Below are 69,463 nucleotides of genomic sequence, written 5' to 3' on the forward strand. Positions count from 1 at the left end.
AGCGAATATATTAATGTACATAGGGCTGATTTGGCAAAGAGGTGTATAGCACCGCATTGTCAAATCATGGATTAATTAGGTTTAATAAATTCGTCTCGCGAATTAGACTCCATCTATGCAATTAGTTTTGTAATTAGCTCATGTTTAATCCTCCTAATTAGCATCCGGACATTTGATGTGACACTGCTAAAATTTAACACATGGTATCCAAACACCCACTTTCTTTTTTTTTCCCACTTTGGAAGGAGTATAGTCAACGTTGCAGATGAGAGCACCCCTTTTTTTTTTTTGTTGGAAAAGCTTCATCCTCGACAACGCAATCGCGAGAAAGGAAAAGAAAAACACCGACAGCACTGCCTCGTCAGAAAGACAATGAACTGCAAAAGGCACTGGTTTCACCACAAAACTGAACCTCATTCAGAGAGCACCATTATTTTTGATCCGTCATGGGGATCACGCAGCCAACGGCTTGCAACTGCAATGGCGAGGGTGAAGAACAGGCATGCCTACCTCACCTGCCCGGCTGAATCAACAGCACGTCAGGCAGTTGGCGGCTCAACCGCTGGAGCTGCAACCTCCAACCTTGCCAGTGCAAATTGCACAGGTGAGCTGACATTTTATGATGCAACTTGAGCAGCCAGCCATTGAACCTTAGGGGGTGTTTAGGAACACCCGCTAAACTTTAGCATCTGTTACATTGAATGTTTGATACTAATTAGGAGTATTAAACATAGTCTAATTACAAAACTAATTGCACAGATGGAGTCTAATTCGCGAGACGAATCTATTAAGCCTAATTGTCCATGATTTGACAATGCGGTGCTACAGTAACCATTTGCTAATGATGGATTAATTAGTCTTAATAGATTCGTCTCGCGAATTAGACTCATCTATGCAATTAATTTTGTAACTAGCTCATGTTTAGTCCTTCTAATTAGCATCTGAACATCCGATAGGACCTTAGCATCTCGTGTCCAAACAGCCTAGTCAGTAGAAGTTTCAGCGTGCAAATGCAGACCAGTTCTAGAAAAATGCAGTTGACAAACGCAGACACAGCTGCAGAGTGGCTTCTCAGTTTTGACCAAATAATGTGTGGATCTGCAGCAGATATCGTGGCATGGGGCTTCCTCTCTCTGCATGTGTTGGTGATAAGTGACAGTTCCAGAAGTTTGACTTATTCGGAAGAGGACTAGAGTGGATAACTAAAATAAAAAAATAGCATAAGACTTCTTTAACAACAGAATAATAGTAAATTCAACCGCGTGAAATTTTGGTTAGGTTCTTGTTCTTCAGACTTGCCAGAAGGGAAATGGAGGGCAGAGCACACCGTGCACAGTTGAAGACTTAAAATACGACGGCTGTATTTTTCCATAGCTGTGGGGTGTGGACTAACCATAATCTTTTTGCAGATCATGGACTGGACCAATAATATCCTTGCAACGCAGCATTGCACATTCAGCCAAACGTCATACTATGATGACAGTTAATGTCACTGTCAAATTAAGATGATAATTTTTACTGAGTAGTGAGTACGCACGCTTGCCTTGACTTCTGATTGTTCCTGAACTGAAGGTGCTTACCAAAGAACAGATCGAGAAAACATGCCTCCTAATTTCCATTAGCATAACACTGCGAATCATGAAAAATATACAATTAATAAAATAGGCACCTGTCTGAACATTTGCATGATGAATAAGCAACCAGTTAGCTGTAGAAAAGGAAAAAGAAATTGGAAGGAACGGTTAAATAAAAGTTAAAGCCACTGAATTGCAAAGCATCGACAAAGGAAATACGAAAACCCTAGTAACCAAATCTCGCATCATCGGAAGGATTTTGATCCGTGAATCTGTGATGTGCTTATAGTTCAAGAGGACACTGAAAAATTGGGGAAAAGAAAAAACCTAGTCAAATGAAGGAGCCTTGTTCAAATTGGCTACGTGCAACAGCCGGGTAGTCAACGAAAACAATGCATTCCGCACGGTCGGTATGAACATGATCGCGAGTATAATTGTCCGTCGTGGCCACATGATTACATGTTTACAATAAGATAATTCAAAAGACAGGGCGAGTGGACAGGCTTTCAGCTGAAAGTATGAAACATCTTCGCAAATCCTAGGGGCGAAATAAGATGAGATAGTGCCACATAACATCCTGCTCGATGGTTGAGCAACCAGATTACCCTGGTGTGCGGATGGTTTGACTTAGATCACTAACTTGTAATTTCACCATTTGACTTTTGATACTAATTTCAGCACTTGACTTAGATCACTAATTTCACCAGGGTCATTTTCCGATTTTATCCTATTGGAAATGTAGATTGTTTTAGCCTTCTCAACTACTCTCTCCAAAGTCCAAATGTAATACTTCTATGCACTTTTTCCTTCCTCCTTTTTCTTCTTTGTCTTTGCTTGACAAATCATATAACTAGCATAAATAAATGATACTCACTCCGTTCCAATTATAGGTCGTTTTGACTTTTTTTAGGTGTATAGATGTATATATGTATCTAAATGTAATGTATGTTTAGATGCATACAAACATCTATGAATCTAGAAAATTCAAAACAACTTATAATTTGCAATGAAGGGAATACACCTTACCCGATTTAGTATAAACAATAATCAACAAGCTTATCTGATGTTCTTGTGTATGCAAGTCTAAGGGCGCGTTTGGTAGGGATCAAGATTCTTGTAGAAACGTTTCGGATCCAGATTCTTTTTGAAAACGTTTCTCGTATGAATCAGAATCACTTTCGTAGAATCGTTTGGCTAACTGGCTAGATTCGGATTCTTGAAAGGCACTTAAAAACAATATATTTACACAAAAAATTATAGAAATTGATATATTTAACAAAATATTGATTTTTTTTAGTGACGAACGTTTAAAATGTGACCCATTTTAACTTGTTACGCTTAAAAAGGACCAATAGAAATGTTTATAGATTAGATGGGAGGTAGGACAACAAGAATTGGAATCATGAGAAACTAACTGGGTGGTGATTCTGATCTATAGTAGAAAAAAGTAGAAACACTAGAAACATTTCTAGCTGGAACCGATCCCTTCTGTGACCGTTTGGCAGCGTTTTTAGTTATTCAAACAAGAATCGAACTGATTCAGCCAGCCAAACGGTCACGAAACTAAAATGAGCCATATTTAGGTCAGGGGTGTACAGGAAGAGGACTGGAGTGGAAAAGGGGTGACTTCACCAAATATAGTAGGCGAGCCACTGCCCAGGTGGGCAAGTCCATCCCACATGGATTGGACTCTTGATCACTCCTTGAGCGCCTTATTTATCTTGTAATCGGTGGAAGAGTTCCGCTTTCCAACTGCAAGTAGGCAACCGGAATATACAATTCAGAGTTGCCGATCGTAATCTCATGGAGAGGAAGAGTCCAGCAGTAATCTATTCGGTGTGCTCGGTGCTCAATGCGCATTGACCAAACTCCCCATCCGCACACACGGCCATGCTGATGATGCTGCGCATCACTCTCACTCCCTGGTGTAGCTCGCAGCGGGCACCCCCACCATCGCCACGGACGAATCATAAATATTCCGGGCTCTTTGTCTGCTCCTGCTCGTCCGTCACTGATGACTGATGATCTTTGTCCACCACCAGCCACCGCCTTATGCTGTCAGCTCTTCTCTTAAATTCATCAACTTTTCAAGAATCCAAGCTTGTGATTACAGATCAACAAGGTCAACATGGAAGCAGTGATGGCAAGGATTAATCTTGTACTGGTGCTGTGCGTGGCAGCGGCAGCGCTGATGGCTTCTTTTGTCGCCGCCGCCGGCGAGGGTGCGGCGGCAACAGCGAAGGAGCTGCGGCGAGGCTTCTCGGTAACCCACGACCAGTCCTACTCGCAGTTCCAGCCGGTACTCAGCGACCCCACCGGCGCCTTCGCGCTCGGCTTCCTCCGCGTCGACACCACCATGCTGGACCTCGCCGTCCTCCACCTCCCGTCGGCGTTCCCGCTCTGGCGCGCCATTCCCGACCGCCCCGCGCCCTGGTCCGCGGCCGCCTCCCTCTCCTTCGATGGCGGCCTCGTCCTCACCGACCACGCGGTCAACAAGGTGCTCTGGTCCACCGCCGCCGCCTCTGCCTCGGCCGGCGACCGCGTCCTCCTCCTCAACACGTCCAACCTCCAAATCCAAAGCGCTAGCGGCAGCTCAGCGGATGTGGTGTGGCAGAGCTTCGACTACCCGTCGGAGACCATCGTCCAGGGCCAGAACTTCACCTCCGCGGCGGCGCTCTACACCTTCGACCGGCGCTTCGCCATGCGGCTGGGGAGCAACTACTTCGGTCTGTACATCGAGCCGCCGCCGCCGTCGTCGAGCGGCGTCGCCGCCGCCATGTACTTCAAGCACACGGCGCTGGAGGCCAAGGCCCAGATCGTGGCCGGCGGCGGGCCGACGTACGCGCGCGTGGAGCCCGACGGCTTCCTCGCCATGTACCAGAAGGAGGGCCCGCCCGCCGACGTGCTCTCATTCGACACCTTCAACCGCGGCGTCCGCGCGTTCCGCCGCATGACCCTGGAGCCCGACGGCAACCTCCGCGCCTACTACTGGGACGGCACCCGGTGGGCCCTCGACTACACCGCCATCACCGAGCCGTGCGAGCTGCCCACCACCTGCGGCGCCTACAGCGTCTGTAGGGCGCAGCCAAGCGGCCGGTGCGAGTGCCTGGCCAACGCGACCGACGGTTCGGGATGCGCCACGGCCGCCGCCCCGGCGGCCTCCGTCGGGGGCAGCCTGTGCGGCACCACGGGTGGGGAGGTCGGCGGGCTGTACCGGGCGGTGCGGCGGCAGGGCGTGGAGCCGGTGAACAAGGAGCTGCTGGGGTTCGAGCGCGCGGCGTCGGCGGCGGACTGCGAGGCGCGGTGCGAGCGCAACTGCAGCTGCTGGGGCGCGGTGTACAGCAACGGGACAGGGTACTGCTACCTCATGGACTACCCGGCGCAGCTGCTGGTGGAGGGCGACGAGAGGAAGGTGGGTTACTTCAAGGTCAGGAGCCTGGAGGACGAGGCAGCCGCGCGCGGGCGGAGCGGCGCGAGCAGGGTCAAGGCGGTGCTGCTCGCCGTCGGCGTCGCCGCGGTGGTTGGCGCGGCTGCGTTCGGGGCGTACAAGGTGTGGGACAGCAGGCGGCGGACCGCCGTGGATGCGAGGCGGCAGATGGGCGACGTCGACGACGGTCTCTCGCCGGGGCCATACAAGAACCTGGGGTCCTTCAGCTCCGTCGAGCTCACCAACTCCTTCCGGAGGTAGCGAGCCAGGTCTGAGAGATTCGATTCGATAACTAAGATGTGAAGTTGTCCAAATAGATCGTGCGGCCGCCGGGATCTCTCCACCGTGAAGGGAGAAGGCGCAGCCGGCCAGATGTGCGGGACGGCGAGAATGGCCACGGCGGCTATCAGAGAACGGAGAAGGCAAGCAAAGACCCAACGTGAATCGATTTCTATATTTTTTAGCCACGGTCTCATTTAGAGCGTGTTTGATCCGAGCCAAAGTTTAGCGAAAGCTCTAGTTTAATTGGCACATGATCTATTAAGCTTAATTAATTCATCATTAGTAAATAGTTACTGGAGCATCATATTGTCAAATCATGGACTAATTAGGCTTAATAGATTCGTCTCGCGAATTAGCCTCCATCTGTGCAATTAGTTTTATAATTAGCTTATATTTAATAATCTTAATTAGTATCTAAACATCCGATGTGAGAGGGGCTAAAGTTTAACCCCTAGTGTCCAAATAGGGGCTTAGTAGGGTTGGGCCAAATTCCATTTACAGGTGTCCATGTAAGCCAATTATTTTTGTTACGGACTTGCTAGCGCCTGGACGTCCGACATCTGAGCGTAGCATCGGACAGTGGCCTCACCCAAAAAACTCCCACCGCAACATGTATACGATGTTGCATGTAACATTCAATCTCTTTTCAATTGAACACGAAGTCTGTTGTAACATTCCAAAATACCGAATGCAACGTCAGAAATTTCCTTCAATAACATGCTAAAATGTAGCTTGCAACAACTAAAATCAACTTTGGCAAACAGATATGCTGCAGCATCAGAAAGCGCAATAGTGCAAACGTCAAAAGATACGAACAACATCTATGACACTTAGAAAATAATACTGCAACAACCAAGATGCATCCACAACATGAAAATTGCAACATTAAGAATCTGCGACATCTATAATCATCTATTGCAACATTCAGAATAATCAATCGCAACATGAGTATCTATTAGAGCTTAGCAAATGGGAAACTTCAACATTCCTCTGACGAGGAGTACCTGGATTGTCTCGGTGGGGGAACATCTCAAGCAACATCAAGAAAAAGCTAATGCAACAAGGAAAATCACTTATTGCAACATAAAAAAAATCATGACGCGACATCGAGAGAAAAAAATCTATTGAAACATCTACAACGTGACACTTCAACATTTTTAAATCTCTTTTGCAACATCTTCAAATCTTTACTGCAACATGGATCCACACCTCATTCTGCTCCCATGGCACGACACATCCTCCTCATCTTGCAGCTTAGGGGAGCAATGGAGAGCTTGGGGTGCGGGAACATCGGCGCGCCTAGCGACGCCGTGGGCTAGCAGTGGCTTGCCGTCTTCACCTTCCGGGCTGTCCTCTTGGATGCCGCCTCGGCGCTCCACCTCGCAGCGTCCCCGCGCGGCCGCCACTACCCACTCCTCGGCATCCCCGCCGGCCTCCTCCTCAAGTCACCCGCTCCTGACCTGCGCAGCCGCGGGTCTCCACGCGCTAGACCTCCTCCTCACCGCGCAAGGGAGCGGTAGCCCTGCGCACGCACCCCTAGCCACAGGAAGCGGCAGCCCTCGTGCGACTCGCCCCTTGGCTGCGGGGGAGCGACGGGCTCCAGGAGAGGCGCAGCCCAGAGAGGAGAGAGATGAACGAGTGGTAGAGGAGAGGAGACAGCGTGAAAGAGGATAAGGCTTACCTGCCACGTGATCGTCCGGAAGGGGGACACGCGTCCGGACGCCTGCGTCCTAGCATTGTCGTTTTTGTTATTCGGCCTTATGGCTGACCCTGAATATTCGGCCTTATGGCTGACCCTGAATATGAATACAGTAACATACTATGCAAACATTTTTAATTTAAAAGTTGCAAAAATATGTTTTACATCTACCTAACAGGAACCATTATTCTTCTTTGACTTAAACGCAAGACTAGGGACCAAACTTAGGATGTGTTTGGTTGCATACACCACATGATGCATGAATGGATGATTCTGGATGGGGTGGTTCAACCAATTTGCTTGTACCATATGGTTCACTCTAATTAGTAAAATAATGTATTAAGTGGGATGGCCTCGTTCTGGATGAGTTGGTACAATTCACCTAACCAAACAAAAGGATCATTATTATTTTGAATTTCATACATAAATAAAATGATACAACCAGCCAAACACACCCTTAGCATGTGTTTGGATAGGGGGTTGAAGTGGGTTGGGACGGGTTCGACCTAGTTGGCCCCTTATTTGGTTGGAAATACATGTGGGTTGGAGTGGCTCCAGTATGGAATATTCCACGTAGATGCAGGTTGGATGGATTTCTCCAAAATGAGCGGACCGTCCCAAGCCAGATGGACGCGTCGCTTCTCCATCTTAGTGCGTGCAATGAGCGAGCCTGCAGACTCGAGCGGGAGCAGATTAGGGTGAGGTTTGGCCATCGGCTCAAAGAGCAACAGCTACGCTGGCCAGCTGGGGTAGAGCCTGGGCGAGGCGGTGCTGTGATGGCCAGCGAGGAGCAGAGGCCGTGGTGGCGCTGGGGCAGCCGGAGTTGGATAGCTTGCGGCGGTGAGGAGCAGAGGCCGTGGTTGGGGGAGAGCCAAGGCAAGTAGCGTTCGACGCCAGGGAGCTCCACCGCCGGGGATAGGGAGCCGGCATCGGGGAGCTTGAAAGTGCATCTAGACCCTTAAGTGGGTTTTGGTTAGATGAATGACAAAACGATTAAAGGACTAACTTGTTTGCCTAATATTGTGAGCAGGGTTCTATTCTTATACTAATATTGTGATAGACTCATGTGGTGAATGAGTATCATATGGCTCACAATGAAGATAGCAAACAAGTGTGTGATCCCATGATACAAATAAAAGATCAATGACAAGTAAGAGTAAAGTGAAACTTGGGGATATGTTCTATGATGGTTGATCTATAAATCTCCAAATCATATGATAGCTTGTTCGACAAAGTAAAGGGATCATCAAGAAAAGAATAGTAATATTCACAAATGGATAGTTGCAAGACTTCATGTGCATATAATAAAAATGACATGAGCCTTTGGATTACTTATTGGTCTTGTTGTTGGAAGATTGCAGCTCATAAGAGATTCTTTATCAATGAAGAACAAGCATTTGAAGCGGAATCCAAATAGGATCTCATTATTGATGTCAAAAGCAAAGCTAAACTCAAAATGATATGAATGGATGAAGAAATCAAGCAAGGGATTTGCAACGAGTTACTAAGCAAGGTTTGGTCAAGTGGTGACTTGAGCCATGAACTTTGCTAAGGTGAAGTGGCCATCTCTTGAGGATTTCGAGGTATCAAGTCAAGCCTTACCGAGAGAAGCAATGCAATGCATATAATCTATTGTGATTGGTAAAATGGAGTGGCTTAAGGATTAAAGTACATCTTATCATAAATAAGGAAAAATCCTAAGTCACTAGCTCAAGATGGATGTGATCAAGAGGATAGCTATATTGAAAGCCCTCAAGTGACTATTGATTAAAGTACATTGTGAATGAAGATTTACAAGCTCAAGTGGATGATATAGTGTTTATATTTATTCTTAAGTATAGGTATGTCGTACTATTAAGAGGGATGCAACATTAGCTAATTGACAACACCCAAAAATGCTCTTAGTTGACCTATGTGAGTTTAACCTTGAGAAAAGTCCTTGAGTATGCTAAATGTTCCACATCAGCTAACAACAGTTGGTTCAACCTATGGGTGGATCAATAGTGAGTTTTGAGAGATTTGGGACTGAGTCAGCCAGACCGATTCTGACCAGTCTGGCAGACCAGTCTGACCGGTCAGGGTGTTCTAGGTAGTGCTAACTTAAGGGCTCTGGATTATTTCGGAAGATTTTTTGGAATATTTTGGAAGTTGCGGAGTTTTTTGAAGAAACTTGCGGAAAATTCCGGAACCTTGACCTAACGCCTAGTTTTTCAAACTAGACCGGTCTGACCTGTCTGAGCAACCTGTCTGACCGGTCTAGCTAGTGTTCCTAACGGCTAGTTTTTTGGGCAGTGGGGTGTTTATACCCCACGACCTTCTCAGTTGGAGGTTATTGTTCTTGGAGTTCCTGAAGTATTTCTTACCTATTCTAAGCCAATCCAAACCCAAGAAAAGCTCTCCCCAACCCCTCTTTATGAGGTTGTGTGATCCTTGATAGATCTTGTGAGTTGGGTGGTAGAGAGAAGCCAATTGAGAGTAATTGTGAGATAAGAAGAGCAATCCATAACCTGAGCACTTGTGGTTGATGTCAAGAAAGCATTGAAGCATTTGTTACTCTTGGAGGTATACCTCCTAGACGGCTAGGCGTCGTCGGTTAGCTCCCAAGGTGTGGTGAGCAGTGGCAAGTTTGTGAGGGCGGTGATCTTGCCTCCGCAAGGAAAAAGATCAACTAGTGGAAACGAGGAAAGTGGTCGAAAGACACCCAGCTTGTTGGAAGGGAGTTGAAATAGACTCGTATTCATATTCCAATAAGGTCCTCAACAGAGACATAGGATTCATAAGGGTGAATCTGAACTTCGGAGAAACAAAGACACCCAGCTTGTTGGAAGGGAGTTGAAATAGACTCGTATTCATATTCCAATAAGGTCCTCAACAGAGACATAGGATTCATAAGGGTGAATCTGAACTTCGGAGAAACAAATCCTCGTGTCTCCCTTTGATTTGCCTCATTCGTTAATTTCTTGCATAATATGTGGTTCCGCTTCGATCTACTTGGGTGTGCCTTTCTTGTGTGTAGGGACTGCTTTGTCCTGCCGGAAATTATCTACAGAAGCTACTCTCCAAGTTTGGTTGGTGCTAGAAGTTGAAGAGGGACTCTCACAGTACTTGGTGTGCCACACAGCACTTGACCGGTCTGGTAGACTGGTCTTACTAGTCAGCCCTTGCAGTACGTTTTGAGTGGGTTGAAATTAAAAGAAGTTGTGATCTCACCTATTCACCCCCCTCCAGGCGACATCAAGATCCTTTTAGAGCTCCACCACCAAGGAGAGGAAGGGGCGTGTGGCAGCCGACGTCGGGGAGCTTCGCCGCCGGGGCGTGGGAGGGGCGAGCGGTGGCCGGCGCCGGAGAGCTCCGCCGCCAGGGTGCTCGGGGTGGTGGAGGCTGTGCGTTGCGAGAAGGTAAGGCAAAGCAAAATAAAAAAGGTAAGAAGAAGAGAATGACACATGGGACCCAATGGATAACGGTGTTAAAATAGCATCCATCTAACCAAACAAAAAACTAGGTCCAACCCATCCGTGCAATCCAGAAAAGTGGGTCAGCTTCGACCCAACCCACATCGTTCCAAAACCAAACACATGCTTAAATGAAGGATACGTCCTGGTCCATGCGAACGCGTACCCCTTCTACCACAAATTATGACATCCACTCTCCCACTAGGGAAGATGGTAGGCAACGCACCCACTGTCAGTGTTTAGACCCGGCAACCTACCGAGAGGGGTGCCCGAGGTAGTGTTTTGGTTAGTAGGGATCGTTGAGATTAGGAACTCGAAGGTAAACGCAGACACACGATTTAGATAGGTTTGGGCCACGTAATAGCGTAATACCCAATGTCCTATGTGTTGGTTAGATTGAATTGCTTTGGAGGGGGTCCCTGCCTCGCCTTATATTGCTAGGTACAGAGTTATAGGTCGGTTGGTTATAAGAGTACTAGTCGGATTCGACTCGACAATTCTACTCTTATTACTACGAGTACTTTTCTAATCCTAGACTAGCTTCTGTCTCTCCATGTAGACTACGCCGTCCTACGTTATAGTCTCCATGTCAGATGTGTCTCGGTGTCCAGCCCTATATTTAGAACTGTCCAAATCTTCTGGTGGGCCCATAGATGTATGTACGATAAACCCCCAAGTACTTTTTAGTCAAATGCAGCAGTTTCGAGCACTTTTGCAGACTTCACCGACTAGTTTTGATGCTCTTCGAGTACTTCATCTGGTTGAATCTTCAAAGGTACCCAAAGACTGCTATACGGCTAGAATGTACTCAAACATCATTTAACTTTAGTCTAGTATCTTTCAACCTTGAATTTTATATGAAAGTGCCGCGAAAGTCGCACTCCATATGGGGTAGCCCCTGAGCCTTAGGTTGAATCAAAGAATAAGGCTGAGGATCAATCTGAAATTTGCATCACATTTCCCTTAAAAACCTAGAGAAAAAACTTTTGTGTCAATGGACATGTGGCACCCAGCCCCCGAGCCTTTTATCGACTAGTTTGGTGGGTATAAGGGTCAACCTCTGGTCAACGTGACCATCTCTGAAATCAAATCTTATCTCTTCCGAAAATAAAGGTAACTGCCAATTCAGATGCTCAAAATCCGTGGATCCGTTAAACCTAAAATCCCTTTATTTGCGCCGTTGTTATTGTGCACAGTGATAAATAACGGAGGAAGTTATCGCTTTCGTTTCACCTTTGCCAGTTGCCTTTCCAATCTCCACATTGTAGCCCTAGCGCCGCTGCTGCCCAATCTCCGAGCACTAGCGCCGCCACCCCCCACCACCCAGCCCCCGAGCGTATGCGACAAAAGAAGCTCGTGACATCAAGGATGTGGAGGAAGGCTGCTGCTATCAAGCCTGCCGAGGCGAAAAAAGAGAAAAAAAGGATCTGGCAAGGGAAAAGATCTTCAGTTGCCGGCGCCCAAGTACGGGAAAACCAATCAGACCGCGCCGCCAACTCCCGCTTGCGCTTGGAAGTGCTCATCCTTGAAAGAGGAGGAGATTAATGTGGTGGAACCGCCCAACTTAAACTGGTTTAAATGCGCCTAATTGCTGTTGGAACAGCAATTATCCGAAACGCACTTAAAACAGTATAAGTCCGGTAGTCTGTTGAGTGTCCCTAGGACTCCTCGAAAGATCCACGTCACGTCTCATAGCCATACACCAGGATCGCTTCAACGATGGGAAAGCATCAACAAATATTACATTTTTACATACATACAAAGGGTGCGAATTATTACAGAACATAGTTTGAAATAAACTTAACAGTGCAGGTTAGAGGGATTCTAGGAGTTTAAAACATAAACTGGTCCAGGTGAGAGATGAACATTTAAGTTTTTCTTCTTAGGGTATTGCGAGACTCGTAACAATACCCTAGTTTTTTGGGGCTTCCTCCTCTGCGGACTCCTGCTGTGCTTCTAAAACAGCCACAAGGGATAACCCTGAGTACGGGGTACTCAGCAAGGCTTACCCGACTAACCAATATAATAGTTTTTCTGGAACTACATGATAGCTGTTTAGTGTACTGGCTGACTCACCTTTTGCCAAAATAGCTTAGTAAAAGTGAGGCCTTAACTTAATCTTTTAACTCAATTAAGTTATTACCTAACCAATCTAAATGATGACAAAGAGATACCTTTGCAAGCAGTAGGGAATTAAGTCATACAACAAATTATTATTGGAAAGATATTGCATTTATGAGGTTATACTACGATGCTCAACAATGTCAAGTGCATTCATAACCGAGAATTGCGGCGATCCGAATCAATTTACATCCTGCAGGAGAGCACCCTGATCTTCAGCTATGTACGACTGTCCGGGCCGTACGTAACGACCTTTCGATTAGCAAACTCAAGGATTGGGAATAAGACTACCCGAACCCAGGGACGCACCCCCACATGGGACCCCACGTCTGGCCCGATCTCCATGTGAGTTTCAGGCTACGCCCCTGCCAATCTCCAGCACGTCAAGTACGGGTACGAAATATTCCCGATCAGAGAGTTTACTAAACTACCGGGCTTTACTGGTCCCATATCTAGTAAGCAACCAGGTGACATCACTTGATCAAAGGTTAAGACAATGATCGGGCCTTAACCAAATTAATCTAGTAGGCAGAACTAACATCTCTAGCTTCTGTCTGCCTTTCAAACTTCCAAGCTACCTTTCCATAATTAGCATGTATGACTCAACATTTCACCTTAAGGTTTGGTAACCAAGCTACTTTAAGCATCTAAGAATTTCTAAACTTGGGTTACTTACTAATTGTTTGAACAAGTGGCAAAGATGTCCTTAAAACAAGGTAAGATCATGCACAAGAATGGGTTTCAATCAACTCCTAGACTTAATGCATTCATATAAGGGACCGAGTTGTACTTCGACGCCGGAGAAGCAAGAGTACTGGATGATGTACTTCGACGGATCGTTGATGAAGGCTCGCGTCGGAGCGGGTCTCATCTTTGTCTCTCCTCTCGGTGTGTGCATGAGGTACATGATCCGCCTCCACTTTCCTGCATCTAATAATGTCGCCGAGTACGAGGCCCTCCTCAACGGGCTTCGCATCGCCATCGAGCTGGGTATCCGGCGGGTGGACATCCGAGGTGACTCTCAGCTAGTCGTCGAACAAGTCATGAAGGAGTGGAGCTGCCACGACCCCAAGATGGCAGCCTACTGCAATGAAGTTCGCAAGCTCGAAGACAAGTTCGACGGACTAGAGCTCAACCAAGTCGCAAGGCATTTCAACGAGGCAGCCGACGAGCTGGCAAAGGCAGCGTCCGACCGAAAGCCCGTACCCGACGGTGTCTTCGTCAGTGACTAGTTCAAGCTCTCAATCCGTTACCAGGAGCCGAGGAGGGTCGGCGACGCGCCACCTGCCCCGGACTCGGGCCCCGACCCAGGAGAGGTCGGCAACGCGCCACCTGTCCCGGGCTCGGGCGCCGACCCAGACAAGGTCGGCGACGCTTCGCCTGCCCTGGACTTGGAGGCCGACCCCTCCGACCCCGAGGTCATGGAGATCGATGCAGACCCAGCAGCGGGGCCCGACCCCCCGCCTGACTGGAGAGCCCCGTACCTCGACTACCTCGTCCGCGACACGCTCCCGGCGAACAAGACGGAGGCACATAGGATTGCGCGCCGTGCCAAATCCTTCATCATCATCGACCAGGAGCTCTACAAGCGGAGTCACACCAGCATCCTCCAGCGTTGCATCCTGATCGAGCAGGGAAAGGCGCTGATTCAGGACATCCACGCCGGAGCCTGCGGGCACCACGCCGCGCTAAGAACCCTCGTTGGAAACGCCTTCCGGCAGGGCTTCTACTAGCCGACGGCGGTCGCCGACGCCACCCACGTGGTCCGCACCTGCGAAGGGTGCCAATTCTTCGCATGCCAAACTCATCTGCCCGCACAGGCGCTCCAGACCATCCCCATCACGTGGCCCTTCAAGAAAGCGCCCGGGGGCTTCACCCACCTGCTTGTCGCCGTCAACAAGTTCTCTAAGTGGATCAAGGCACGACCGGTCGCGCAAATCAAGTCCGAACAGGCGGTGCAGTTCTTCACTGACATCATCCATTGCTTCAGAATCCCTAACTCCATCATCACGGACAACGGCACGCAGCTCACCGGGAAGAAATTCCTCCAGTTCTGCGACGACCACCACATCCGAGTGGACTGGTCGGCCGTGGCGCATCCTCGCACGAACGGGCAGGTTGAACGAGCCAACGGCATGATACTCCAGGATCTCAAGCCGCGGATCTTCGATCGCCTCAAAAAGTTCGGCGGCCAATGGGTCGCGGAGCTCCCCACAGTCCTGTGGAGTTTGAGGACGACCCCCAGTCGGGCGACTGGCTTCACCCCATTCTTCATGGTCTACGGATCCGAGGCAATCCTCCCCACCGACCTGGAGTACGGATCGCCGAGGGTCAAGGCATATGACGAACAAGGGAACCAAGCATCATTCAAAGACGCATAAGATCAGCTCGATGAAGCACGCGATGTGGCCCTGCTGCACTCGGCCAAGTACTAGCATGCCTTACGACGCTACAACTGCCGCAAGGTGCAAGGCCGAGCCTTCAACGTCGGCGACCTGGTGCTCCGCCTCGTCCAGGACAGCAGGGGTCGGCACAAGCTGACCCCTTCGTGGGAAGGTCCCTTCATCGTCGCGCAAGTACTGCGGCCAGGCACGTACAAGCTGGCGACCGCTGATGGACAGATCTTCAGCAACGCTTGGAACATAGAACAGCTAAGACGCTTCCACCCTTAGTTTTTTGTTTCCAAGTTCTGTACATAAACACCTCTGTAAATTGTCAATTTAACGGAAAAGGAATTTTGAGTCGATTTCGTTCAAGTTTCATATCGAACTCAGGGATATCCGACCCTGGCTCTGCCTCAGGGCCGCATATCCCTCAGGGGCTACCAGGGGCTCTGGCCCAAGTCACTTGACATCTTCTCAAAACACTTCCTCTTTCCGAGCTGACCCTCTCCCTAAACTTTTGGGCATGAAAAGGAGAGAGTGCACGAACGGCGTTCAGGCAAGACTAATCGGACTACGAAAGAGCCTACGCCCCAGCGGCTACAGTACCTTCGCCCATCAATACATACTGACATGCCCAACCCGCGCTCTAAACTTTCCAAATCCAAAAAACAAGGAAGAGGATCGAAACTTCTTTCGACAATTTATAGAAAAGGCCTTTGTGGCCATCCCAAAGACAAGTTCAAAATCAAACTAACGTATTTACATCTGGGGCGCCTAAGCCCGATACAGCTAACTTGTCCTGGGGTCTTCGGGCGGGACGGCTTCATCCTCTAGAAGCTTCGCCAAGGCCTCCGCTGGGTTGAGCACCGACACGTCGATCTCGTCCAGCTCGGCCTCGGAGTAGCCAGCGGCGTACCCCCTGCTCATCCTGGCGAAGTTGATGCCGGAGTAGTGGGAACCGAAGACACCGAAGGCCAGCCTCAAGCCGACGCGGAGCGCCTCCAGGGCGATCTCGCGGATCCACCGGTACGTCCCGAGGGCACGAGTCGCCAGCGAGCTCGTCCCCTCCCCCTGGACCATGCCGAGGCCATCGCAGATGACGCAGACCGTGTCCCGCAGGCTGCCGTGCTCAGTGCGCTCAGTGTCGAGGGCCTTCCTGAGCCAGGCGATTTTGTCTGTAAGGACCGTCCGCAAAAGTCCAAGTCAGAAACCATCACAAAGCAACAAAAAAAGAAAGGAACGAAAAAAGCCTTACCCTTGGACCGGGCCTTCAGCTGGTGCTCCCGGTCAAGCCCCTGGGCCATGGAGGTCTGAAGCTCCTGCACTTGCACTTGGAGCTGACTGACCTCCACCCCAAGCTCGGCCACCACCTTCTCGAACTCGTTCTTCTGGGCCACCTTGAAGTCCCGGTCTTGCCAGGCCTTCTGCCGCTCGCGCCGGATGTGCTCAACGGTTTTCTGAAGGGCTTCATGCTCCCCCTTCAGACGTGCGAGCTCCTCGGCATCAAGGCGGGCCTTGTCAGCAGCGGCCTGGAACTCCTCGCGGTCGAGGTGAGCCTTCTCGACGATGACCTGGAACTTGTCCTCCGCCCGCCGCGCGTCCTCCCGCGCCGCCTGCTTGCGCCTTCGCAGGTCGTTGATGACTTGCTGGGCGGCGGCAACCTGCGCGGTCAGCTCCCCGGTCCGCTGCTTCTCCATAGAGAAGCGGTCCCAGAGCTCCCGCTCATTCCGGAGGAAGTTGGACTTCCACCGACTGCACTCCTGGAGGGCCTACAGGACGATATATACTCAGCGACAAAGCGACGGGAGAAAAATAACCGCCAGGAAGAACATCATACCTGGCCACCGGGAACGACGACGCCGTCCAGCTCCCCCATCACCGAGGACAGGGCAGCGCGGACGTTTGCAAGTCCACCCTGCACCGCCCGCCACTTGCCCCACTCCTCGGCGTCATCCAGTGTGAAGAGGGGCCTATGCGGATCGTCGTAGGACATCCAGCGTAGGGTAGCCCCACTCCACGCCTTGGGAATGGGACTGACCAAAGCAAGGGTAGAGGCCGCTCCGGCCGCCCCAGGCGCCGCCATCCCCGACGCCGCCGCCGGGGCAGGCGCCGTCGCCCCGGATGCCGCCGGCCTCACCGACGGTCCCGGCACGCGCGCCACCGTCCTTGTTGAGGTCGCCGCGGACGTCGTCGATGCCAACGCGCGTCCCGATCCGTCCGCCGCCGCTACTGTCTCCGTCGCAGCTGCTGGAGCGGGCGTGCCCGTCGCCGCCGCGTCCTTCGTTGCGGCCACCAAGGCAGGCGTTCCCGCCCCCGTCGTGGCCTCCGGAGCAGGCACCTCCGCCACTGCCTTCGCCGCGGCTCCCCGGGCGGATGTCCCCGCATCTGCCGCCGCCGCTGACTTTGTCGCAGCCGCCGGGGCGGACGTCCTCGCCTCCCCCGCCGCCGCTGTCCCCGTCGTGGCCGCGGGGGCAGACTCTCTCTCATCCGTCGCCATCGTCGTCCCCGTCACAGTCGCTGGGACAACCGCCCCCGTCTCCGCCACCACCGTCGGAGCCGCACACTCCTCCTCCGCCTCGTCATCGAGGTCTATCACCACCCCGGTCGGAGGGCCCCCAGGGGCAATACCCTGTCCCGTGGGGTTGGTTGAGGAAGCAGAGGGCAGAGCAAAGGTCAGACCCTGCCTCGTGCCCGGTGGCGGCGCCACTCCACCAGTTGCCGCCGCAGGAGCCACCTCCGCGGTAGGGTTCGCAGTCTCCCCGGCGACACCACCGCTCGCTGCCGGCGGGGTCGGGGTCCGCTCTATGGAGGTGGACAACACCCATAGCGCCTTCTTCGGCGCTAGCGGTGGGACGAGGCCTTGAGGGGTGGCACTGCGAAACAACAATCAACATCAGCAAAAACCACTCGATGCCTGGAAAGGAACGAGACTCGCGAGGAATTTCCACTCACACTCCCCCAGCACAAGGACGGCGCGTGCGTTTCACCTCCGAGCTTGACGCCGACCCCGGGGCATCTGGCAACAGCCGCTTGCCACTGCTCCTCTGCTCCTGGGCCGCAGGTAGAGGGACGGGGGTCGACTCCGTCGACTCCCAAGGCGCGCTCCGCGCCGACCCCTGGGGCGCGGCCCCAGAGCTTTGCGGGGTTGAGTCCCGGGTGGACGGCCCGCTCGTTTTGTCCCCCGCGGCCATTTGGGAGCGCCGCTCCCGGATAACGAGCGCGCCCGACCGAGGGGTCAGAACTCCTCCTCCTCCTCTTCCTCCTTCTCGTCGTTGTCGTCGTCGTCGTCGTCCGACACGACCTGGCCCCGCCGCCACCGTTGGAACACCCTGGCGGCCTTCCTTTTCTTCTTCACCGTCTCCTTGTCCTTGCGCTGCTTCTGCTTCTTAGCAAGGAGACGGTTCTGCTGCCGCCGCTCGGCGTCCTCTGGCACCGGCGGACGCGAGTCGATGACGCTAGTCATGTTGCCCTGCCAGAAAACTCTGCGTCAGAACAACAAACCAAGAAACACAGGAAAAATAAACAGGCGCGCAGAGTCCTCACCAGGTCGATGAAATTCTCGTCCGGGCGCATCGGAGGGTGGCCGGGCATCGGGTAATTGGCGTCCTTGTCGTCCAGCGCCTCCCGGACTCGCTGCCGGATCTCGGAGGTGGCGAGCGCACCCGTCGCGAGGACGGTGCCCTCGGTCGGCACGCCGGGGGTCATCTCGACGAGCGAGCGGACCCAGAGCATCAGCGGCGCCACCCTCCGAGCATGGTACGCCCCAATAACTCCAACCCCGGTCAGCCCCTTTCCCTTCAGGTACTCGATGGCCTGGAGCAAGCCAGCGATCCGCTTCTTCTCCTTCTCCACCAGGTCGTACGACCACAGCTCCGGTGCTGCCTCAATGATGCGGCCGGTGAACTCCGGCAGAGGGGAGTTAGAGTGGTTCTTCATGTAGAACCACTGCTGATGCCACCCCTTGTGGGATGCCGTGGTCTTCATTGCCATGTATTCCTTGGCACGAGTATGGCGGAGGTGGATTCTGGCGCACCCTATCATCACCGGGGTTGCCCGCTGCTGGCTTCCTCTCTTCTCGGCCTTCTAGTACAGGCTGACCGCGAAGAAATACTTCCACAGCGAGAAGTTGGGCTCGATGCCCAGGAACCACTTGCACAGCGCAACGAACGCCGCGATGTGCTGGATCCCGTTGGGATTGATGTGCTGCAGCTCGAGCCCGTAGCAGTGCAGGAGCCCGCGAAAGAAAAGGCTCGGCGGGGTCGCGAACCCCCTCTCGTGGAAGTGGGCGAACGACAGGACGTAGCTGGCGGGCGGATTCGGCACCTCCTCCATCTCGGGGAACCACCATTCACCCCTCTCGGTCCTCCCACAGAGGAGGCGCTTCCTTGTGAGGCCGTCGGCGTGCAAGGTGCCAAAGCTTGTGCGCGCCTAGGATCCCATCGCCAAGGGGAGAAGAGCTCGACGGCGGAAGGAGAGGAAGGTTGCGGCGCTGGACGGAGGAAGACGAACGGCGTGCAAGAAAGCTAAGGGCGCGTGAAGAGGCGAAAAGACTTGGGGCAGATAGCGGGTGGAACCGGCAAGGCAGACTCCCCCGTCGCAATAAATGCGGCGCCAGGTACGCCCCGTCACGCCCGCCCCTTTTTCGGAAATCGTGCGCACGACATGCTGCAGGAAACATCCCCTCCTCCCTCGATTCGTGGGTCAACGTCTTCCGCCATTTCATCTCCTGGGGAGTGCGTGCCCAACATCCTCCATGTCCGGCCCAAGGCACAACCTCCTTCACGTCCGGCCCGAGGCCCACCAAAAGGTAAAAAAGGGATACGGGGCTGAAAACGCCCCTACGACCCATTACGGTCCACGGGTTCGAAGGCTGGCCCACTACGGGTTCGACAGCCGCCCCAGGACACCCCCGAGGGAGGGGTGAGAGGAGATGGGTCCGCTAGCAGCCATCACCCAGGCGCGCGACAGCCTAGGGCATCCTATTCTCACATTCGGGTCCGGTCCGGCATCAAAGTTCATGGTTTTTCCCCGAGGAAAGGCAACAAGCCTCCGGATCCAACCAAACGGATTTGGGAACTATATGAACTGGCCGATCGGAACTTGGGGTACGCCACCAGTTTGGCCCGAGCCGGACCCTCCCAAACGGGGACCGGGACCCCACTCGAACCAACCCGTCAGTAGCTCAATGAGCACCATGGTTTATCAAGCGAGGATAGCGTGGCACGGCTCACCCCCTCCATCTCAGCGAAGGGACACTTGAGGGGTAACATACAAAAGTCGACCTAGCCTCCCGACCGGTCCCCTGCAACGCGCGGGGGCTCAGGGGCTAGCCTCGCAACCAATGGCCACGCGAATGGTCACGACTTGAGGTTTTAAGACGGAAGGTGCCCTAAGGAACAACAAGAAATCCTCCCGCACCGAGCCGCCCACAGGACGCTTCACCTGATCAACCTCCTCGGACAGGCCGAACAAACAACACTTCCCGTCCCTGATTAACTGCAGCGTGCACGATGAATAGGGATCTCCTACGAACGACGATAGTACCCTCTGGAGGAGCGTCCCCGCTCCACGACAGGCTCGGGGGCTACTGTTTGGGGGAAATATTAATGACCTCCTAATGCCCATTAAAACATCAATCGTGAAGGTCCAGGCCCACCTGAGGTAATGAAGATTGCCGTCAGCCCAACATGGGAGGGGAGAGCCCCGCTCCGCCTCGCCCGACCCAGTGCCCCGGGGTAGGATGAGCCCGACCCCTTGATGGCCAGACTCCGCCTCGCCCGACCCCTTGACAGACAGGCTCTGCCTCGCCTGACCCACGGACCCAGGGTCGGGAGCGCCTGACCCCTTGCCACAAGATTCCGTCTCGCCCGACCCAAGGCACGGGGGGTCGGACTCACCCGGGGCCACAAGACAAGAATCCACCTCGGGCGCAGATTGGAGGATAAGAGCGCGGATCTCGTGGGCCCCCCTGTCGATCTCGCCATAAATGCGCCGCGGCTCTGGCGCGCAGAAAGGCACCCGCGCCCCCGACGCGACCCGTCACAAGTACCCATGCACGACCACACAGCACGGGCTACAGTGGTTGCGGGTCTCCCCAATTTGCCGCAGGGCGCTCATGGCCTGCGCCGCCCGGCACATGAGGAAGCCCCGCCCGTTCTCGTGCCCCGCGCATCCAGTGACAGGGATGCAACATCCACGTCCCACGGGCCATCAACAAGATAACAGGACCACCCGCCTTCCCCGACGGGCACAGATGCCACGATCAAACATCATCATCATGCATGGCGGCCACGGCCACCAGGGAGATCGTCGACAGGATCCGAAGGTAGCCGCCCTCTTTCGACGGACGCGCTGACAGGAGCCGAAGGCCAGAGCGGGGGGCGGCGGCCCTGGAACTTGGTTCCTCTCCTTATGTTGTATTTTACTTAACTTATTTTATCTCTTTTACTTCTCCTTACACCCGGTCTCACCTGTAACCCCGGTGTCCTCCTTGCGCTATAAAAGGAGAACCGGGGGCCCTGAGACGGGGGACTCTCTCAAGCCAACAGAACACACTCACACTCTCCTTTAGAGCATCAGTGCACACCCAAGAGACATGGGACCAGCTCCGTCTCTCGCCCTCCTGTAACCCCTACTACAGACCCCGCGTGGGCAACACGAGCAGCTCCCGATACTGGACGTAGGGCTCTTCCTTTCCCGAACCAGTCTAAACCCCGTGTCTCCCACACCACCATCCGAAGCCTTACGTGCATAAAAGAAATTTACTAGTCTTAGTCTTGATCCGCTAATCTCGACAACGACAATGTCGCTTAGGGTAATCCTTAGGTGATGAACCCCACTGTCGCAGATACAATTCAAGTAGCAGAGGCGGAGCTCAAAGCTGGCCAAGATCCTATTGTGGATGTGCAAGCCATGCCGAAAGCATCGTCTCCAGCTGTCAAGCCGCTACGGTTGTCTGGCGAACCCATGCTGAAGCTGAGGAGATTGTCAAGGTAATCTTTTATGCTCTGTCTAAGTACTAATTGTAACTCAAAATCGACTTGTTGTGTCACTAAAGCTTTGTTTTATGTAGGAAATGCTTTGATATGTACCTTGGAGGGCCTAGCCTCAGACCCGTGACCGATGGTGGTAGCCTCTCAGTCCAGGACGTTGCCCCGGGCCAAGCAAGTATGCAGCCAGAGGAACACCCCGCTACAATAAGTAGTCCAGGTGCTATATCATTTGTAGCAGCATTGATGCGAGATGTCATTTCATCTTTGAATGACGTTGTAGTGCCAGCCTCCGAGCTACAAGTACCCGAAGAGGTGATGGTTGCTTCTGGTGCGCTAACCAATGTTGATATCTCGACCTCTAAGCATCAAGTACCCGAGGAGGCGCCAGCTGCTGTGGACGTAGCGACTACTTCTGTAGCCCTGGAGCAACGGATTGCTGGTGAAACGACGATTACCTCTGGCACCATGGCTGCAGATGCAGCCCCCCGAGCCAGAGACATTGGTCGAGATAGCGACAGCTCTTGATGCCATGGTCGTCAATGCATCTTCCTAGGTAGGGACGTCGACAAGTCTTGAGATGGTCCCTCATGTGAGCGCGGAAGCTGGGACTGGCACTGATAGGAAGATGACTCTGGAGGACATCCAGTTGATCAATGATCCACTACTGAACCCAAAGATGATAGCTACTATCATGGAGATGCACCGTCGTCTCAGTACTTATGCGGAGGTGAGTTGAATTTGCCTTGCTTTGCTGCCGCAATATTTGCTAGCTTGTACTTATTTGATGGTTCGAGTACTAATTTTTGAGTTTCCAGGACTTGATCAATCGCTCCCGTCGCAAGTCAAAGATGCTCGAAGGGTATGGTGATGCCGTACTTCGTGCTGAAGCATTGGAGAAAGAGCTTGCTAAGGAAAAATTGTATACCTCTCACTTGATGATGAAGCATGACAGCATGACGGCGACCTTCCAGAACAGAATCCAGGATCTGGAAGATGTAAAGGAGCATCTTGTTGCTCGTAATAAGTCTCTCAATCAGAAAATTGAAGGTAGTCACCTCTCCTTTGATGTCTTTCGACTACTGATTGCTTGATGATCTTACTGACCCCATGCTAATGTTGCACAGAATGTAAGAAATTGGAACCACAGCTTCAAGAATCGATCACCGATTGGAAGAATGCTTTCTACTGAATGATAGATCAACATGACAAGCTGGTGCATCATGTTGAGAAGTTGGAGGATGATCTAGAAAAGGAGACGTGGATGCGTGAGGATGGTGAGGTTGATCTGCTCAATGCCATGAAGACCATTCGAGAGCGTGAAGCTGAGCTGGTAACTTCCAAACTCGCTCTGAAGGAGATATCTGAAGCGGCTCAACCAATAGCAGATATGGTGGAGCCTCCAGTTGAGGGTGTAGAGCCCCGTCCACTATCTGAAGTACTCAAGGACGTGCTAGGGAAATTCGCTAGTTATATTCAGACTGTTGAGCTTTGTCAAGTCTTTCTACCCTCAAGATGATCTGGCTCCTGTTGTGGAGGGCATAGCAGAGGACTGCTCTAACAAACTCTTGCAGGAGTACTTGTAGGAGATGGACCCTATTGCAGAAAAAGTAGCCAATCATCTGGTCATTGAGTAGCTCTGTATTAAAGCAAACATTAGTTATGTATTAAAAACATGATATAAATGCAATCTCTGCTGCTTTCGACTTGTTATTTTTTTGTGCATCTTACAATCTTCCCTGATATTTGCTTGTACGGTAGATGTAAGTGTCTGCGCACAAGGCTTCTTTGATGAACCTCATCGGATACACGATGTAGAGTACTTAGGACGTGCCTCCTTTTGTGGAGCATGAGTACTCAAGGTATCTGGATAGCAGACCACTGGGCTAGTAATCTCCTTAGGGTTTCAATGATTAGATCCTATCTTTTACAACTTCTCTGAGTTGTATCAATGTTACGCTCTAGAAAGCCTGGAACTGCAGTCTTCTTTATACAAGCCACGATCTAGGCTAAATAGCCTAATCAGTAGTTTGTCAGGTGATTAGGTAACCCCTGACGAAGTGCTGACTCGTCTTTGCAAGCCGCATTAGATAGAGTTGTCCAATAGGTTGTCGTCAAGCGTTAAACAACTCCTTCACTAGCTGCAAACTTGCTTTTGCAAGGCACGATTGTACAGATTTATCCCAGTAAGGTTAATAACCTTTTTTGTGGACTGCAAACTTGCTTCTACAAGCCGCGATTGGATGAGTCTGTCAAATGAGTTGAATAACTTGTTGGAATTTTGCAGACTTGTTAATACAAGACGTATTTGGGCAATTTTTGCCTAGGGAGCTGAACAACTCATTCGGGTTTTGCAGACTTCTTATTACAAATCGCAATTGGGCGATTTTGCCCAGGGAGTTGAATAGCTCTGCGAACTTGCTTTTGCAAGTCGCAATAAGGCAGAAATAAGTAGCTGAATTATGACAAAAAAATATGACTGCTTTATTGAATTGTAAATCTATGACTAGGGCCGATGGCCGATTTGCATGAATATGCGGATCTAAATTAGGGATAAAATCGACAAAGTTGTCTGATTTTCCATGAGTTGTCGACATCTACACCAGAGGGATGTTGGAGCCTATACGACCCAGGTCTGGTGACCTTGGAGACGATGAACGGTCCCTCCCATGGTGAGTTTAGCTTGTGCAGCCCCTTGGTATCTTGGTTACGCTTGAGGACTATATCGCCTATATTGAACGAACGTTCTTTGATGTTGCGATCATGTAGCAGTGGATTCCTTCAAGGTACCTTGCAGACTAGACGAGTGCTGCACAATGAGCTTCTTCGAGGCTGTCTAAGTCTAGACGCCTTGTTTCTTCTGCTGCACCCTCCTCGTACTGCTCGACTATTGGAGATGTCCATATGACATCGGCATGTAGGATAGCTTCGAATTCGTAGATCAGGAAGTAGGGCAATTGCCTTGTAGGATTGCATGGCTATGTACGGAACCCTCAGAGGACATTGGGTAGTTCTTTGAGCCACTTGCGTCCTTTCGTGTTTCTGATGTCATGAAACCTTTTCTTAAGAGCTTCGAGTACCATCTCATTAGCGCGCTCAACCTGGCCATTGGCCCGCGGATGAGTAACAGAGACGTACCAGACGTTGATCCCGCTAATCTTGAGGTATTCCTAGAACTCGTTATTATAGAAGTTGGAGCCCAGGTCTGTGATAATACGATTGGGGAAGCCGTAGCGGTGGACAATTTTGTCAAGGAAGTCGAGTACTTTGTCTGCTTTGGGGCAGAATACTGGCTTTACCTCGATCCACTTGGTAAACTTGTCAATTGCCACCAGTACTCGATTAAATCCTCCAAGCGCCGTGGGCAGTGGGCTAATCATGTTGAGCCCTCAGCATGCAAAGGGCCAAGAGGATGGTATGGTGATCAGCCTGTAGGTAGGGATGTGTTGTTGCTTGGCGAAGAATTGGCATCCTTAGCATCAGCGGACTAGTTCCTCGATGTCAGCAAGAGCTGTCGGCCAATAGAATCCTGCTCTGAAAGCTTTGCCCACGATCGTGCATGAAGACGCATGATTGCTGCAAACACATTTATGAATCTCCTCCAGTATGTCCTTGCCATCTTGCTGTATGACGCACTTCATGAGTACTCATGATGTTGCACCTCTTCTGTAAAGCTTGTCTCCGACTAGAACATAGTTCTTGTTGTGTCATAAGACTTGCTCGGTATCTATTTTGTCTGAGGGTAACTTGTGCTCCTGGATGTAGTCGATGAAGGGAGCTTTTCAGTCTGCATCGATCATCATAAGCTCCCGATTTGGTGCGGTAGGACCTCGATCAGTGGTTGTTGATGGTGCTGACTCCAATATGGATGGCTTGTGTAGCTCATGGACGAAAACCCCTACTGAAACTTGAGCACGAGTAGATCCAAGCTTGGATACGACGTTCGTGGCAACATTGTTGGCACGAACTACATGGTGGAATCTTCAGACCAGAGAATTTGTTCTCTAGCTTGCGTACTTTTAGGCAATATGCATCCATGTTCTCATTACGGCGATCCTACTCATCGTTGACTTGATTGATCACCACTAGTGAGTCCCCGTAGACAAACAATCGCTTGATTCCTAGTAAGACTACCAAGCGGAGCCCATGCAGAAGTCCTTCATATTCAGCTTCGTTGTTAGATACTTCCCAGAAGATTTGTAGGACGTATTTGAGTTGTTCACCTTTGGGAGATATCAAGAGTACTCCTGTACCGGCACCCTTAAGCTTGAGTGATCCGTCGAAATACATGACCTAATGCTCTGGATACTTTGCTGGTGTTGGTAGTTGATTCTCCACCATTCTGCCATGAAATCGACTAGGGTCGGGGACTTGATTGCAGTCCTCGACTTGAATTCCAGGGACAATGCTCCGAGTTCCACCGCACACTTAGATATTCTTCTTGTTGCGTCCAGATTGTGGAGAATTTCTCCGAGAGGGAAATCTGTGATGACGGAGATGTTGTGCTCCTGAAAGTAGTGTTGTAGTTTTTGTGAGGTGAGCAATATTGCATATAGCAATTTCTGGACTGGCGGGTATCTGGCCTTCGAATAGGACAACACTTTGCTGACAAACTAAACAGGCCTCTGTACTTTGTATACATGGCCTGGTTCAGATCTTTCGACCACAATCACCGTGCTGATGATGTTGGTAGTCACGATGATGTACAGCAGCAAGTCTTCGTTGAGGTTTGGAGCTGTGAGGACCAGTGGCTTTGATAGGAAGACCTTCAACTGTTGTAGGACTTTATCTGCCTCTTCGGTCCACTGAAACTTGTCTTGCCACTTGAATAGTCTGAAGAAGGGTAATCCCCATTCCCCAAGTCTTGAGATGAATCTGTAGAGAGCCACCATGCATCCAATCATCTTCTGGATGTCCTTGATGCCTGATGGGGCATGCATATCGGTGATGGCAGAAATCTTATCAGGGTTAGCCTCAATACCTCAGTGACTAATGATGAACCTGAGTAGTTTCCCGGAAGGCACGCCGACGACGCACTTTGTCGGGTTGAGCTTCCACCAGAATTCTCGCAGACTTGCGAAGGTTTCTTCTAGATTCGCAATCAAGTCGTCGGTCTAGTCTTTACAACCACGTCATCCACGTACGCCTTCACGTTGCAGTGCAGCTGCTTCTTGAATAACTCTTGGATTGCCTGTTGATAAGTGGTGCCTGCGTTCTTCAATCCGGAAGATATTATTGTGTAGCAAAAAGTTCCGTATGAGGTGATGAACACGGTCTTGATCTGGTCTTATTCCTTGAGAGCTATCTGGTGATACTCCAAGTAGCAATCGAGGAAACAAAGGAGGGCACATCTAGCTATGGAGTCGATGACTTAATTGATCCTAGGAAGTTCGAAGGGATCCGTTGGACAGTGCATGTTGAGGTTCATGTAGCCAACACACATCCTCCACTCATTGTTGTTTCTTTCGCATCAGGACGGGATTGGCAAGCCACTCTGGATGATAGACTTCTTTTATGAAGGCTGTCGTGAGTAGTTTGGCCAGCTCTTTCCTGATCGCTTCCCTTCTATCTTGGGATAATCATTGTAGGCGTTGCCTTTTCCGTGTAGCTCTCGGATTCATATTGAGTGAGTGCTTGATCAACTCCCTGGACACCCTCGACATGTTCGCTAGTTTCCACACGAAGTTGTCTCGGTTGGCTTGGAGAAAGTTAACGAATACACTTTCCTATTTAGGATCCAGCCCTGTGCCAATCAGGGCTGTCTTGGAGCTATCACCAGTCTCAAGGTTAATGGCTTTGATGTCTATTTCACTTGCTGGCTTAACCTTGGTTGCCCCCGACTTCTTTTTTGGGATTTTGAGTTCTGACAGGGATAGCTTCTTGGATGCGATGAAAACTTGCATCATAGAGTTTGGTACTTGGATAGTTGCTGCTAGCTCCACGGCTTCTATGTCTGAGTCATACGATCTCTTCAAGTCTCTGCGTAGGGATAGTATTCCCTTGGATCCTGGCATCTTGAGTACTAAGTACACGTAGTGCGGGATAGCTATGAATTTGGCCAATGCAGGTCTTCCGAGGATGGCGTGGTACGATATTTCGAAATCCACTACCTTAAACCGGATGTATTATGTCCGGTAGTGTTCTTTGGTTCCAAAGGTAGCTGGCAAAACCACCTGTTCGAGGGGTACAGCCGCATTGCCCGGGTTGATCCCAACGAATGGGGAGTCCGTTGGGGTGAGCATATCGGTGATGTCGAGGCCCATCTTCTTCAGTGTTTGAGAACTTTCCTAAGTCTGGAGAACGGGACCGCCATCAATGAGTACTTTAGTAAGTCTGGAGCCAGCGACAACTAGGTCCAGGATCAGAGGATACCATCCTGGGTTTGAGAAACTACTCCATTGGTCCTTCCTGGAGAAGGTAATTGGCACCTCGGACCATTTGAGGAACGTTGGTGTCGCAGGTTCAATGGACATTATCTCTCGAATAGTGAGCTTCTGGGACCTCTTAGTAGCAGTACAAGAGGTTTCGATGACGTTGATGGTGTTGGATGGGTTCTAAAACTTGCCATTGTCGCCATCAACTTCGTCGTCCTTGGCTTTGCCCTTGACCCTAGTGCCAGATGACTCTAGCAGGTCTTTCATGACTATGCGTAGGCTAAAACAATCTATCACATAATGCTTGTGGTATGGATGCCATGGGCACTATTTCTTCAGGAGCTCGTTGAACGAGGGTCTATCTTGATTCTTTCTGCCTTCTTTCTTGGACGACTGCGAAATTGCCGCAACAGTATTGTCTGGCTTGCGCTTGCGGTTGTGACCTCCCGAGTAGTTATTTTGGTTGTCATTGTTGGAGCGATCATTATAGTTCTTGTCATTGCATTGGCCATTGTTATATTTGTTGTTGTGCTGACCCTTGTTACGATTGGACTTGAACCTTTCGATCTCCCTGTCTTCTTCATCTACTCACGTCTGTACCATGATCTTGAGGGATTTGACATCAGCGGGGCATCTTCTGCCGAAGTCCTGGAACATCCGGCGGTCGTGGAGGCCATTTTGGAAGTAGTCAATGATGTCACGCTCCGTGATATCCACGATTATGGCCTTCTTGTTGAAAAAGCGATGTAAGTAGCTCCGCAGGGTCTCACCTTCTTATTGCTTGACCTGGAACAAGTCAATCATGTTGCCAGGACGATACCTTGCCCCTGCGTAGTTGTTGGTGAACGCTATCTTGAGGTCTTTCCATGAGTCGATGGAGTTCTTGTTCAATGATTCGAGCCACGTGAGTGGCGCCGCCTCCATGCAGATGGGAAAGTAGATGACTTTGGTGTCGTCGTTTCCCCCGACTGCTTGTAGTGACAGCAAGTAGCACCGGAGCCATTGGACTGGGTCCTACTTGCCATCGTACTTGGTGATACCCAGAGGTTTGAACTTTTCGGGTAGAGTTGTCTTCCTCACACGTCTTGAGAAGATAGGGAATAAGTCAATATCATCTCTTGGATGTTCGACTTCTTACTCGTGCTCGCGGCGCCATCCGTTGATGATTTACAGGCATCGCGACTAGCGTTGATCTTGTTGCGGAGGTCTTCTACTGGGCGTTCAGGTTCTGGGTTAGCCCCACGGTGGCCACGGCCTCCCGAGGGTCCTGCTTGACTACCTTCAGCTCCAGCTTAGCTTGGTCTGACGCCTCCGAGTTGACTTGGTCTGGACGGAGGGCCTCTATGGCTGCTGCCATGTTGACTTCGTTGGGATGCGGTGCGTTGGACTGACTATTGGATTTTGCTGATCGAGTTGTTCGTATGCACGTTCTGCTAGTTCAGCCAACTGTCTAGTGTACTTGTTCTGCGGCATCGTGCAGGTGATGAGATCAATAGACGTGATGGTGGCGAGGGGAGTACGATGGTGAAGCGTTTGAATTGCTTTAAAAGCATTATCCAGGTTCATGATTGGTAGGTCCGCTGCAAGGCAGCGATGGCGGCGCTCTGCTCTTGCGGTGTTCCTTGCTTGTCATCGAGTTCTTTGAGCTTCAGTCTCTTCTCCGACAACGTTGGCGGTGAGCTCATCCTGAGAGGCGTCATCTCGGTGACGCTCATGTCGCAGATTTCTATCCCATTGCTTTTCTTCTTCGTCCTCTTGTTCAGTAATAAGAGCGAAGAGTTCTCGTTCTGAGGAATAGCTTCCCGAGCTTGAAGTGACAACCTACATGGTGTCGCCTTCCTCGTAGATGAGTGATAGAGGAGTCCCCTCTTGGTACGGGAGAGTGTCAAAGTAGGCGATGAATCGCGAATCGTCTTTTTTGGCGAGAGCGGGTGGCTTCATGTTGGGCCAGTAGGTGAATCTGCCTTGGGGTGTTGATGTGATTACCAGGTCCTGCTGTGGATCTGACAAAGGAGTCTCCTCATCCGGATCCAAATAGTAGTCAAGGTCCTTGATCGTATCCGTATCGGATTGTGATCTGAACAGGACAGCGTGATAACTAGTGGTCATGTTGCGGAGTACAAACGGGAATCGTGATAACTCGGACGATGGCTTATGCGTCGGCTCGTGCAGGTCAATCCGGCCGGTGGAAGAAGTTGAGTTGTACTCAGACTCGTCCGCCAGCCTCTGACTAGGTTAGAAATTGAAAATTCACTAAAATTCTTGACGAGATCCTCCAGAGCTTGGCGCTGGAGCTTAATAGTTTGCTGCTTCTTCTCTAGGGTTGGCGCAATGTGGCGGTGGAATTAACTAGCACCATCTGTGATGCAAGCCCAGGAGCCAAAGATGAACGTCGTGCCCGCTCCAAACACAACGATTGGCTTCATGATGACTTGTGCCATCGAGTTTGCCAGTGGATTCTCGACGAGACCCCCTACCTGGCGCACCAGCTGTCGGTGTTTAGACCCGGCAACCTACCGAGGGGGGTGCCCGAGGTAGTGTTTTGGTTAGTGGGGCTCGTCGAGATTAGGAACTCGAAGGTAAACGCAGACACATGATTTAGACAGGTTCGGGCCGTTGAATAGCGTAATACCCTACATCCTGTGTGTTGGTTGGATTGAGTTGCTTTGGCGGGGGTCCTTGCCTCGCCTTATATTGCCGAGGGCAGGGTTACAGGTCGGTTGGTTAAAAAATACTAATCGGATTCGACTAGACGAGTTCTACTCTTATTACTACGAGTACTTTTCTAATCCTCAACTAGTTTTTGTCTCTTCATGTAGACTACGCCGTTCTGCACCATAGTCTCCATGTCAGATGTGTCTCGGTGTCCAGCCCTATATTTAGGATTGTCCAAACCTTCTGCGTCTCGGTGTGCAGCCCTATATTTAGGATTGTCCAAACCTTCTGCGTCTCGGTGTCCAATCCTATATTTAGAATTGTCCAAACCTTCTGGTGGACTCATAGATGTATGTACGACACTCACGAAGTACAATGTGGGCTCTCACCCTCACCTAGGCCATGCCCCTTCATGATCGGGCATTTTACTGCAAAGAGGATGCATCTCAACTAAATACATGCCATTTTAAATGTTCTAGTTAAACATGTAAAATGTAATTAATAATCATATGTTAGTTGTATAACTTCTCACTTTTTTATGGCTAATGGGGTTAAAGGTTGCATGACTGTCAAAACGTGCTATGTTCTGAGTGCTCACGGAATCGGAATCCTCACTCAAACTCAAGCCCCGAGTTTGGACTCGTGTAGATTCTCAAAGTCCAGAAACTAAAATCTACCCAATGCAAGATCGAAGGGGGGAAGTTAGATTTTTACAAGTGGCAGGAACAGCTTGAACGCACCCACTCTCCCGCTGGGGAGATGGTAGGCCAGCGCACCCTCCAAGTTTATGTTTCATGTGGGCCCCTGACCTAGGCCATGCCCCTTCATGATCGGGCATGGAGCCCGTCCAGGTAAACATGGAACGACGTTGCCTCTGGCCTTTCTTTTAGAGTTAGCGCTACCGTCCTACCCTCCTCGAACTGCCGAGGTGGGACTAAATGCTCGCACCGAGCGCGCTGCCTTGCCTTGCCTCTCTGCGAGTCCGCGCGCTTTGCTTTTCCGTGGGCTGATTTGTTAGTGGGCCTCCGTGTTCGGGCCGAATTTAGAGTTGTCCGTTCTCGCCCGTTCTGAACCGATTTTCTTTGCGGAAAGCTGCAGCCTGCAGGAGTGAAAAAGGCATAGCGCGAGCATGGTGGCTTTCAGGCTATTTATTGATCACGTAAGAACAAGTGCATCGATCAATTCAACTATGACTGTACAAGCAAGCTCTATGGACAATGAGCTTCAGGAAATCAGAAATGAAGCCTGTGTAAAACCAGATTGAATTCCCAAGACTATCCCCTAAACACGTCGCGATCTCATTTCTCACGCTGTTCCGTTCCATTCCATGTAAACAAAACGTGTGCCAGCGTGCAATACTACCTAGCAATGCTCCGACGCTCCGGCGCCGCTCCCGCTCTGCCTCGCCGCCTCGCCACAAGGAGAATGGCTACCGCCGCCGCCAGTAACAGCAGCAGCAGGGCTCTGGTCGCCGGGGGAGGCGGGCTCTTCAATGACAATCTCCAGCCGGCCATCCGTCCCCGTGTCCGTCCGGTGCCTGCCGTCCGCTTGCGGGGACGCGGCTGTGATGTCGGACGACGACGCGGGGACCTGGGTGGTGGAGGCCGCCGGTGCCGCCCTCGTGGCGGCGGCGCTGGCGACGAGGACGCTGTAGTCGAGCGGCGTGGCGCGGTTGCCGCTGCTCTGCTTGGCGCGCAGGGAGGCGCGGCAGACGGGGCAGGTGGGGTGCTGCCGGAGCCAGGCGTCGATGCAGGGCGCGTGGAAGGCGTGGCCGCAGGTCGGCAGCACGCGCACCACGTCCTTGGCCTCGTACTCCTCCAGGCACACCGTGCACCTGCACAGCACGACGCTGAGTGAGTCCACGAAAATCCTCTGCATTAGACTTCTTCTTTTGCTGATTCGTCAGACTAGTCTCAATGGAAATGTTACGGAAGTTTCGTGAACATTTAATTTTATGTCATTGACAAGCTATTTATGAGGAGAGAGGAGATGGAAGTTTTATCCCTATGAAATTCACTTGGCACAGGTACCAAGTTCAATAGAATCCAATAAAACTTGCACTGAACATGCTATGGTTTCATGGCATGACATATTTGGTCATAGGACAACGCGGAAATTAATGATTTAGACTACCTATAAAACTGTGTAATTAAACTATGCACTGAGAGTGACAGTTTCATTTCGTTTCAACTGACTTGACATTCTTAATAATAGTGTAATGAAATCATACACTGCATGAGATTAAGCTTACGTACGCATGTTGATTGTTAAGACAGCCGGTCGACAGAAATGGCAGCACTGTTGCAGGGTTGCTTTCACTGCCTCTCTGTGCACACGTCAAACCTCAATTTTACAAGCCCGAAATTGGCAACCAAAATGGCCTTTCAAATGGTGTGATAATCCAGTTTCAGAACGGCGAATGCACTGAAGCTAGATTGCTATTTTTTTCAACAATTTAAAACCTCTTCTTTTAGATCCTGTTTGCCCAGCTAAATTTTAACTAGCTAAAGATTCCTTTAGCTAGTTGAACCCAGCTAAACTCAGCTAAAGTGATAAAAGACTAAACTCCCCTTTTATCTTTCTCGGGAAAAAGTATTTAAAGTGGGAGTGAGGGGTATGATAGGCAGATACCTTTTCAACATTTAGCTAGAGAATCCAAAAATCCTTAGGCTGCCACGTTGGTTCTACTTCTGTCTGTCAGTCTATGGGCTGCAAAAGGGGTTTATGAATTCTCTCTATCCATGCCCTACAAATGGTAATAGGTTTACACAACGAGGCTGCCAAATTGTGGCGAAATGCAACTTTACTTGGTGACTTGGTCCGTGGTCCATCTCGTGATGATCAATTGGTCATCGCAAGTTGCAAAATGCAGCGAGCATGCATGTGTAGTTGAGAACGATGTACTGATCAGAACTAAGCGGATTTGCTGCAAACAGAGAAGAGGAGGATGAGGAGGAAGCTGGTATCTTAACTGCGACTCCTCCGGCACCGGCGGTCGCTGCGGGCCGCCGTCGCTGAGCTTGACGGTCGGGAAGGTCGTCACCACGGAGGGCTGCAGCCCGTGGATCCCGCGCTCGACCTGCACGGCCGCACGCAAAGTTGATTCCCGGCAAGAGTCACTGCCATCAAAGAGCAGGGGAGGATAACATAACACGGCGGATAGGGGAAGGGGGAAAGCACGGCGCCTCACGTTGACGACGAAGGCGTCTCCGGCGGCGCGGTCGGCGGCGGCGGCCCTGGATAGGTGGAGGCGCGCGCAGAGCAGCCTGGTGAAGACGAAGAGCACGAAGAAGGCGCTGACCGAGAAGGCCATCACCGTGGTCACCATGTTCATGCCGCCCATGCCGCCCTTGGAATCCGCCGCCGATGACATTGCTCCAGCATCTCACTCCAGCGCGCCCCTCTTCTGCGCTGCGCAGCAGCCAAACCACTCAAGCTCTGCTGCTTCTTCATCCCATATTCCCATCAGAGAAATCAACTCGCCTCTGTGAGCAGAACATGCATACCTGGAGCTAGGTCGAATTCCTCGGCCTGGCCGCTTCGCCTCCTCGACTGTCTGGAACCAAATTTGTTGTGTTATCCACTAACCATCCATCCTGCTCTGCTCTCCTCGGATAATTAAAGAGGAGGACGACGAGGAGGAGGAGGAAGAAGAAAAGGAATAGCGGATAGAGGCAGGCATGGCGATGGCGACGGCGAGTGTGCCCTGCGCCGGCCGCGCCTATGGGAAATTGTTTAATTTCTTTAGCTTCCTCCTAATGGCGATAAATAATCCGTGCTCACTTGTCGACCGCGGAGGGCACGGTGATCAAATCATATCCCCGCGGGGGGGAATCTAATGCGATTGTTAATGCGCGCAGTCGTTAGATTAGGGGCCGCGATTAGCAAGTCAATCATGGAGGGGCCCCGGCTGCCCGCCGAGCAAAGCGAAAGCCTCTCGCTTTCACCCCGGAAGCCGCGGTGGTGCCCCCTGCCTGCCCCGCCCGCCGCGTTGTTAATTCTTCTCTCTGGTGAGACGCCGTGACCGGCCTGATGGAGCCTGGAGGAGTGATGCGCTGGAGGAGTGATGCGCTGGTGGATGCGCGGTGGGGGTGCCCGCCGTGCCGTGTCGATTTTTTTCGCCGCGGCAGCTTGTGACCGACCGTCCTCACCTTTTTGTTTATTTTTGGAGACCAGGCCGTGGCCGACCTGCCCCGGCAAACCATGTGCTTATAAACTTGTTACACGCCATCGGAGGAGCAGATGGCACGGCATGGCAAGTGAAATGCACGAGTTTGTAACGGGCCTAACGGGAACCATTTTTCTACGGAATAGCTAGTGAGAAGATGGCGAGTGTATTTGCCCGCCAACCTCCATTGCCCTCTATTTTAACGCAGTACAGACGCGATGCTCAAATTAACGCACGCAAATTCAACCCTATAAATATACGCACGCAATCCTACCCCTATTACTTCCTCCGTCCCAAAATAAACGCACATCTCGCTTCTCGATGAGTCAAATATTTTTAAATTTGACTAAAAATATAGAAAATAGTATCAACATTTGTATCTCCAAATAAATTTATTATGCTCAATCTAATAATACTTATTATACATCATAAATAGTAGTACATTTTTGTATAAATTTTGGTCAAACTTAAAAAGTTTGACTTCTCAAGAAGTGAGATGTACGTTTATTTTAGGACGGAGGAAGTAGCACATTCGAGAGACTAACTCGCACTTTCGGTTGCAGAATAACATTTGCAAGTTCAATTGATGAAATTTATTGTTCAATCTCCAAGGTTTTACTATCACCTGTGATGTTTCAAACAGCGACATCATCAAGGCACTACTTTGACAATAAATTAATTGTATTAAAAGCATTTAAAATAGCAAATGTGTAAATACTTAAAAAAAACAAATCTAGCCATGTCATTTTTCAAAAGTTGATTTGAAATATTAAAAGAGATATTGATGATCAAAACTAAAAGTGTTGAGACTGCACGCATCGTGAGAGAGTAAAGCTGTAGTCAAACATGGTCGTACTTTCTCCATTTCTTTTTTAAAAGCATGCACATACTTTAAGATTTAGACCTAATCAACAATTAGCCTTACAAGATGCAGAATTTGTTATACAAAAGTGGTATAATCAGTTTTGTATTGAAAGTGCTATCTTATGTTTGTGATTTTATATTATTGGTACGAGTTCTAAAAAAGGATTTTTATTGTTACAAAAAAATATAGCTTAAGAGAAATTGTAGGTCAAAATATAATTTTAAAGACCTTGGAAAATCAAACCACGTCTGATATTTTAAATAGAGGCCGCAGGCATTGACGAAGCACAATGCCAGAACTCGTCCATTAAATGCCTGTAAATGCCTGTTTGGAACAAAGGATTGCAAAACATAGGAATAGGGAAAAAATGTAGGGATCAGGAAGAGTGGAAACTGAAAAACTAGGGATTGCAAAACGCAGGAATAACTGAGCTATTTGGATCGCAGGAAATAAATTGGCCATCACACGTCTCCTGAGCAACAAAAAACCTTTTCATTAATATTTTTTCAATTTTTTTTATTAATTCTAGGAGTGATTCATAAGATTATTATTTATGATATTATTAAACCAGCAATATATGTCACGGGACCCACATTGTAATTAGCTTCCACCCATCCACCCAACGAATTAACCCTTTCTTCTGCCTCCGTCTCACTCTCACTGTTCCTCCATCCTCCCCCTCCTCTCTCCTGTACAGAAATAATCCGAACAAATCTGCCGCTTCTGACCACATTCTCCATAGCTGGTGGCTAAAATTGGCTGCCCTCTACTCTCTCTATCGTATCCATCCACTTGGTAGCGGTATAGCTGCCCAAATCGAGAGATACATGATGGGGTAGATCTACAGGCCGGCTACAGCAAAGGTGAGTCCTCAACTCATTCTTCTGCGGGGAGCCATGGTGCGAGTGAGGAGACAGAACGGAAGTGAGCAACGACGGGAAGGAGAGATAGATAGCCAGAGCGACGACGATTTCCCTTGGGTCACAGTGGATGTTTTATTTCCTGCGTTTTGCACGTCGAGCGATTCCTTTCCTCCGGAACGGTACTTTGCATTCCTTCGTTCCAAACGCAACTATGCGATTCCTTTCCTCTGGAACGTACCAAAATTCCTATGAAAATCCTTTGTTCCAAACAAGCCCTAAAAACCAAAATGGCAGAGTCATTTGCAATGGGAAGTTCTTGTATATATATACCTACATAAAAAACTATACATAGAAGATGTTGTCGGTTTGCATAGTTTCTGCTGGGAGACTTATTTTGCTCTATCCAGCCCCTGCATTCTTTGACTGCAACTTAAAAGCCAAATGCAATAGCCATGCCAAACAATAACCGATAATCTTGAGTTCATGGGGTGACGTGGAATTATAGGGGAATTTGTATAAAAGGGAAAAAAGTTGCATGCCTTCTCTTGGGCTTTTGTCTTGATGGATGGGTTTGGGTATGATTACAAATAACATTCTTAAGTACCCCCTTTATTTCAAAATATAAAACATGGTGTAACTTGACACGGACTCAAGCTAGAAGATAGTTTTTTCAATACAAATCTAATGATGCCACTTTTGTATAACAAAATTTATCTGTTGTAAAGGTATTTTGTTATTGAAATTTATGAGATTTGAATCTTAAAATGTCATAAGCTTATAGAAGGAAATGGAAGAGTAATATTTAAATCCATACTTACGTTCAAATCGTGTTCCAAAAGGCTTGTGTTGGAAATGCTCGATGCTCGAAAAAAATTCCAACCCATCCAAAAGAACGGGCTGGGGATTGGTCCTTACAAAAAACAAGGCAAAGGAGCTCGAACTAGAAGCGTTAAAATGTTGAAGTTCTGATCTTGTTTTAGTGTTCGAGTCCCCCCTCATAGAACATCTTGTTTAAGAATGTTCGTTTGCACACAACTGCGACGCCGCGACAGCGCCATACATTACATGCCGAGAGAGTGCAACGGTACCTCGTCGATTACAAAGCACAAATGTAAAACAACACAAATTCCATCAATCACCATGCATGCACGTTGCAAGAAAAAATTGCACGTGTAGCAACTAGCAATGCATGCTCCTCCATCCCCTGGTGCCAGTGCCACCAGACTACCTGATCGTCGTCAGCTTACGAGACGTGCAGAGCAGATCTAGTAAAGGGACTCTATCGTCTTGTTTAGCTCTTCAAGCTTCTTCATCCGCAGCCTCTCGCTCTCGCTTACGAGCTGCGAAACCAAAAAAAAGAAAAAAGTATGCAACGTCAGTTTCGTGTGAAAATATTGGGCCCGGCCTTTTTGGTCAAGCCCAAATCCAATGGCCTAGCCACTTCGAAAAGGCATAAGTGTATCATTCTTTACGGGGCCGGAAGAAAACTTTCCCTTAAAAAAAAATCACACCTACAGAAAACAGTTTCTAAAAAAAGTACAGGACGCTGGTTGTAATCAGTAAGTGAGCACTCACCTCCATGAGCCTGTTGACGAGCGTAGCCTTCTCGTTGCTCTTCTCGTTGTAGGCGTCGAGGCACATCTTGTATTCCTTCTCCTGCTCGATCGATCATGTTTTTTGAAAACAAACACACAATCGGCGTTATCTGTCTGACCACGAACAGTTTGAACAAAAGTAAAATCCCATAGAACCACTACGGCTGCTCAGTAACATCATCATGCAGTACCTTTCTGAGGCACGTCTTGCCGAGCGGCTTGAGCTGCTTGTTAACCTTGTCGATGCGCTTGCGGATGGCGTCGACCTCCCGGCGCGTGGGGTCGGCCATGACCTCGAGCTCCTGGCGGATGAATGCCAGGCGCTTGGTCTCCTCCTCCACCCGGCCCAGCATGGAGAACACCTTGTCCCGCACCTCCAGCTTCTTGCGCTCGATCTCCTCCTCCTTCTCCTTGAACAGCGACAGCGCCGACCGCGACGACGCCTGCTCCGCCGTCCACTCCGCCTCCTGATCGCCCGTCGACGCGCTCCGCACGCACACGATCTGCATCTGCTGCTCCTTGTTGCCGCCGCTGCCCTCCATCGTCGGATCCCCCTGCTGCATCCTCGCCCTAGCTACTGCCAACTAGTAGCTCTCCTCGATCGGTGCCAATCGACTCGCTCACCGAACTGATGGCTCTCTAGTATAGGAGCCCGTGTAAGAAATTGGTAGTAGGAGCAGCTGGTGGCCAACCACCGCTCGTCTATTTATCGCTCCTCGCTTCCTTGTGCTCCTACCAGCTTTGCTGAATAATGGTGATGCGTATTCATTTCCTTTCTTCGCCTTTTTCCCTTTTTTTTGTTTATTTTGCAATTTGCAAAAGATGGAGAGAGCTGAGTACTAGCTAGTGTCCTAGCTACTCGCAGTCTGAACCTTCAAGCAAGCACCGGCGATTTGTACTAATTGCATGCTTCAATTATCTGAGGTTATCTTGTTTCATATGCAGCTGTCAGCAGTGTGTCACTCATACTAACCCATAGCTGCTTATGGCAATGATAGCACATAAGCTTCATGGGCATCATTCCGCGTACATGTGACCGATGTGAGCGGGACAACAGCTATCGATTGGTGCCAGGACCAACTGCGGCGAAGTACCAGGCGTGCAAAGCGTTTGGTGAGGGCCTGTGATGATCGGAGCGCGGTCGAGTAGAAGTGACTCCTGAGCAAGCGCGCTAGTGCACGTTCCTTGTCACAGGTTGGTGTCCCCCATGCGCACGCGCTCTCTCGATCGGTTTTTCTCCGAGGATACGGCAAGTGTGCATCCCTGCCCCCTGCCTTGGCTTCGCAGTCATTTTTCCCCTTCAGTTTCCGCGTCCATCGTTATAGGGTTAACATCTACGGCAGGCAGGCAGGAGAGGTATATACGTACCTGCAACGCCAAGCCCGGAACGTGCAGTGCCTTCAGGATTGGGGAGTACTGGTAGTGGCGTAGGGCTGAATATGTCTGGGTCTGGCTCCACACACACGGTACTCAAGCAGTCAAGAATAAGCAGAGTAGGGCTACAAGCACACGAATTGCTAACTGCTCTGTGGTCTGACACATCACCAACACACTCCTATACTAACATAACCCAAAATGTCCCTTTTTAACAATTCAAAAGATAAGTCCTATAAGACCTAGAAGAAGGTGCAGGCTGATCAACTCTAATAGCAGCAGTGCTCAACTTTATGAAAGAAGTGCAGACACAAGATCATGAGGTGAATAACGAGCTGCGTACCAGAAGAACAGAATTCAAAACCAGGCATCTAGCATTATGAAAAGGAAACAAAATTGCTATGTTTAACCGACATCCTGAAGGGTACCGACGACCTACTAAACTGAGAGGACAACACACAGCAAGATGTCTGGCCTTGCCAGCATGGATTGAAGCAGAACCTTATTCAACCCAATGGCAGAGGATGCAAATCGCATCCTAATCTCAGGCACAAAAAGCAAACCATGCATGCAACTAGCTGTACTGGCAGCATGTTTTACTTGCTAATAACTTCCTCGCTGCTTTCTGGCACGATTGTGTCCGCTGGAGCATAGACGACGCAGGTTCTGCTTGGTGTATACACCGAGAACGAATGGGGCCTGTTGTCATGCGAACCGTCCTGCAAGTATGAGCCAAACGAAAGTTAGCTCACATATGTCAGGAACGAGTCTACATCACCATGCTGTGAGCAGTCTCATGTGACACAAAACTTACCGTGAAGTGCTCTGCGGTGTGATGGATCCTGCCGAATCCACCGAAGAGTCCAGCGTCTGAGTCCAAGACCACCTGGTAGAAAAACAGCAGATGCTATCAGCACCCAAGTACCCAGCAGATTGAGTACTGATCCTCAGTAATTTCACCACGTAATTTTCTAAGTACGGTGCATTCAAATACGATGCCAAGAGAATGAGCAAGCAATCGCACATATTAGGTACTCTGTCCATTTTAAATATAAACAGATGGAGTAGTTGACTCTTTTTTTTCAAGCATGTGAAAACACAGAAAAATCAGTTCCAGCAGGGTAGAAAGGCACTCATATTTTTGCTTCCTTTGCCTGCTTGTACACCAAATCAAATTGGAAACCTCAAAAATTAATAGCCTACTTTCTCGAGATTAAACAACAACATGAACTGCTCACACCAGTAACTTACTCCTATCTTCATCATCACAAGAGATTAATAATGACAATTGACAAATTGTAGATAGAGATTTGGTAAACTAATTTAGTGAAGAAACATTACACTTCTATAATCAGAAATATTTGTGAGATAGCTGCATACCTTATACACCCCAGATCTCCGGCAGCCAACACGGTAGTCAAAATAGCTGTTGTTACAATGGAAGTTGAACACAAATACCAAATCTCCCTTTTCGAATACAATCACCTTGTCCTCCTCGTGTTTCCGAGAAATGTACTGGTGATCATCAGTCATGAACTGCAATTACATAGCCAATTTCATCAGAAAATCTTCATTGCTGTTATGATCATGGAACTAAGATTTGCCAAGTTAATAGATTAACGCAAAAGAATAGTTAAAATCAGACACCATAAATAGAGTTAGTGATGCAACATATAAGAATTCATTACTGATTTTTCCTAGCTTATTATTACTAGTCCATTGAAATAGCAAAATGGTCATGAACTAAATGACATTATAGAGGGAATGAATACCAAGTTTGATGTTAGCAAAAACAATGATTTACAGACCCCCCCCCCCCAAAAAAAAAGAACATACTCCATATTTTTCCTCAAGATGTTGCATTGCCCGATCAAACTCTTGCATACCATGGTACCTAAGGTAGTCCGCGTCACCCTGACAATGTACAAAAAACACAAATTATATAAATTAAAGCAAAATTTAGTGGAAGTGTAAATATTCTAATTTTGAAAACACTAGTATGAACAAAAACAACTATTATAATGGCACCCTATTGATTTAAACACTCAATAAGCAGTAAAAGAAAATAAGAATTGGACTTTACTGAGGCATGTTATTGCAGTTATCAATATAAGGTAATAGCTCAAAGAAACATTACCAGGTCAAATCTTCGACGGCATTTGTCATAACTGTTGTTATTTCCTGGAATAAACTTACCACTTGGAAGTCTTTGCGGACCTCTTGGAAAATCTATCCATTCTGCAAAATGTAAAGTAGATCAATAACCTCAAACAAACAAATTCCTAAAGCATAACAAAAGATAAATGGCAACATAATTGTTAAACGAAATACAGCTATACAATATTCAAAGAAGGTTGAATGCAACAAAGTAGTTAAATCTCACCAGGATGTCCAAACTCATTCCCCATGAAATTAAGATAGCCCTCTCCTCCTAAACCCATTGTGATAAGTCTGATCATCTTATGCAATGCTATCCCACGGTCAATGGTAGGTGTTGAAGGTCTGTCGAGAGCCATGAAATCATACATATCCTGCATAAGTTGAACCAGTGCCATTATTTAGTACTTTTTCTGTGTATTTTCAGAGGGCAGTGGAAAGGGAATACCAAATATATTTTTCAAAAAATATAGCATGAGAAATAGCCAATATTTGTTCTATAAACTCAATGAAGTATTAAATATATATAGTTCTCGCAGAGATAGCCAAGAATTGAAACTCACTCAGACAGAGGTCTTACAGGCTATCATGATGCAATTAATAATGCAAGAGATTACATAAATAAATGCAGCAACATAACAGAAAAGAAGGGCGCACAGGTCCAAATTGAAGCAAATTAACAAAACTCTTAACATTGTGCTTTCAATAACATTTATTTCGTGGGAACTATGAATAGTTTTGAAACTTGAGAAAAATAAAGAGAATTAGTTATCGTAGTGAAAAATAAATATGTGAAACATCATCTATGTCCCAATTAGTACCAAGAAAATTAATGAGTGGTTACCTTGTCCATCAACCAAAATGCAATAGTCTTATCACCAACCAGTGCTTGATCATGACTTTCAGAATAAGTAACACACTTCTCTAACCACCTTCTATTTGTCAATGTGTGCACAATATCGGCCATCTTCCAAGATTCATCACTTTGCCTACATGGTAAAAAATAAAATAAAAGAAGATTGAAACTCACCATACTTTTCAAAACAAAGCGGAAGGCATATTACAGATAGAGCTTTCCAGTTTCAAAATGAAAGCTTTAAATAAATTATGTGAATACCAGATTCAAAGAACAGAGACTTTTTTGTATACACACAATAGATGAACACTGTGGATGATATAATGTTAATTATGTGAAATAGATATGCACCTCCACGGCTCGAGATGCATTTGCTGGTATATGCATGCGCTATGCTACCTTATAAAAAATCTTTCAAGATTTGTTCAGCAATACTACATTGAGTAGCAGGTGGGTTATTGGTTAATTCAATTTTGAAAATTTACAGCAGTCTCGAGCCACGTGTAAAAACAATTCTCTTATGAAAAAACCTAGAGGTTAGCAACTGCATATTATTTTCATAATCGTGTAGAATAAGCCATGAAAGTGGTGACAAATAAAAAATAAATGCATAAGCAATGGCACATGCAATTAAAGTTTTGTGCATGTACCCATAGTGTTATGCAAAAAAAACAAATTACTTCAATATGCAGCCCGATATAAGAAAACAATAGTCATACGCAGCCATATGTAACACTTACTTCATCAATTCAATCCATTTGTCAGCCACAGCCATATGCAGCCGGTAGTCAAAACCTACTCCACCATCATGAACAGGAAGGGCAAATGTAGGCATTCCACTCACCTAAAGAAATATAGTTGTTTGAGTAACCAATAGAAAAGTTGCCCATTATTTTAGATAAATTCGAATTTCCTACTTATGTTTCTAAACTAATTATGTGGAGCTGTTGCCCTATTGTTGTCATATTATAGCCCTAAAAATGGAGTTAATTGACTATGAAATTCGAAGACATGAAGAATAATGTTAAGAAACAGCTTAGGACACAATTTGTCTTAAAACCCAAAGTGTTTTTTCATCACTAGATAGGAACATCTTGTCAAGATAAACAAAAAGCATCTTAGACTACAAAAAACTATGTGTATGAGAATTCATATTGAACGAGAAACCAAGTCATAACTTACATCTTCACCAATGGTTACAGCCTCAGGATAAAGTCCGTGAATTAGATCATTTACCAACATCAAGTAAACCACTGCATCCACATCGGTGGCAAAGCCAAAATACTCATTGAAGTTCCCCGTAAATGTTACCTAAAATAAATTGCAGTACTTTAGAAAAAGGAAGAATAGGACAAATATGATACTGCAATACTCCCTCCGTTTCAAATTGTAGGTCGTTTTGGCTTTTGCTATGCACCTAGAAAAGCCAAAACAACCTACAATCTGGGACGGAGGGACTAGGTAGCTAATTCTCAGGCTTAATCCCGTCAGATTTAGCAAGTGAAGATAAATGAACATATATCAAGCTTAAATTACTTGTAATCCATGGTGAGTGTACATCATGGAGGTCACACCATCAAAACGGAAACCATCAAACTTATATTCCTCGAGCCACCATCTAGCATTGGAGAGAAGAAATCTTATAACCTGCGTAGGATAAAAATGTTGGTAGGCATACATGCAAAAAGAATGAAAGCGAACACAATAAATGGAAATTGAGCATTCTTGTTCTGTACCTCCCAATTTCCATAGTTGAACAGACGAGAATCCCACATCCAGTGATGGCCTCGTGGACCACTATGAAAGTAATGTGTATCCGTACCATCAAAACCATTCAATCCATCAAGAGTATTACTTGACGCATGACTGCAAATAAAATAAAAGCAAAGGTATGAACCCAAAAGGCTTCAGTAAATGGACAAGGGTATCCGACAGATAATGATCAATCTCATCCCAATGGGCCCAATGTCAAAGAGGTTTGAACCATGACCAATAGGTTTTAAATATTCTTAGGGTTTCAGTAAATCAACAAGGGTATCTGGTAAATTTGCCTATTCCTTTGATTTTGACCATCTACATTTTTTATTTAAAAAATAGGTACTACAAAGCAACGGCCTCATATCTTTTTATATTTCTTAGTGGTTGGCAACATTTTTCATGCAAAATCTATTTAGAACCATAAATGTGATTGTGAATTCACACATTCATAAACCAGATTGACCAGAGATCCAACCTATGAACAACTATGCGGTTTTTCATTAAGGAAAATAGGCACCAAAATTCAAGATGAATCCACGCATTCATAAACCAGATAAAATTCACACATTATGGTTTAGTAATTGTTTCTCATCTTCTGAATTTATGCATGTTGTAGAGGTTGTAGATTAGTTGCAGCCCATGAGCCCAGGACTGATAGATTGTGGGACTAAATGTTTCCACCGTGTGTGCAATTCTATTCTATTGCCTTTACTCTGAAGTTCTGAACCATACACCATCAGCTTTAGCATTAATTATGCAACTATATATATGGAGATGAGTTAAGAACAAAGAATTTTTCAATTACCTGTGAACAACATCCATGAGCACAAGCAAACCAAGCTCATGTGCTTTATCAATCAAAGACTTCAAATCTTCTGGGGTTCCAAAACGACTACTTGGTGCAAAAAAATTAGTAACATGGTATCTGCAATAGAAGTAATAAATATTAAATCTATGTTGTAGTGTTGTTTGTCAAATAAAAGAAAACATCATTTAGAACTAAGAATTGAGGTGAATATTATCTCAAAATTTATTCTGTTGGAAACATGGAAAGGTAGCCAAATAAGCATTGATACTGATCCTAGTGAGTTGCCAAAGTGCCATATTGATAGTATCATGCGCCACCCATGCATTCAGAGCTAGTTCATACAGTTGGGTATATATCTATGTAAATCCTGTTGCTATACATGCATGCCAATGCAATTGATCATTGAAGACCAAGCATAATTTTACATTTTAAGAATAATCAAAACAGAAGGAATAGTGGAAAGGCAGCAACAAACAACAGTTACATACGCCTAGAAAAGGAGTGACGAAAAATGAAGTTCCCAAGCAGTTAACAGTTTTCAAAGTTAAAAGGTACGGTGTAAATTGTATATACAAGAAAAAAGATAAACAAAATTGAATCAAGAAATTACCCAAAGCTTCCATAATATGAGTGCTCTTGGATTGCCATTATTTGCACTGCATTGTATCCAAGTTTTTTTATTCTTGGAAGGACCTCATCCCTGAAGTTTGCATATGTGTTGATCTTCGGTTCCTATAATCACAAAGGATTCTAGCATTTATCCAAGTGCCAACAAAAACAAAATGCCAGCCAGTAAAAAATGGATAATGATTAGTTAAAGAACTTGTATATACAAACCACATGGTAATTATCAAAAACGTAGATTGACAGTAAATATATTGTGCAGTTGATATTATGTTAAAAACTATAGAAACACATAGCAGCTGAAGTGACGTAGTTTAATCAAGCATACTATTTCGAAATGTTAATATAATGTTAAAAACTAAAGAAACATATAGCAGCTGAAGTAACGTAGCAACTAAAGTAGAAGAAATATAACCACAAAGCACTCATGAGAACACATATATTTAGTTTAATCAAGCATGCTGTTCTGAAATGTAATTATAATGTTTAAAACTATAGAAACATATAGCAGCAGAAGTAACATTTGTGCTTACAGGTGCTAGGCAATTGGCGCAGCTTGATGTATCTACCAGCTAGTTCTTGGTAGCATGGTTGTGTGGTCATGTTTTTCAGAGTCAGTGGCAGGCATGTCTTTATAATGTAAGGGTGTTGTGTGTGTGGTTTGTGTAACTTCTAAATCATTTTCTTAGTGCAATGATACTTCAGCTCTCTTGCATATTGGAGAAAAAAGAAGGTTAAAAGTTCCAAAACATCCTTGACGCCTGTAAGTAACTAAAACTGTATATGGCTAGCATTGTCTAAGGAGTCAAAATGTAAAGGTGCAATACCGGGCTACTCATTCCAACATGTGTTTCATATATCCTCAATGATTTTGGCCGTTTAGGTTGAGGATGCTTGAACACATGCTTCACCTGCATAAGCATGTAAAGTATTTTAGTTACTGGCTAGTAAATGCAAAATTAAGATCCCACAACAAATAGGATGGGTTCAAATACACTTGGGAGGCTTCACAAGGAAAACAATATATAACTTTCCCAGAAAAAAAATTGCCAGCACAAGGTAAAAACAAAGAAGGAAAATTCAGAATTATAAGTACAGAACATGGGAAATGAAGACCTCTTCAGGAGGATCATAATAAATCCCATCATAAGGTATTGCTCCTGGGGCCTGCACTGAGTACCTGATCCAGGCAGGAATTGAGTCCTTTATCCCTGATGGGGTATCCATTCTCACCTATATATGGTCAAAACATCCATTGATTAATTTTGGAGATGCTCTAAGCCAAAAAAAAAACTGACCAAGCAGTAAAAAAAATACCTTTACGCGAGAACCATGAGGAATAGGTGATGAACCATCTGCGTTGTTAGGCAGAAAAACCTCCCAAACACCAAACTCATTCTGAAAGTACATCAGTTACTAGCATCAGCAACTATTTATCAATCATATAGAGTTACACCTACTCCAGGTCCATGCATTGTTAAGTATGAGTACTCAATTCCTCCTATTATATGAACACATAATAAGTAAAAGATATCTAGACAATTAGAATATATGTGTAACATGCATAAGTTGGCAACAATTGAGTTTACAGCAGCAGCAACATTGATATCTAGTAATGGACTTATGACAACCGCTAATTGAAGAAACCAAGTCTAATGAATTCAATATGCAATCTATTAAAAAATATATAAAATGCATTTTGAAGCCATAATCATACTTTGCTCATACGGTCTGCATTTGGATCCCAGTTGTTGAAGTCGCCCACCAATGCAGCAGACTGCAATTAAAGCAGGAGGCAGTTATGAATAGCACATGCTGAGTTTGATGAGATATTCATTTAGAAAGGTAAAAGTCCGTACGATTGAAATAGATTTGTAGATGTGAGAGTGGTCATTCCCATAAACAACTTAAAGATGGAACTAGCATTGCATTAAGATAAACGATAGGATTAGAAGAAGAGCATACATGTGCTCCAGGAGCCCATTCTCGATAGGTGACACCTTCAGCACTACATAGGAAGAAGATACAAAGTTATTTGCTTCTATGTAGGAAAAGACGATAAACACTTGCATGTTGAAGAAATTTTACCTGCGATTAAATCCAAACTTCTCATAACTACGGGAGAAGGCTTCCAAGCCTCCTTCATGCTCATCAATATCTGAACGGATTCTCCTATAGAGGCTGTACCTGTTTTTTTATTCATGAAGGCATAGTGAGATTGCTAGTGTTGTTCATATTGGCTATATAGAGGAGTTGTCCTGATAACAAGAAGGAAAAAGTCCATTTTACTCCCCTCACCTATCCACTTTGTCCGCTTAACCCCCTGAACAAAATTTTGGCTCACTTTACTCCCCTGAACTATTTCATTTATCCAATCTACCCCCTAATTAGATTTCTCCTTTTTGTTTCTCTTTATATGATATATGAGTTGAATTTTGAGTTCAAATTTTGTGAGCAGATACAAAACATGATGCTTTATGTTAAAAAATTATACTAAGAATTTTTCTTGGATATTTTCATAGGTTAGGAATATTTAATATGAAATTGAACTTAGATATATAAAATTGTATGAAAAGTAATCATGACAAAAATTCTAATATATTTTTCTAACGTCGAGCATTATGTTATAAGTCAACTGACAAAATATGAAATTAAAACTCAACTTTTACGCGAAGAAATAGAAAAAGATAAATCTAATTACGGGGTAGATTGAACCAAATGAAATAGTTCGGGGGAGTAAAGTGAGCCTAAATTTTGTTCAGGGGGTTAAGCAGACAAAGTAAATAGGTGAGGGGAGTAAAATGGACTTTTTCCTAACAAGAATGAAAAAGGTGATGCAAATGAAGATCGTTGCTTAATTGATACTGACTCTAGAAAGAATTATAAGCCTCTATTTTGTTTGGCCAACCATTTCTGCAGATATCTTATCCTGAAAGGGGACATTTCCATTGCATTCTAGTAGGTGAAACAATATGGCACACTTTAGGGATCAAATCAACATGAAAATTTCCAGGTGCAAACGAACCTAATTATTGATTCATGTTACATATGACCCTCCAGCAAAACCTTGAAGAGTAACTACTACATATGCAAGAATTAAGATAAAATTCAAGAGCGTCATGATCCTTGAGGGCTGAGGGAGCCATTTACATCTTATGAAAGACTGGAACATCTTGAAGTGTGGAGTAGAACGAAGCAAGCAATACATACCGATACTCAAGATGGTACTTATAGCCTTGCAGCATGGAGTCAATCTGGAATATTTTCTGCCCATCTCCTGGTGGTGGAACAGTTCGTGGTTTCACCTGGGGAGCTGATCCTAGTACCTCTCTGTTCAAGGCTTGAGCATCAGCCTCACGGGCAACGTGCATTGTCTCTGAGGACTCGATCTGATCTTCAGTGATGTCTGGTACCTAGACAAGGGTCCAAGAGACGAAATGTTCAGAAGACGATCAGGCAGACGAAATGTTCAGAAGTCGATTATGTATGCAGACAACTCTAGATAGTGGTACAGAGAGTTGTGACTCCGTCGAACGGTGTACCCCTTCTTGGAGATCACCGATCGGTGCAGTTCTCACTGATCGGTGTATGTCTTTTTTCTCAAACAGCAAGCGGAAAAAGGAAACAATCAGAAATACATGCAGATGCGGCATTTGCAGTACACTCGTGTTTCAGGTTAACAACGCAATGCTGTAACGTGCCAGAATTCTGGACTGAAGGAACAGGGCCGGTGGATCACGAACCTCCAATTCGTCGGACTGGAACTGAGCCGAGTCGGCCGAAGACGTAAGTCCGTCGTTCTCGCCCTCGGGAACCACCACCTTCCCGGACGCGGCCGCCGCGCGCATGGCCCCGCGCCTCCGCGAACCTCCTCCAACCGGAGCACCCCCTGCAAGCATCACCACCACCACATCACTCACGTACAAATCACCGCGCGGAACACTTGATCGGGGGCGAGCAGAGAAGGGGAGAGGATTATGAGTTGCGGGGTCATTACGAGGGACGACGAAGGTGCCCATGCGGCCGAAGACCAGCGACGGCGACGGGCGCTCCGACCCGCGCCTCCGCTCCCCGCCGCCGCCGGTGGGCCGGGGAGCCCTCGCCACAGCCCCGCCGAGCGCGGCCCCGGAGACCGCCAACGCCGGCGCCACCGCCATCTCTCCGCCTCGCCTCTCCGCACAGCCGGATCGGATCGGATCGGATCGGTCGAACCACAACCTTAAACCCCCTGCGACCGCTGAGAGTGAAATGCGGGGCTGCGCTGGGCGACTGCGGAGTCTAGGCTGCGATTAGGAGGTGCGCTATATAGCACGGGGAGGAGACGGGGTGGCCGGATGGGGGAGAAATGGAGCGAGAGGCTTGTTCACGCGACACGAGAGCAGCAGCGCGGACGGCTGCATGCGCAGTGGCGTGCACGGGCAGTCGAGGCGGAGGGGTGTGGGAGGCCGTTGCGCGTCGGTCCAAGCGCGCACGCGCGGCGCGGTGGTGGTGAGGTGGCTCGCGCGGCTGGTGGCCTATTGCTTCGGCGGTGGCGATCGCGCGCTTCGGTTTTCGGTGGGGAACGGGGACGGGGTGCGGACTGCGGAGTGTGTGTGCCAGGTACCAGGCGGGGTGGGGCCCAAGCGCCGCCAGGTGGAGCGCTCCGCGCGTGGGTTGCGCGCGCGGGGAAGGAGCTCGCGGGCGCGCCAAGCCAACAGTGGGGAGGCTCTTGCTGGCGCGCGCGCCATTTTGCTCGTTGCGGCTCCGCGCGCTGGGTGCCACGCCTTTCTGTTGGTCCTTTTTGTGCTCACTCGGCCACACGCTTTGTCGCTGGCTGAACACGCTGTGGGCTGGATGGAGTCGCTGGATCCCGCATTCCCGCTCCTTCGCACTTACAGGATTTCTGCTTAGCACTCCGTCTGCAGACGATGTTGCAACGCATCTACCGGCGTGCATGACCTTTTTGTTCTTTCCGGACAACTTCCGTTGCATGTGAACAAATACGTCGCTCGCATCCAAGCGTGTGTCCATGGACACGCACGGATGCCCGCAGCACACCGTGTACTCCTGCAGCGTGTGTGTCCACGTCGATCTCGTAGGAGAACATTGGTGACTGGCCAATGTTCCATGCTCCGAGCTCCTGGACATATGAACTGGGTGGTAGGTGCCGTCCTCGCAAGGCAAAAAGAGATGCCGACCTCAAAGCTCGAAGGCAAAAATCTATCTGAACCCATCAACTGTCCACGAAGTCTGATCTTTCACCTCAAATTGAGAAATCAGTTTTTCCCTTTTTACTTTAACTTTTGAAACCGTCCGGTTTCCGTTCATGGTTTTTGACGTGGGGTGTTAAAACCATAATGCGCTACTCCCTCCGTTCTGTTTACCAAGGCGCACATGCATATCAAAATTCAAATTTTACAATTTTTATCAATAATTTAGTCAGCAATTTTTACGTTTGCAATAAAAACTTGATATGGTTGGATTTGTAATCAAATATACTCTCTAATGACTATAAATTTATAACCATAATTAATAAAATATAAGAAATAAATGGTTAGAGTCTAATTTGGGAGACTGTGACATGTCATATCACGCCTTATAAACAGAAATGGAGGGAGTAAGAGCTTGTTTGGTACAGGTCCATGTAATTCTGATTCTCTATGGGAGCCGATTCTCTGAGAGAAGTGAGTCTGTAGCTGAAAGTGATTCTCTATAATTCTCTAGCATAAACACTTAAAATCAAGATGGAGAATCACTTTACAGAATCAGGAGAAGCTACCTTTTTAAGCTCCCAACCTCTTAGTTCATTTCAGAAAATCACTTCACAAAAACAGTAGCGAATCACTTCTCTCTAAAAAATGTTTAGCAGAACTCCTACTGATTCAGTAGAGAATCAGCTCTGCGAGCTTTGCAAGATGCACCCTAATAGTTTGGCTGGCAGCTCCCGCATCTCCGCTCGCTGTTTGCCACTCCTGCACTCACTCAATCATCTTCTCCTGCAACAGTTGGAAGTGAGCCGCTCACTGTTTTTTCTGCAAATTATTTTTTTAAAACTTTCTTTTTTTCAAAAAAATCATTATTTTTTAAAAAATATTTGAAGGTTCATTTGACCTCACTATTAATACACTCAGGGGAGACATGGACGGTTTCAAAAGTTGAGAAAGGAAAAAGAATCTGATTTTTCTATAGCAGGTGAAAAATCAAACTTTCTCGGTAATTGAGGTTTCAGATGATCTTTTTCCAAGCTCGAAACCACACTTGGATCAGTTATTGTCATGGCAGAATCACAGCAGAGCTTGGCGAGTCCACCAATTTTGGGCTCTTGGGCGGAATGTGATGGCCTTACTGTGTGTGTTTAGGACTAACCTTGGCCCATGAGCCCAAGAAATTCCGCAGTCCGGGCTGGGCATCATGGTCCAACAGTTTTTCTTTTCATTTTTCATCTGAAGATTCTGAGCTTTTTTCCGGTTTCGAAATGGGAAATTGGCACAACATTCATTTATGTTGGTAGACTTGAAGGAGTATTTGGGAGCGAAAAATCCAAATAAGCAGCATCCAATGTGAAGGTGAACATCGCTGCTATCGTTCACCATTATCAGGAGTCCAGGACGATGGATTAGTTGTTGATCAGTTACTAACTAATCGTAACTCACAATAACGAAAACGATCGCTTAGAGCAAGGGTGCCGACATGGCGTTGTTCTATGCGCATGCGAGCTGTTCATCAGATCCGTCGTCCAGCGCTTGTGAGGTTCTAGCTTTGCGTGATCTTCGTTACACACAAACTCGAGCATCTCACCAGCCGTACGTGCAATTGCAGATCGGATGTGTGGAGGTCGTCGGAGGAGGATATGCAGTTAAAAGAGGACTGCCACAGGCCCACATGTCGGTGTGCTTCTCATGCGTGATTGACTGATAGTGACGGTAGGGTCGTAGGGATGGGGAAAGGAAGAAGACGACCGCATCCGGCGAGTTCTTGAAGGTCTCGACTGGCCTGACGTTGAGGGAGGTGGACCCTCCGTTTTGGATAGAGAAGCGCCCATGCAAGAACTCCGTGAAGCTTTGGTTCCCGTTGTTTATTTTTATCCCCTATCATATCGAATATTTAGATATTAATTAGAAATATTAAACATAGACTATTTACAAAATCCATTACACAGATGGAGGCTAAACGGCGAGATGAATCTATTAAGCATAATTAGTTCATGATTTGACAATGTGCTGCTATAGTAACCATTTGCTAATGATGAATTAATTAGGCTTAATAGATTCGTCTCGTCGTTTAGCCTCCATCTGTACAATTAGTTTTATAATTAACTTATATTTAGTCCTTCTAATTAGCCTCCAAATATTCGATGTGACACGGACTAAACTTTAGCTCAAGGAGCTAAACGCCCTCTAAAACGATATAGGTTGGATTGATTATCTTTATTTTCTAGTCAAAGCATGGGGTTGGGATCGGGATTCGTCCCATCGATCTTGATGAGAGGTGCAGATTAGTGACCAAAGGGTATACTAATATCAATCCTGATGCATTTTTGGAAAAAAAAAATAGTGTTAATAATCTCCCCCTTAGTAAAAGGAGGACTCGTTCATTAGTACAGCAATTTGACCAACAACTAGTGATGCATTCACTACTGAAAAACTGAGCATTCGTCTCGAGGATTAGTGTCGGTTGTGTATTGGCTCGGTACTAATGTGAGCATTAGTTTAATAGATAGTCCCGAAATGCCTCCCGTGACCCTCTTTAGTATCGCGTGGGAGCTCCTCCTAAAGGTCACCCATCAGTTCGGGTGGAGCTCCCACATGGTACTAAAGGGTCACGGCCTTTAATTCTCCACGTCTCTCCTCTCCCCGGCACTTATCTCTTTTCTCTTCTCTCTCACGGTACCTTATCTCTTTCTAGCTCACTCTCTCTCTAAAGAGAGCTAATGGTATTTTCAGTATATACGCTCATAATCATGATTCTTCTCAACTCTATACATATGGGCAGCTTCACGGACACGAAACCTAGCAAGGTTTTGGCACATGGAACGGAAACTGTTGCTTCTTCTATAATACCTAGTGCTTGAATGCCATGTCCATAAATAACAGACATCAAGATTAAATAATGGGAAAAAAAGTGTATTTTTCGTCCCATAAATATTTTGAAAGTGTGATATTGTTGACGTGAAAAATCGGCCGGCGATCCCTCGCGCACCACACACGAAGGCCTGGGAGATCTGCTTAACTCCAGTTGTCGGATTTAGTGACCGGCAGTCCACCAAGGGGTTACCCAGGTGGTAGATTTGTAGGCGGGGGAGATCGCAAGACCAAGAGCTCGAATGGTAACACAAGGGCGCAAGGTTTAGAAAGGTTTGGGCATCCGGAGAGTAATATTCTACATCTTGTATTCTGGTGAATTGTATTGCTGGTATGAGATGCGAAGAGTTGATGTGCGTTACCCTCGGGGGTGCCCCTAGCCGCCTTATATAGGTTGACGATTTAGGGTTACAATCGAATAGGATCTAATCCTAGTCAGTTGTTACATGGAAAGCAATCTGAGTTAGTTTACAACAAGTATCCCATGATATCTAGGCTGAATTGATTCGCCCGGCCTCTTGGCTTGTGTTCCACGTGTCTTCATGCCATGGCCCACGGCACGGTCAAGCGGGCCCACTTGCTAGGGCTGACCAGTATCCTGGTCGATGGGGACCCATAGGTACCCTTATTCCTCACAGTGCAGGTCCTAAGCTTCTTGAGTTTCGGGGCGTGCCAGTCAGTTTGACCATTCAACTGACGAGGTATATGACGATATTGTATCGGTCAGTTAATAGAACCACTATGCTGAGCCGATACAACACTTGGTCAAGTAAGATGTAGTGACGGCCTGTCGGCTGGATGAGAGTATTGAAGTGCAATGAGCCGATGGCCAATGTCCGATGCAAGAATTAATAACAGCAGCCATAAAAGGAGCCGTTGCCTACCATGTGCACATCAGATAGACTAACAGATCTAGTTAATGTCTTGATAAGTGTAATTAAACTTAGACATGGTAAAACAAATGAGAGGGCATTGACATCAATCTTTAACCTAAAAGTTTAGAACACAACAAACAAGAATCTCTTGCCTACCGCTTACAAGCTGATTCTAATAGAATCCTAATCAATGTTATGACCGTGTAGTTGAACTTAGACAAGGTAACACAGTAAGAGGGCATTAACTTCAGCCCAATAACCTGACAGACACGCTAGCAGTAGTAAGGTCTCACATGCTTTAGCCATTGGCTCGGTGACATCATCCTATTACCAAGAGATATGGATAAAACCCAACTGAAGCATCGTCTCTCATAGGTAGTGTTTTGGTGTTAAGGATCCGACGGCTAGCAATACGAGGGACCAAGAATAAGAAACTACCGGCTATTGAAGCATGCTCTGTTAATCTCTTAATAACATGACAATTAAAGCAATGTAACGGATCTAGAAGATAAGCTAACCAATAGATCTTAATCAAGGCAAGATAATTGGTAGATGAATCTAGAAACCACAACGATGCGTCTGGTAGTTAAAGCCTAGAACATCTGGTAATGGCGACGCTTGCAGGCCAACCGGAGGTCGAGGCGACGTAGCCATGTTTGTTGAAGAAGTCGCCGGTAGAGATAGATCCTAGAGCTTACCGGAGATCGAAGTCGATGTAGCCCCGTTTGCTAGAAGAAACTCGTTGAGAAGCTACATTACTCCTACTCCTAAGGGTGACGCTAGGCCGAAAAAGGTAGATTGTATTGATATGTTGATCGAGAGATACAATGGTCAGGGCCTAAACTAATGACTTCTAACCAACTATACTAATACTAATGACTCGTACAAGCCTAACAATTAATATCTAACCAAAAGAAAATATTGTGCTTTAATTTTCCTTACGTAGAATCCTTAAGCTTCCTTGTACTGCCATCAGGTTCCTGTTTCCGTCAAATCCCACGGCTCTATTTGCTTCCTTGAGGACCGTCCATATATATACTTTTGTTTATTCCAACGAGTTTAGCTTTGGACTTGGTTGGTCACGGTAACACAGGCAACCACATGTCTTCCACGTGTGCATGCAGTCTAGGCAAATAAATCAGAGCACATACTCCGTATCTGGCCACCACACATATCGAGCCGATCGTCATCTGCGTACACACTAGCTTCTCATCATTACCCGTGAATCCTGCAGATGCATGCTAGTAGCCGATCTTCGAATTTTATGGGATTTTGTTGATCAAAATCTAGGTCAACAGATATTTATCCTTAATATTTCAATTGGTTCAAATTAATCCCTTAACTAATTATATCGATACACTAAGTAATCCCCACCTCGATATTGTATTAGTGCCATCTAATAACGGTTTATGCTACATAATCATCTAACTAATCAATTTTTAGCATTTAATGAGTTAAAATAATAAAATTCAAAATCTTCTAAAATGGCTACCTATAAATTTTTTAGGGAAAATTAGTTGAATAGATTCACAGCGAACTGTTATTAGCGATGGTCTCGACATGAGATGTGGCTAAGCAGTGATTATCAAGATGATTACATGACAAAAATGTTTTTATATGATACTAAATTATTGTTAACTAAGGTAGGAATAGAAATGCACTGGTTTAGTTAGTTAAGAGATTGATTTGCACCAAATGAAATATGAGAGATGAATGCTACACTTTTACAAAATTTAAGGGATGGAAAAATATTTTTTTAGAAAAATATTGTCTATAAGAATTTCCTCTCTTATTTCTCTCTCCACGTCAAATTAAATTCTACTGGACACGTCTTCAATATGGATGGCGTCACTGCAGTGTATACACTAAATGTAGGTTTTCTCATGGTGAAACATTTTCATTCAAGTTTGAGTTGTCGATTCGGTACGAGTGTTCACATTTTTCTGATTTATCGGAGGAGCTAATTTAACTTATTTTAGTATAACGAGTAATGCTCATCCATAACGAGACATGTATCTTCGAAGAAGATGAGTGTGTAGCTTTAGTACGGCATAATACCTTGAAAACAAGGGGAAAAGAAACAGGAAAAAACAAAAAGAAGAGTGTGAAAACAAAAATAGTAGAAAGAGGCGTGGGGAGAGCGAGAGAGGTGGCTGGTGGGGGTGGTGGACCGTGGCCTTCCCCGTTTCGTCTCCGGTCCTCCTCGTTTTATCCCCTTTGCCCTTGCTCTCCCCTCTCCCCGCCCCTTTCCTCCTTCCACCCTCCTCCGCGCCGCGGCCTTCTCCTTCACGAGAGGCCACGCTCCATCCCCGCCCGCTCCGCCTCCCCCGCCGACCGGCGGCGAGCGCGGCCCAACAATAGCGTCGTGGTCGGCCGGTAAGATCCCTATCCTTTTCCCCGTTCGCTGCTCCTTCCGTTACTTGCTTTGTTTGATCCTATACTCATTGGACGAGATAAAAAAAAGTTGCTGCCCCTGTTCATTTGCTCCTTCATAGCGATTCCTGTGCTGCTTCCTGCTGAAAGTTTTGGATTAATGGCTTGCCACGCTTCGCCTTACTTCGAATTTATTCGGTTATTGCTGAATTCCCCCGATTAGATCTTTCTTCTAGTGACCAGCCGCATCTAATTTGGATTTGCACGGCTTCTTGCAGACGCTTCGCGGGTTGGCGGTACAAGGCGCCAATGGGGATCGCGGAGGCGGCTCTCCACACCATGCCGGGGGCATTTGCAGCCCACTCCCCGGCATCCAATTTGTCCATCGGGGCAGACGCTAGGAGGAGGAAGAGGACCACCAACTTGGTGCCCAACGCCAGGGCACTGCAAGGCCTCCTAAAGATTCCGAGGTTGAGGTCCGTTAGGCGGCAGTGCCAGCGGATAGACGACCTTGCAAAGGTCACAGAAGGGAACGGGACTTGGGCCACGGATGCTATGAATAATGCCAGCCAGGTTCTTGGCGATTTGAGCGCACGGGATCAGGCTGTAGGTGGCAATGGAGGTTTAAATGGGAATGCTGTCAAGTCTCCACCTAAGATGTGGAAGACGTCATCAGTCGAGGATGAGGCCTGGGAACTTCTGCAGGAGTCGATGGTTTACTATTGTGGTAGTCCTGTCGGGACGATTGCTGCCAACGATCCGAATGATAGTGATCCAGTGAACTATGATCAGGTGTTTATTCGAGACTTCATACCATCAGGCATTGCTTTTCTATTGAAGGGGGAATACGAAATTGTGCGCAATTTCATTCTACACACCCTTCAGCTTCAGGTACTGGTTATGTCTTGCTATTAAATATTATTTTTTTTGTTTTTTAGGTTCAGGTCCTCGTATCTATTATGATAATGTTAGTGAATATTTATGTAATATGCATGAACTGACAAAAGAATTATTACATGGAAGCTAACTGTGCTAAGTTCAAATTTTGAACCCGTGTTTACTTGAGTATGTTGCTTTAGATGTATTTGTTTTAACATAGAAATATAGAATTTGTCTTGGCCCATTCAAATTTTAGCAAGTAATTTTTCCAGTGGCAAAGAGTTCCACCTAGGAGCTGCAGACTATGTTGAGTTGTTGACAGAAAATAAGGTTACACATACCTCTTTGCAAAAGTCGATGTACAGTGACATTCACGAACTTTGTTAATAGACTTTTGCAAAACTAGGTGGACAAAATCAGCATCCTATAAATTAATAAATTTATTGCTTGTCTAACTATTTAAGCAGGAAAAAAATTATAACTGCAGGCACTGCCTAAGATGGGAATTTCCGTATGTGGCACTCAATTCAGTGACATTCAGGATTTGTGATTTTTATGGGTCCATTTGGCACAGCTGCAGCTTCTAGAATTCTTGAGCTCAGTGTTCCTAGTTTTCATGGAGCTGGAGCTGGGGCTTGGGCTACATTCACACTGTTTATGTAAATCCTTTTGATTTGAAGTTAGACCAAAAGTAGATGTTTTAGTTTATAAACTCTAAACGACACTGTTATGGAAATCCTTTTGATTTGAAGTTAGACTAAAAATAGATATTTAAAACGCTTTATTTAGTTTTAAACTCTAAAACTGTCTTGGAGCTGAGTTGAAGCTGCACCAACCGCAGCCTATGTCTCAATGACATGTGGATTGAGTGACATATCCTGAATTATTCCCTTAGGTTGTGCTAGTTTGTCTGATACCTTGAATTGATCTATAGAGCTGGGAGAAGACAATGGATTGCCACAGTCCAGGTCAAGGTTTAATGCCTGCCAGCTTTAAAGTGCGGACAATTCCACTTGATGGTGATGAGGATGTGACTGAGGAGGTCTTGGATCCTGATTTTGGGGAGGCTGCAATAGGACGTGTGGCACCTGTGGATTCAGGTACTGCTGCTGCTCATGAAATTAGTTTTTTTTTGTTTTTGGTTACTCAGCATTCCCTAATGTTTAATTGGGTACTTGATCATAATGGGCATCAGGTCTATGGTGGATCATATTGCTTAGGGCATATGGAAAATGTTCAGGGGATCTGTCAGTACAGGAGAGAATTGATGTCCAGACTGGAATGAAAATGATTCTGAAGCTTTGTTTGGCTGATGGTTTCGACATGTTCCCTACGTTACTGGTAACTGATGGTTCATGCATGATTGATCGTCGAATGGGAATTCATGGACATCCACTTGAAATTCAGGTATTCTCTTTACTATTTCTAGTTTTCAATAAAACATGGATACTATTGGGATTTCTAAGAGGGGGACTGAATGACTGATTTCTTGTTGGAAAATGGACTGAAGTAATGAGCTTTCAGGATTGATAGACATGGATAGGTAGGCTGACTATCCCTACATTATCCAGAAAAGGATGATTATGAGTAGTGCTGGGGATTGTAAAACCATAAAAAAAATTTAATGCAGAGAAGAAACTAGGATCCCACAGATAAAATTGGTGATCTGGATAGTGGTGGCATAGTAGTTGCTATAGTGTTTGCAATTGAGAACTATATTTTTTTTTCTCGAATATGCAGGAGAGCTGTGTATCATTATATTAAGGTGAGGGGGTTTGGAAACCCAAACACCACCACACACACACTACACTTACATGCACTACTTGCCTTATAAACAACTAAAAAACTTGACCTCGACCCAAACCGAGAAATTTAATTGACTGAACATGGCTAATCTTCATTAACTTAAGCAAATACAAGTCAAGCCTCAATAGGGTTTTGTATGCATGAACAAGTTTACAAGGGCAGTAACCATGAAAATCTCAATTCAAGCTCTGCTGACACCTTGATTGAAAAAAACAGGACAAAATAGCGCATACCACTTTTTTTGTGTGATAAACACTAGCTCACACATTGTTTTCTGTGTAGGCACTCTTCTATTCAGCTCTCTTGTGTGCACGTGAGATGTTGACTCCAGAAGATGGATCGGCTGACTTAATCCGTGCCCTCAATAACAGACTTATTGCACTGTCCTTTCATATCAGGGAGTACTATTGGGTTGACATGCAAAAATTGAATGAGATATATCGGTATAAAACAGAAGAATATTCTTACGATGCTGTCAACAAGTTTAACATATACCCAGATCAGATTCCTCCATGGCTTGTTGAATGGATACCTCCTAAAGGGGGCTACTTTATCGGAAACCTCCAGCCAGCTCATATGGACTTCCGGTTCTTTTCACTGGGAAATTTATGGTCAATAGTTAGCAGCTTGGCAACGACTCAACAATCCCATGCTATTTTAGATCTTATTGAATCTAAGTGGTCTGATTTAGTGGCAGAGATGCCACTAAAGATATGTTATCCGGCTCTTGAGAACCAGGAATGGAAAATCATCACTGGCAGTGACCCTAAAAACACGTGAGTCTTAGAATAATATTTTCAATTTCTTGCTTTCTACCTGGATCATATTGCAGTTCATTTGCATTTTCTAAACAATTTCTGTTGAAACAGGCCTTGGTCGTACCACAATGGAGGGTCCTGGCCAACATTATTGTGGCAGGTTTGCATTTTCTAAACATTCTTGAAGACTATGTGTTCTTTTAGTACTGATTCATAGCCTCTTAATGTTGAATCGGGTTTTATTGTCCGTGCACATAGCATGGTGGCATTTTCTTTATCTTGATAAATCGTAGCAGTTTGTAGGGACAATGAGTCCTTAACTGGGGTTTATTGGTGATCTATTCGTTTCTTTTCTGCTCTGCACCTCCATCATGTAATCTTACTAGATTGTTTTTGTTGGGCAATGGCTATCCTTATGTGCAGCTCACAGTGGCATGTATCAAGATGAACAGACCTGAGCTTGCTGCGAAAGCAATAGAAGTAGCTGAGAGGCGTATTGCTACGGACAAATGGCCTGAATATTATGACACCAAGCGGGCACGATTTATCGGGAAACAGTCCCGGCTGTACCAAACATGGTCTATTGCTGGGTTCCTAGTAGCAAAGCTACTAATCGAGAAGCCTGATGCTGCTAGGATTCTGTGGAACGACGAGGATGCAGAAATACTCAATGCTTTGAGCACGAACAGAAAACGGGGCAAGAAAGTGTTGAAGAAAACATACATTGTCTGAATTCTCAAAGCAAGTTCCATCAAATGACCTAAGTTAGCATAGTAAGTTATAGGAAGCGGCTTTCCTGTATATAAACTTAAACAAGGTTGTGTTTTTGATGGAGGAGGGTGCCTGCTGTTGGATGCTGTTATTGTGGATGCATCTGGCTTTGCAAGAAAGCACTTGCTTGAGCATTCCTCAATTGTATATCTTCCAACATTTTTGGTATACTAGGCCTGCGTCATGTAGTTACTTTACTCTTCGTTTGACCAGAGTTCAAAAGTTTGCATTTACCCAGATAGCAATAGAGCTTTGGTTGCTCGAATTACTCCATTCTTGTAATTGTCCGGATATCACTGGCATATATGTAATGCATGAATTGTCACCAAATTGCACATAGCCCTGTTACATAGGGTTGAGGGTTCATTTCCATCTTGGTTTGTTTGCCCCTTCAGCTGACGCAATACCTGTCTGAAAAGCAGTAAAACAAACTTCTTTATGCAAACTCATCATTTGAGGATGATAAACATGAGTTCTTGTTTATACTGATCCCTAACATCCTCGCGAAGTTAAATCCATGATAAACTTCCATTTTCTGACCGATTCCAAGCATCCTAGCAAAGAGAAATATTAAGTTCCAAAAGCACACATCATATATGTGACTGAAACAAAGTTCATAGCAACGGTTCAGCATGCATGTTGTTGAATACAGACAAAATCATAGAATGGCAGGCCAGGAGGTAGCGGAGTTTCTGTCACATTTGTGCTGTGTTTAGTTTCTCGGTTTACTCATGATTTGGAGTGATACACATTAAGAAAGGTAAAATTCACACGAATTGATAAATTCAGAAAAACAAACATAATCCAAGCAACGTGCGGGGGATAAAGATTTGCACCTTCCAACAGCAAGAAGAGGAGGAAAACACCTTCCAACAACAAGAAGAGGAGGGAAAAAGGACATACAGCTCCTGAGGAATATGTGTGGTTTTCCAAACATATTTGTATGATCATTGCAACACGTGGGAAATTACAACATGATAATATTCATTCTAAAATCCTGTAATTCCATTTACCCCGTGTCTCAGCCAGCGAATGGTTCGTGTAAGCTTCCCAAAAATAACATCAATTTCAGTTAATTTTTATAGAAAAGGTAGTAAATAGCGCTCTATATATAGCGAGAAGTCATGGCAAAGCAAATGAAGTTCACCTCCCAATTGCCAAATAAAGGCACATTTCTTGCCTCCTCTTTCACTGTCCAAGGAGGAGGAAGAGGAGGAGAAGGAAGCCGTGCCAAATCTATCTGGTTTGATCCATAGCCTGGTTAATGATATGTCCATGCTGTTTTGGTTCTTGGATTTGTGATGATTTCTTGGTCTCTCTTTTTTCTAGAGTTCTTTCTCGTCTTTTCAACGATTCCGAGCTGCATGTACTAGCCAATGCCCAATTGACAAAAATGCTAAGCAAGCCATAGGGAAAGAATTTCATGTGAATTTTACATGATGCAAATTAACTTTCTCTGAATTTGCAGGAACTAGGGACCTGTCCCTTTCTTTGAAGCGGGGCAGCCTCTAGCCAGCCTTACATTGCGGACGGCAAAGATGCCACGCGGCGCCAAGCCCGCGGCTTCGTCGAAGCCGAACCCCTTCGACTCCGACTCGGACTCCGAGTCCCAGCCCGCGAGGAAGCCGTCGGGGGCGTCGTCGTACCAGGCCCCCGCCGACGCCAAGAAGCGGTACAAGGACGGGTTCCGCGACACCGGCGGGCTGGAGAACCAGTCGGTGCAGGAGCTCGAGCACTACGCCGCGTACAAGGCCGAGGAGACCACCGACGCGCTCGCCGGGTGCCTCCGCATCGCCGAGGACATCAAGAAGGACGCCTCCGACACGCTCATCACCCTGCACAAGCAGGGGGAGCAGATCAGCCGCACGCACGAGAAGGCCGTCGAGATCGACCAGGACCTCACCAAGGTGCTTTATTTGGAATGTGGCTTGCTTGCAATGCAATCTCTTGTGTTCGATCTGCTCATGCTGTCTCTGATTTTTGTTTTTGTTTCGCTCAATAGAGCGAGTCTCTTCTCGGGAGCCTTGGAGGGTTCTTCTCCAAGCCATGGAAGCCCAAGAAAACGAGGCAGATCAAGGGACCCGCCATGGTGTCTCGAGGTACTTTTTATTATGATCCTGCACTGGCAGTGCCCAACAAAATCATGCATCCGTAAGTGTGTGGGTTCTTGTTGATTCTCACTGCTCATGGCAACTTGGAAATGGAATAATGGATCAGATGACTCCTTCAAGAAGAAGGCGAGCCGCATGGAGCAGAGGGACAAGCTGGGGCTGAGCCCCCGAGGGAAGAATGCCAATCGCCACTACGGCGAGGCCAACAGCGCCATGGACAAAGTTCAGGTTCGTTAGTGCTCTGCACGCAAATGCGGTGGCAATGCCGATAGAAAAAGAAATTGATTCTGATCGGCAGCCATGTTTAATTTGTGAGTCCGGCAGATCGAGAAGCAGAAGCAGGACGACGCCCTCGATGACCTCAGCGGCGTGCTAGGCCAGCTCAAGGGCATGGCCGTCGACATGGGCTCCGAGCTAGACAGGTGAGCTCGTCGCCTGCTTGAGTTATCGAACGAAAGCAAGATCTGCAGGATTGTGTTATCGTCTCACCAATCGGGAATCTTGGATGGCAACAATGCTATTACGAGTACTGTCGAACTGTCTCATCGTGCTGGCTAACATTTTTCAGGCAAAACGAAGCGCTGGATCATCTGCAGGATGACGTGGACGAGCTCAACTCCAGGGTGAAGGGAGCCAACCAACGTGCGCGCAAGCTGGCCGCCAAGTAGGCCGCCTCAAACAGCGTGGCAGGGGAGCTTTGCATTTCTTGGACTAGATTTGCAGCACGACAATAGAAAAAATACCCAACTGGATACAGATTGTGGCTTGATTAACAGGGTTTTGTCTGCTTGTAACGTGTATTGCTCTCCATTATATCGAGAGCAGACTTTTTGTTCAACAAAAAGAAGTTTTTTCTTGCCGATCAACGGTGTATGTTTGTCTGTCAAAGAGAAACTAAACATTTTTTGCGGGTAAAAGAGAAACTAAACATTGTCGGAAGTATAATGAGAAAATGAGCCGATCACCTCTTCTTTAGGTGTTCCTTCTCAATGCAAGTATGGCACAGCGTCAGTGTAATGCTCAATCTGCACAACGCCGTCCCGGCGCGCAAGGTGCAACTTCTAGACTGGTGGCTCGACAAGAGGAAGAGCATACGCGCGGCCAAGAGAAAGGGTTTAGACTCGGCGTTCATGTTGGTTTTATGGAAGCTGTGGAGGGAACCCAATGATTGGGTTTTCGTCAGATCATCCCCGAAGAACGCCGTGCAATTGCCAGCTGAAATTACTTAAGAAGGGCAGCTCTGGTGCGCCTCCGGAGCCAAACATTTAGCGGCAGTAGGCTGGCCGGCACCGACAGGAGCTCCGGATCACCAACTCTGATTTTTGTCATCGGTGCTCCTTTCTTTTGTTGCAAACCTAAACGATGAACAAAAATCGTGTGCGTGCGTCCGGGTAGACCCGTGTTGTAAACTATTTTCTTCTTAATACAAAGATATGCAGCTCTCCTGCGTATTCACGAAAAAAATAATAAGAAAATGACTACTACATTCGGTCATAGATAAGTAAATATCAACACAATCCTACACTGGTGGAAAACGCGGCATTAGTCCCGGTTGGATTGGACCATAGATCCTGAAAATTCAACCAGGACTACATTTTCGAGATAAAAGGGGGTTCACCCGGTTGGTTAAAGGGGCCAGTGCTGCGCCTGGTGGTTTTACCAACCTGGACTAAAGGGGTTACGTACATGCACCTGCATGCCCCATGCACTTACCCCTTTAGTACTTAAGATTTTTTTTTCAAACTCTTTTCCATATTAATATTGTATGCAAGTCGTATATATATTTCATGATGGTAATATATATATATATATATAATTCTTAGTATTTATACAATTACTATATATATATATAATAATTTGTCCTCTTCATTCCTAGGATACTCCTGCCGTGGTGTTGCTCGGTGTGGCTATTGAACGTCCGTCATAATAAAATTCTCCTACGGGATTTATCACCTTGTCCATCAGGAATCCTATGAGACCTTCACATATTGCCAAAATTATCTCCTTCTCCAATAGTTTTTGTTGAATATTAAACATCTGTAATTTGGAAATATGTGAATGTTACACGAACAATTAAATATAAGAAGCTAGAAAACAATTAATTATTAATAATTTTATTTTACGTACATTTATATCATGCAACAACAGCACCTTGTGATGCACAAAATTGTTCATGTACTCACAGATGTAGTATCCACATAGATTATTACCTTGTTTCTATCTCAAGCACTTCGGTAGGAAAAAAATAAGTTATGAAATATTCGTGTTATAGAATATACAAAATGTGCAAACTTTATACGTACTGAGAACTTTGTATTGAATGTAAGTTTTTCTTTGAATGGACCACAGTGAGTCTTAAGGAATCATTTCCATATGCTGCAGATTAAAATAATGAATGATACAGTGTTAGGTGAAAATTTAGGAAACAAATTTTTACATAGAGATAAAGGTCCAGAATTATTACGAGTTTAGCATGTCTTGAATATCTTGGTACTCCACTAGTGGTTTCCTCAATGAATCGAACACAACAACGTGGCTTTTATCAATCATAATTATTATGAGAATCCAGTGGGAACTGTGTACATAAATGTTCATATTAGAGCTAACTAATCTTAATTAGGTAAGAAAAAGAAAAATAAAAATAGACGGTACCCACACTTACTTAAAGTTGTATGCTTATAATTTGTTTGTCCAAGAAATTGTATACTACCTTCAAAGTTTTCTTTGCCTGATCCCGTATCTAAGCTTGGTTAACGAGCGATAGATCCATGAAGCCAATATTGAAGTACAATTCTCTACGACACCTCTGAATTAGCATCCCACATAAAATGGAAGACGAAGTTAGTAGGGCGACGCGCACACAAAAAATAATGATATGAGCTAAAATTTACATATTGATAAATAGACACTTATAGAACCTAGGCGCTGATGAGAGAGACGTCAAGGGTATCCTGATGGTTTGATGGTACACTTCATATATATCCTTGAATTCCATCCACATGAGTTTCTCATCTTCATCGAAAAAATTAATCGGTTTAACCCAAAGAGCGAACATGAGCCTCTCGTTGGCAGACTGCTCCATGTACTATTCGTACATCTTCGTGGAGAGCTTCTGTACCAATTCAGGCCTTACTAGAGGCTTGCCTATCTCAAAGGGCCATTTAGGTACAATTGGCTTTGGAGCTAGCGCTTCAACTTGCCCTAGAACTTTAGCAAGAGATATACCTGTATCTTGCATAAATCTAATGACTCTGATTTGTTGTTCTAAAGGCATTGCTTGTATAGTTTGAGCATCTTTATCTGGTAGATCCCCGAGCTGGGGGATAGTACAACTCGAAGATGACGCTCCTCGCCATTTTTTCTTCTCATTAGACTTAACTAAGGAACGCTTGTAGTTCGATAGTATAGTCCTCTTTGCTTCTTTTGACATGCTAATAAAAAAATTTAATTTTGCTGGATCTACTGGCTTTGGCTCCATCTCCTTTGCTTTTCTTTGTTCAGCGCATTTTTTAAGAACTCCTTCACCATTGCTTAGGATAGCTCCCACAATTCCTCAGTAGTCATTCTAGTAGCTTCTGAATGGGTTAGAACTTCTTTGTTTTCTTTGACTGCCTTGGCTTGGAAGGCAGTGGTCGCGGCTTCTTTAGAGGTTCTGCAGGTTCCTTGCTCGCTGCGGGTCTTAGTCCCAGCGATGGTGATTAGGAAGGGGTGTTGTGGTCGTCGTCGCTCATACCACCAGGATTTGATGGAGATGAAGATGGTAATCGAGCAGGATGCGACGGTCCCGGTGGTGACGACGGTCCTAGAGGTGGATGTGCTGGAGATGACGGTCTTGAGTTTTGAGGAGATGGTTGCTGCGAGGGATCTACAGGGAGCAATGATGCCTCCTTACCGAGAATGATGATGTACCATTTGCGCCATAGAATGATCCCGTGAAGTGCATCTTCTAGTGTCCTTTCTCCATCACCTCCCGGGAGGTCGAGCTCTAGGCCTTCATATTGACTATCAACAATCTGCTCTAGGACAACGCTGGAGGCGCCAGGTGGAATCTTCATGCCATGGCTTGTCTGCCCTGACAGGATTGGTAAAGCACTCCCGTACACCACTTGTACATATAGGAGAAATAAAGAAGTTATTAAACTCCCGAGGTGTGGATCAATTGAGAAGATTGCATAAATTATACATATGTATACCTTAATAGTGATGTTGCCAAACGGTCTATGCAGCTCACATGAGGTGCGCTGAGTGATGTCACCCACAAGGTATCGTTGGTTGTCTACGGGTAATCTTGGCATGTGTTCATCGGGGACCACTGTGGAAGCACAGCTGCTTCGGCATTGAGAAGGGCTGACGACGTTGGGATCCGGTAGTGCTCCAGATTGGACCATCTTAGTAACTGCCAGGACCACTCGATAATTAATTTCTTCTTGCATTCTTACTTTTTGTGAATGCACTTTGGCTTCTAACATGCGCCGCCAGCTCTGCTCTTGCTGTTCCTTTCTTCACTTGCGGCTTCTGTACGAGTCGATGTCCCTACGGAAAGCGAACTTCCACGGAACGACCCCGTAGCCTCAGCAACGTCCTGGGTGTTCAGGATTCCCGAGCGCCAATGTGAGCTCATCGTTCTTTCTATCCACTTTCAACTTCCCAGCTTTAGGATCATCAATATTTTTGATAAGCCTTTCGGCCTTTTGATATATTGTTTCATTGAATATAAGTGTCCCATCCTCTTGGCTCAGGTTTCCTCTATCAGCATAATGCCAATTTTTTGATCAATCGGGCAGTCAATAGTTGCTGGTACGATACCTTGATTGAATAGGTCTTGTTTCATCTTGCGCCATTTGGGAATTGCACTCATGTAACCACCTCATCCTAGACGATGATGGTACTCCTTCTTGCTAGCATTGGTAACGTTGACGCGAACCTTATTCGCACTACCTTCGCTCATCTTGTATTCAACAAATGAGTTCCTGTGGTCCCTTAACTTTAGCCACTCATTGAAATATGGACTTCGGCCATTCTTGATAAAGTTGGCATCCGGATTCTTTTTGAAGGTCTGGAATTGGGTTGCCATCTTCTTCAGCGTCTACTCTTTCACATCTTTTTCTTCGACACCTTCAGGAAGTGTGAAGTGTTTCTTGAAATCTGCCCACAACATATTCTTTTGTGTTTGCGGGAGCACGTATGGATCATCTTGTTTACCCTTCCATTCTCTAATACCGATGGGCACGTTGTCCCTTATAATAGCCGTGATCTGACTCACAAACTTTCTAGCCACATGTTCGGGAGCAATTGGCTTGCCCTCTTTTGTCACTTCCGCGATGTGAAACCTTCCCTCCATTATCTTTGTACAACCTTGGAGCTTATTTCGCTTCGTCGATCCAGAGGGCTAATAGTTCAAGATTCGTTATTTAGTACATAGTAATAATGAATATGAAATTATAGATGGGGTAAAATAATGAAAATGATATATACCTCGCCGGAACCTTCCGTCATGGCAAGGTTTTGTTCCGCATTGTCATCAACGCAGTGCTCGGGCTCATCATTGCCATCACCGGACATGTTGAGGAACATGTCCGCCTGGCTACCCTCATCCTCGGTGTACGTTATTGGAACATTGGAGCCACTACCACCAGCGATAATCTGCTCCATTAAATACCTTGCATCCTCTTCGTCTGTTATCTCAGCTAATTAAACACACATGAAATTATAGATACATTAAATTAAAAATTGTATCAAGTAGTACAATTAATGTATAAACATGAAATCATAGAACAACCATGAAATAAAAGAAACTGATTGAAA

The 69,463-nt window shown here is 46.7% G+C and overlaps 7 protein-coding genes across 8 annotated transcripts; 4 read left to right on the plus strand and 3 right to left on the minus strand.

Annotated features, from left to right (window-relative positions):
• The first annotated feature begins 3,930 nt into the window (after positions 1-3,930).
• LOC101772731 (PAN domain-containing protein At5g03700) lies at positions 3,931-5,262 on the plus strand. Its single transcript, XM_004952567.3, has one exon. The coding sequence runs from the start codon at positions 3,931-3,933 to the stop codon at positions 5,260-5,262; it is 1,332 nt and encodes a 443-aa protein (XP_004952624.2).
• An 11,704-nt stretch (positions 5,263-16,966) lies between these two features.
• LOC101758016 (ice-structuring glycoprotein-like) lies at positions 16,967-17,803 on the plus strand. Its single transcript, XM_004954906.1, has one exon. It carries the CDS (start codon positions 16,967-16,969, stop codon positions 17,801-17,803), a length of 837 nt encoding a protein of 278 aa, XP_004954963.1.
• Positions 17,804-32,090: 14,287 nt separating this feature from the next.
• On the minus strand, positions 32,091-34,747 carry LOC101773142 (putative RING-H2 finger protein ATL69). Of its 2 annotated transcripts, none has more exons than XM_012844264.2 (4): positions 34,464-34,747; positions 34,148-34,363; positions 33,930-34,036; positions 32,091-32,791 (listed from the first exon to the last, which is right to left on the minus strand). In XM_012844264.2, exons 2-4 carry the CDS (start codon positions 34,328-34,330, stop codon positions 32,320-32,322), a joined length of 762 nt encoding a protein of 253 aa, XP_012699718.1. In that variant the 5' UTR covers positions 34,331-34,363; positions 34,464-34,747; the 3' UTR covers positions 32,091-32,319. The 2 variants fall into 2 exon arrangements, with proteins under 2 accessions (XP_012699718.1, XP_004952627.1); XM_004952570.3 differs by having other exon boundaries at positions 34,148-34,368; positions 34,464-34,745.
• Positions 34,748-37,794: 3,047 nt separating this feature from the next.
• Positions 37,795-39,198, minus strand: LOC101774099. Its single transcript, XM_004952571.4, has 3 exons — positions 38,640-39,198; positions 38,429-38,509; positions 37,795-38,193 (listed from the first exon to the last, which is right to left on the minus strand). The coding sequence occupies exons 1-3, from the start codon at positions 39,009-39,011 to the stop codon at positions 38,119-38,121; spliced, it is 528 nt and encodes a 175-aa protein (XP_004952628.1). The 5' UTR covers positions 39,012-39,198; the 3' UTR covers positions 37,795-38,118.
• A 977-nt stretch (positions 39,199-40,175) lies between these two features.
• On the minus strand, positions 40,176-50,406 carry LOC101774505 (1,4-alpha-glucan-branching enzyme 2, chloroplastic/amyloplastic). Its single transcript, XM_004952572.2, has 22 exons — positions 50,023-50,406; positions 49,769-49,914; positions 49,236-49,438; positions 48,114-48,212; positions 47,991-48,033; positions 47,743-47,802; positions 47,343-47,423; positions 47,142-47,258; positions 46,853-46,936; positions 46,012-46,133; positions 45,399-45,518; positions 44,572-44,701; positions 44,372-44,482; positions 44,018-44,146; positions 43,576-43,679; positions 42,824-42,968; positions 42,206-42,353; positions 41,960-42,060; positions 41,659-41,736; positions 41,203-41,358; positions 40,637-40,708; positions 40,176-40,541 (listed from the first exon to the last, which is right to left on the minus strand). The coding sequence occupies exons 1-22, from the start codon at positions 50,180-50,182 to the stop codon at positions 40,419-40,421; spliced, it is 2,532 nt and encodes an 843-aa protein (XP_004952629.2). The 5' UTR covers positions 50,183-50,406; the 3' UTR covers positions 40,176-40,418.
• Positions 50,407-57,122: 6,716 nt separating this feature from the next.
• LOC101774900 (neutral/alkaline invertase 3, chloroplastic) lies at positions 57,123-61,886 on the plus strand. Its single transcript, XM_004952573.2, has 7 exons — positions 57,123-57,336; positions 57,612-58,224; positions 59,147-59,312; positions 59,408-59,619; positions 60,301-60,794; positions 60,888-60,936; positions 61,200-61,886. The coding sequence occupies exons 2-7, from the start codon at positions 57,643-57,645 to the stop codon at positions 61,506-61,508; spliced, it is 1,812 nt and encodes a 603-aa protein (XP_004952630.1). The 5' UTR covers positions 57,123-57,336; positions 57,612-57,642; the 3' UTR covers positions 61,509-61,886.
• A 1,141-nt stretch (positions 61,887-63,027) lies between these two features.
• On the plus strand, positions 63,028-64,515 carry LOC101775312 (SNAP25 homologous protein SNAP33). Its single transcript, XM_022823695.1, has 5 exons — positions 63,028-63,454; positions 63,550-63,646; positions 63,765-63,886; positions 63,983-64,080; positions 64,227-64,515. Exons 1-5 carry the CDS (start codon positions 63,086-63,088, stop codon positions 64,324-64,326), a joined length of 786 nt encoding a protein of 261 aa, XP_022679430.1. The 5' UTR covers positions 63,028-63,085; the 3' UTR covers positions 64,327-64,515.
• The last annotated feature ends 4,948 nt before the right edge of the window (positions 64,516-69,463 follow it).

The sequence above is a fragment of the Setaria italica genome, chromosome I (genome assembly GCF_000263155.2).
Source record: "Setaria italica strain Yugu1 chromosome I, Setaria_italica_v2.0, whole genome shotgun sequence".
Taxonomy (NCBI): domain Eukaryota; kingdom Viridiplantae; phylum Streptophyta; class Magnoliopsida; order Poales; family Poaceae; genus Setaria; species Setaria italica.

Coding starts and splice junctions, on each gene's coding strand:
- LOC101772731 (XM_004952567.3), top strand. CDS start 3,931: ATGCTGGACCTCGCCGTCCTCCACCTCCCGTCGGCGTTCCCGCTCTGG.
- LOC101758016 (XM_004954906.1), top strand. CDS start 16,967: ATGGGACTGACCAAAGCAAGGGTAGAGGCCGCTCCGGCCGCCCCAGGC.
- LOC101773142 (XM_012844264.2), bottom strand. CDS start 34,330: ATGTCATCGGCGGCGGATTCCAAGGGCGGCATGGGCGGCATGAACATG. Junction 34,037..34,147: donor GAGACGCCTTCGTCGTCAAC/GTGAGGCGCCGT, acceptor GCGGCCGTGCAG/GTCGAGCGCGGGATCCACGG. Junction 32,792..33,929: donor CCGGTGCCGGAGGAGTCGCA/GTTAAGATACCA, acceptor CGTGCTGTGCAG/GTGCACGGTGTGCCTGGAGG.
- LOC101774099 (XM_004952571.4), bottom strand. CDS start 39,011: ATGCAGCAGGGGGATCCGACGATGGAGGGCAGCGGCGGCAACAAGGAG. Junction 38,510..38,639: donor GCAAGACGTGCCTCAGAAAG/GTACTGCATGAT, acceptor TCGATCGAGCAG/GAGAAGGAATACAAGATGTG. Junction 38,194..38,428: donor TCGTCAACAGGCTCATGGAG/GTGAGTGCTCAC, acceptor TTGGTTTCGCAG/CTCGTAAGCGAGAGCGAGAG.
- LOC101774505 (XM_004952572.2), bottom strand. CDS start 50,182: ATGGCGGTGGCGCCGGCGTTGGCGGTCTCCGGGGCCGCGCTCGGCGGG. Junction 46,134..46,852: donor ATGTTGGAATGAGTAGCCCG/GTATTGCACCTT, acceptor TTGTGATTATAG/GAACCGAAGATCAACACATA. Junction 42,354..42,823: donor CATTTTGGTTGATGGACAAG/GTAACCACTCAT, acceptor CAACTTATGCAG/GATATGTATGATTTCATGGC.
- LOC101774900 (XM_004952573.2), top strand. CDS start 57,643: ATGGGGATCGCGGAGGCGGCTCTCCACACCATGCCGGGGGCATTTGCA. Junction 58,225..59,146: donor TACACACCCTTCAGCTTCAG/GTACTGGTTATG, acceptor ATTGATCTATAG/AGCTGGGAGAAGACAATGGA. Junction 59,313..59,407: donor TGTGGCACCTGTGGATTCAG/GTACTGCTGCTG, acceptor AATGGGCATCAG/GTCTATGGTGGATCATATTG.
- LOC101775312 (XM_022823695.1), top strand. CDS start 63,086: ATGCCACGCGGCGCCAAGCCCGCGGCTTCGTCGAAGCCGAACCCCTTC. Junction 63,455..63,549: donor TCGACCAGGACCTCACCAAG/GTGCTTTATTTG, acceptor TTCGCTCAATAG/AGCGAGTCTCTTCTCGGGAG. Junction 63,647..63,764: donor ACCCGCCATGGTGTCTCGAG/GTACTTTTTATT, acceptor ATAATGGATCAG/ATGACTCCTTCAAGAAGAAG.